We start from the raw sequence: 72,089 nt of genomic DNA on the forward strand, positions 1-72,089 counted from the left end.
AATTGGCCAATATTTGCTTATTAATTTGAACTTTGCACCTTTTAATATTGATGATTTATACTGTTTCAGTTAAGTAAAGATGAATTTAATTATTGCTTTTTAATGCTTGCAGGCTGGCTGGCTAGCTCATCATACTTGAGTGATTTAAATTGAAGTGTGGTTGTTCGTTATGAATTCAAATGGTATTGATGTAATACTAAATATTATTGATAAATAATACTATACACGAAATGGTCAAGGTATGATTGTTTGATTGAATGAATGATTGATTAATTGATTGATTGATTGATTGATTGATTGATTGATTGATTGATTGATTGATTGATTGGTTGATTGATTGATTGATTGATTGACTGACTGATTGATTAAGTGATTGATTAAGTGATTGATTAAGTGATTGATTAAGTGATTGATTAAGTGATTGATTAATGATTGATTGATTGATATTATTTATATTCAGAATCAGCTTAAATACTAAATATATTCTTCATTTATCACCGTTTTTGGGATGGTTTCATTGATACTGCAGCCACAGCATATCATATTTTAACTGTTTGTCCTTTCTTTCTTCATTTGAAGGTTTCATATTGCATGTTTGATGATTAATGTATGCTGCATTGGACTGGCTTTCTTGTTGATTTTAGAAATTATTATTATATTGATTTCATATTGATGCTGTTCTGTGCCCTGTTGATGGGATGTTGTTGATGCCCTGATGGCTTCATATGTCTTCCACATACTCAGAACATTTTGTTGATGGATCACAGCCTACTATATATAATTGCTTCTGTTGTTGATGTTGCAATTATTTTGTTTTGTATTTTGGGTTCTGGGTTCAGTGTTTAAATATAATAGCTTTGCATTGTTGATGATGGCATTCAATTTATTGATATTGCTGATTGTTGTTTATTATGATCATTTTTGGTATTTTTTACAACTGCTTCAGTACTTGTGTATGCGCTTACCTCTTAATTCAAATTTCTTTTTCATAAGTTATTATTTGTATGCACTGTTTGTATACACTTTGTGTACTGTGCATTGTTTGTATATACTGTTTGTGTAAATGTACACGTCTGTATGGGCTGTTACATTGCCTTCAGTGATAAGTGTTGTTCCATTCAAGCCAGACTTTGTTTGCTTTCCATTTGATTACATGCGCCGCTTCTAAGTATTCTCATTCGTTTATTCTGTTTTTTTTACATTCTATTCATCTTCTCATTGGTTTTGTGGTACAGTATCTGTTGACAATTGTAAATGTTGTTGGTTCAACACTTTTTGATGCCAGCTATATCTACAAAGTTTTTAATAAGTATATTTATCTAAAAAAATACATGTTGAAAAACATGATGTGATAATATTCAGAATATTTTGTTTACAGATTAAAATTAGAAAAAGTTTTGGTTTCTGTCTTGGATATTTATGTACAACCTTCTAATTTTCAAAATCTAAATGAAAAAATAACTTCTGTTGTTGAATTTTTATGTTAACAGATACTTCCTATTATGCATTTCATAGCGCTTCTGTGAAGCTATTGTGTCGGTAGAATTTGGGATGGTTCAAGAGAAGATGAGTTGCCTCCCATAAGCAGAACATTATGTTAAACAATCGTGAACCAACATGAGCCATAGTGTAAAATTGCCAATCCCATAAACTTCGGAGAATATGCAGTAATATTATTGCATTGTATCTCTCGTATCTCTATAGTGAGTTTACTGCATGTAATGATGAGGAGGATGCATCTATATCGTAAATAGTAAATAAGTAATAGTTCCAATGTGATAAAAAGAAGCAATAATGTATGATTAAAGTAATAAACAGAGCTGTTGCCATGCAAGACTGCTGTCACATGCTATCTTGTTTTTCTGCCCCAGCGTGTATTTGCGTCGTAATGTTTACTTTTTTTTAAGCTAAATCAATTAACATAGAGTAATTCGATTTTATTGTTTTTTATATATACAATTTTCTACTTGTTTAACTGCGCATATTATAACTGCACGACATATTTTTGCATTTTATCTGTAAATAACTTTAAATTATTTATTTTATATAAAAAACTTATTGAAATTGATGAAGAATCCTATTCATGCGTGCTTGCAACATTCGCATGTTTTGTTAATATTTGAAGAGTAGCACTGAGTTTAGTTGAAAGTTTATAATGATTTCAGGTGTTTTGCTTGAATGATCTTAAAATGTTTCTACTGTTTTTGGATACTTTTATTTCACTGGCGTAAAATTATTAACTGGTCATTTTTTATATGATTATATTTTGACCAGAACTTATTGTAATAACCGCGGGAATGGTCGAATTACGCTATATAATTAATTATTGTTTATCTTGTTATATTTGTTATCCTCGCTATTTGTAAACCATAGAATCTTTTCATACCATAGAGGATTGTAAAAACCTATTGTAGAAGGTATATAATGGGACAGGAGTAGCGAAGTCAATAGCGAGGTTTGAAGCGAAGTCGTCGTAAATGTGATTAATGTATAATAATTACTTGGACTAGTTACAACAATATTAAACCTTGACGTTAATAATTCCGATTGGTCAAAACTCTTAAATATTGGTTGTCTAACTTATGAGGTTCCTCCAAAACATAATACTTTTGATGTATAATTTTCTTTTTTTGTAGCGACATAAAATGTAAATTCATTCAACTTACTTGCACAAATGTAGATAAATAAATAAACCTAATAAATGTGTGTGTATTTACACAAAGATTTGCTTGGGGTAAACTCTCTTTCATTGAAAGATATGGAAGAAAAGTATTCTTATTTGAAGAATTTAATAATGATGATGATTGAGATAATAGCTGTGATGAGAAAGGATTCCTGCTTTTATAATTACTAGCAATTTTTTCTTCAATATTTTATCCTCTGTTTATTTAGTTGCGCACATTATTTTTTTATTTGCAACTTCCACATTTTATTTATATTCCACTTAATAAGAATAAAAATGAGTAATATTACTTTGTAATAAAATAGATCTATTGCTGACTATGCATTTTATTTATTATCTGCTGTTGTGTGATGTATGTTTGTTCGGTTAAATTTTATTATTAATTTCATCCAGATGATATGTTATCAATTTGTGTTCTCAAAAATGTTTATTTGCTTTATAAGGCTTCCAAAATTGGGAATTTTAATACACTTTTAACAAACATTTTCAATCATTTCTTATCAAAAGATAGATTTGCTGGCTTGGTTCTTGCCATTATAACCTAACCATCATTATACATTTCTTGATAAGGCATTTTCTTAGATTATCCTTCTGATTATTTTCTCATTTGAAAGTGAGATTGCAGTCTTGAAAGTTAATTAAAATATTTTCAATTTGAATAATGGGTTTTGTTCTAGTTTTCCCACATAACTAATATTTATTAGAATTTAATTATATTACTATCCATTGGTACTTTCTTGTTTACATAAAATGACCTGTCTGTTGCTTGGAATAATGATTTATGATTTTACATTTATATACTTAAAAGGGTTTGGAAAGCTTAAAGATAAATAAAATAATTGTTATTGTTGGCAAGTATAGTGATGGTGAAAGTTTGGAAATTTGATATCTTTACTATAGCTTGAAATGTTTTGTTTGTTTGGTTGTAGAATGTAGTAGACCAAATTGGTTAGTACAATTTTATTTATTCTTGCATTCACTATGTGTTGATGAAGATTCTTTAAACATTCATGTTTCCAAGTGGAGTTTCTTGTCTAGCAAATTAGTGAGCATTGTTTTTTGCGTGTCTTTCAATTAGAATGCTTTTATTTCATTGTTATCTCTGCATTTGATGCAGTTAGTTACTCTGCAGTTCTCTGTTTCTTGCTTTTTCTTTTAATTGAATTGTTTACTTACATACTTTTTACTTCAAATTCACCTGTGCAATACAAAATCAGTGTGGTCTTATTTAAGAACATTTTTTCCTCTTCGTTTTATTTTGCTTTGGCTTTTATTTATGTTAGCTATGATTTTTGTAATAGTGTTATTCTTTAATTTGTGCCTGGCTATCCCTTCATGTCATGTATCGCGTTATCTCATTTCCTGGTTCTTTATTGTCCCATGTTCCCCTCATAACGTGTTGAGACTTGAAAGAGACAAAAAAATGAGCAGCGAGATCATGGGTAACATCATAACAGAGCATCATGAAAAACTGATAAATCATGCATGCTGTTCTGATGGGAGGAAAGGATGGTTATAAAACATACCAACATAATGTTTTTTTTTCTTCGTTTGTTTTATGTTGAAAACACGAAGAATTTTGTTTTTACATCTTATGATGTTGCTTCTTTTTCAAATTTGTTTCTCATGTCTGAGACTAATGCTTCTTTTTATACTGATGTGCCTTTTTTAATTCTCATTTATATTCTGTTTATTATTAAGATGCAACTCCACTGAATATTTTACTTGAATTTTTTTCTTGAATATTTGTCAAAGGTATGTGCTGCCATTAGTTTACATGTATATCTTGAACATGTCTGTTGCAAGTTAGCTTAGTAAAGACTTTTAAATTTAATTATTAATACATAAATAAATGGAGGAATAGATGAATGGACGGATGGATATATGAATTTAATTTTAATCTCATTCTAGTTCTTTCTGGTTAATCTCATTCCACAAATGAAATTCCTCAAAATGGATGATAATCCTTGGGAGGCATTAATAGTTTTATAAAAAAATAATCCCAAACTTATTCTGCCTTTCTGTAGTGATAATAATAATAAGGGTGATGGCGAAATTTGATTTAATCTGTTAATTTAATATGTATATATATATATATATATATTTATTATACAGTATTGTATGAATTCTATAGAATTGTTGGCATTAATCAATTTAAAGCTATTTAAACTGATTCATGTCTAAACTTTAAATTGATTAATGCCAACAATTTGGTATAATTTAAACAATACTGTATAAAATATGGTCTCCTTCCAACAACAACACACGTTTAGACGACATTTTCCCCGAGATCGGGGGTTGCCGTTTGGCTACCTATGATGAAACCGAATGTCATCATAAATATTTTATTGGCTAATTTTAACGCAGGACGCCCTTCCTTACGCAACCACAGTTGTAAGCGGTGGGCCTAGCCTTTGATGATCCAACATCACTCACGAGGCAGTGAGGGTCAGTTTAATGTCATAACCAGGACATGGTCTCTTTCCAATATTATATATATATGATTAACGATGATCATAATAGTGATGTGATAATGTAATGATAACCATCATATTGTTGATGATAATGACCATCCTGTTGATGTTGGTGCCTGTGATTATGGATTATGATGGAGATGACAATGGTGATAAAGAAGAGTGTGATATTAGTGACTACGATAATGATGATCATGATATGGATGATGATGTGTAGGATGATGGTGATTTTGGATGTGCGAGTATTTAGATAAATCGTTGTACTGAACATATGGTTTGATGAGATTAAAGCCTGCCTTCATTATTGAGTCTCCTGTGTATGGAGTGTGATGGATGCTCTATTCAAAGAATTTCATCTGTGAAGATGTTCTTTGTTTGTTTGTTTGTTTGTTTGTTTGCTTGCTTGCTTATTTGTTTATTTATTTGCAATCATTTTGTATGCAACCGGCGTTATTCAGTTCTATTCATTCATACACAATGTTCTTCTTTGAATATACTTAAGCATTTACACATACACGCATGCCTTTATTCAATTACATACACATTCACTCATATACAAACAACACACGTTTAGACGACATTTTCCCCGAGATCGGGGGTTGCCGTTTAGCTACCTATGATGAAACCGAAATACCCCTCGACGCCATCCACATCTGTCACTCGCCTCAGTATCACGCAACCCCGCTTTCACCCTGTCCTTCTCCACCTACTCTCTCCATCCCAATCGCGGACGACCCCTTCCTACCACTCCTTCAACCTCGAACTCCAACGCTCGCCTAATCCCGACCCTTTCATCCCTTCTCAACACATGTCCATACCATCGCAATCTCGATCTCCTTATCAATGTCACAATGTCCTCATTCAGTCCCATCATTGACATCAGCTCTGTACTACTCCTCCTATCCTTCACTCTAACCCCACACATCATCCTCACCATAGCTCTTTCAGCCCTCTGCAGTACACTTTCCTCCTCTCTCCTCAACACCCAAGTTTCACCACCATATACCATCGCTGCTCTCACACATGCTTTATATACCCTCCCTTTCATCTTCACTGACCATTTCTTTCCACACAATACCCCACCCAGTTCCCTAAATTTTATCCATCCTATACGAACTCTAGCCGTAACTGCGCTCAAACATCCTCCATCCGCGTTCAGCTTATCCCCTAAGTAAACAAAGCTTTCCACTCTTTTAATACCACCACTCAACCCCGTCTTTGTGTCCGTCCTATAAATCACACCATGAACACATTTCTTACATTTGAACGTGCCTTCCACCTTTTTTAGTGCCCCCCTCACACCACTACATCACTTATGCACCCATTTCTGACATCCTATACACAATACCGAGTTAGCCTTCACTCTCCTGTCACATACCCCACAGGGGTCTATTTTACTTATCACTCGCTCCCCACCTTCCCCACTCACCATTACCTTTGTCTTACCAATATTAACTTTTAACCCTTTCTTTTCAATAACACTTTTCCATCTGTCAAATTTTAACTGCAATTCTTCCATGCTATCAGCCATCAAGACTAAATCATCTGCATACAAAATCTCAAATAACAAACCCTCCATTATGTTTCCACACACAACTTCCATCACAATTGCAAACAGAAACGGTGATAACACTGATCCTTGATGCACTCCTACCTTAACACTAAAAGCGTCCTACATCCCCCTTCCAACCCTCACCTTTGTCTTTGCCCCTTCATACAGCTGCATCACAGCTTTAACAAGTCTCTCATTCACTCCTTTCTTCCTCAACGCCCATTCAATGACCTTCCTCGGTACTCGATCAAAAGCCTTTTCTAGATCCACAAAGCACATGTACAATCTTCGTTTCTTCTTTCTATAATTCTCCTGCAACATTCTCACCATGAACAACGCATCCACCGTTCCCTTACCAGGCATAAACCCACACTGCATTTCATTAACTGTCACCATATTTCTCAACCTCCTCTCAAGCACCATCTCCACTACCTTCATTCCGTGCTCTAGCAATTTCACACCCCTATATGACCCACAATCTCTCACATCTCCTTTGCCCTTATACAACGGCACCAACACACTGTGTCGCCAATCCTCAGGTATACCTTCATCATCAAACATACTGTTAGCAATTCTCATCATAACTTCAATTCCTATCACCCCACTCGCTNTTATATGTTCTGCCGCCACTTCCGAAACCCCTGTCGCTTTAGCTAGTTTCATTTCTCTAACTCCTTTCTCTACTTCCTCCATCGTCACCTTCTCAATAGGTCCGTGTGTGACCGCGGATTCCACATCTCCATCCCACTCATTCTCTTCATTCATCAACCTTTCCATATGAGCTTTCCACACCTGAGCTTTTTCCTTCTCATCTATGCACAACTTGCCAGATCCATCCCAAACACATCCATTCCCTATAACATCTTTCCTATCCCTCATTGACTGCTTTGCTACTTTGAACATTTTTCTCGAACTCACATCAAATTCCATTTCCTTCATTAACCTATCTGATGCTTTCGTCATTGCAGTTGCCACTGCCTGTTTTGCAACCTTCTTAGCCTTCTTATACTCAAACTCCGCTTCTTCCGTCATGTCCCTTCTCCATACCCTAAACCTCTCCTTCTTGACCTCCAAAACCCTTCTTATATCTTCATCCCACCACCACGTCTCACCATGCCTACACTTTCCTTTCGTCCATTCCCATATTTTATCTTGCCGTAGCCAACACACAGTCCTGTAATCCTCCCAAACCATCTCCATCCTTACCACTCTCCCAATTTTCAGCCACCTTCACTTCAAATGCCTTCCTCACCTCTGCATCCTGCAACTTCCATGTCTTTCTCTTTGCCACAAACTTATCCTTCTTCCTCCTTCCCATTTCTTTTGATGTCACATCCATCACAACCATACTATGCTGCAGCATACCAGGTATCGCCTTCACATTTTTCACATACTTCCTATGTTTGGCCCTTACCAATATATAGTCTATCATCGACCTATGCTCCCCTGACCTATATGTAATCAATCGCGCTGGTTCCCTTGTAAACCAGGTATTCCCCACCACCATGCTATGTGCATCCGCCAACTCCAACACTCTACGCCCTTCCTCATTCCGTATACCATATCCCCATCCCCCATGTACACCTTCATATCCGTCTCCATCCGCCCCCACATGACCATTCAAATCACCCAACAACACCACAAACTCATCCAACCCTGCTTGCCCAATCTCGTCAGAAACATCATCATAAAACCTATCCTTCTCCTCTTCCTTCCTACTTTGTTGCGGAGCATATCCTGATATCACCCTCACTATTACTTTTCCAAACACCACCACCACAATTGCACCATTGCTTTTCCGCCTCACTTCCAACACCTTCTCCACCAACTCTTCTCTTACCATCACACCAACTCCTCCCGTACCATCATCCCCCTTCCACCACAACTTATATCTTCCACCTTTAGCTCCCACAAACCTTGTACCCTCACCCTTCCATCTGATCTCCTGTAATGCAGCCACGTCAACCATTCTCCTCTGCAGCTCCTCCACCACTTCCAAACTTTTTCCTGTCAACGTGCCTACATTCCAGGTACCAAACCTCCAACCCCTTGGTCTACAAGTAGTCCTTCCATCTATAGTGCCTTGCACCGCCACACTATAGAGTGGGGTGCCAGTAGCCAGACCATCCACAGGGCCTTGCACCACAACCCCATGGACTGGGTCTCCGGAGATTCTTCGCACCCTCTTCTGCCGGATACTGAGGGCCATTGTTATTTCCGTCATCATAAGTATTATTTTTTGGCTAGTTTTTACGCAGGACGTCCTTCCTTACGCAACCACAGTTATAAGCGGTGGGCCTAGCCTTTGTTGATCCAACATCACTCACAAGGCAGTGAGGGTCAGTTTAATGTCATAACCAGGACCTCACATTCACTCATATACTCTACCCATATTCAATCAAACACATACAATATACATTTACAGTTTATGTGAATTTATAAAATTGCTTAATCTAATTTTATTTTTTATTTAATTTTTAGAAATTTTTAATTTCTTAAAAACTAATTTTAAACTCTAATGATGGCTATATGTAAAAGTACATATCTGTATGTGTTGCGATGTTATTATTTTGTTATATATCCTTTATATTATTATTTGTGTTTTTGCTGTTTATTGCTGTACTTTTAGTGTTTTTAATGTCATGTCCATTTTACTAAACCTTCGTTGGTATATTGTGGTTTAAAGTAATAGCCTGCATTTAATTTAATTTAATTTAATCAGTATAGCTTTCTGTTAAATCATTACGTTCTAATTGTTTTGGTCTAACATTTTTTTTTACTAAGGATCCATATAGTTTGCAAAATATTTATAATTGTAATTGTTTTTTTTTATTTTTATGTAATTATGTTATTATTTTTATGAGATGTAAAAAGATTAATTACAATATTTGTTTGATCGTTTAATGGTTTTTCATGCTAAATGTAGTCTTTTTTCATTTAATTTAACATTAGTTTCATGTTGCAATTAAAAATAATAGTTGAATGACTATTGACTAGCAACAAATTTTGTTTGACTGTGTATTTGCGTGGCGTGCATATGTGTGCGTGCATGTGTGTGTGGCGTGTGTGTGTGTAGTTTGTGTGTTCGTGCGTGTGCGTAATATGCTTCTACTTGCTTGATTGTTTTGGAAGGAAGGCTCATAGGATACCATCATCACTTGAATGAAATGTTTCTTAGTGCATCAACTTTTTCTTTGCATATTCAATAATGAATCTTAGTGTTTTTATATCATATCAAATGACATGTGATGATTGTTTTCCAAGAAGTTGATAATGCTCCACAATTCATCAATTTCATCACATTACTTCACCAATGATCACATCTTCATGTTCTTGCTTGTCCTTATCATCAGGCTTAGTAATTAAATAAGTTTGGTTATCATTTTTATTTACATTTTCATTATAATCATTTCAGTTTATTAATTTTATGGTTAATTTTACAAAAAATTCATGTTTGGATGTCATCACCAGTTTGCTCCTAGACATCATCACATTTTTCCGCCAGTCATCATATCATCATCTCATCGTCGTCGTTACTATCATCATCTGTACTTTCGATGTTATTCACCTGAGCTTATCAAGAGTTATTTTAAATTTTGACATCTTTATAATTTTTTTTAATATTTCAAAGTTTTCTTGGTTATTTATAAGATTATGAAACTGGTTTGATGCTTTATCCATTCAGCCGTCTTTTATAAATTAATCTTTCTGTATTGTTTGTCATGTTAAGAGGTTTTCAAAAAGTTTGAGACCACACTTTTTACAAAATTTTGACAAAATTCTGTATTATGGTTTCTTAAAAAATATGCCCTAATGCCTAATTTTATTAATACTCTATATATTTTGCATAAATTTCTACTGAATATTTTCAATTTCTATATAATTCCATTTTTTTAAATAATTTTTTTTTTTTTAAAATTGTTTAACAATTACAAGTTTGGTGATGTATAAATTATACCTTCAGTGTGTTACTGCTGCAATGTATGATTGATCATCTGAAATTTAATTTGAAACTGTGGGGTTATATTACTATCCAGTCATTTATTTGTGTGCCAGTGTTTTTATATTTGCATGTGAATTTATGTACATTGGATGGTTATTTGTTCGTGTGATTGTGGCTATGTGGGTGTTTGTGATACTCATGTTTGGTGTGTACATGCATGTACGTGTTTGGCGTGTACACGTCTTTGTGTGCGTGTGTGTCTGTGTGTGTGTGTTTGAGTGTGTTTGTTGTCTGTCTGTTTTGCTTGTCTGCAAATAAGGACAGACAGACATTAGGACAAATGAATAACTTTTGTAGCAGGTTTGTACATGATCAATGAGTGTGATTCTCGCCTACTAATCATTCTGTGAAAAAATTCGTTTGTTTGCAATGTTTGCTCTTCAAGGTAATTTTTATTTCATGAACTGCGGTTGTTACCTTACTGACTGTTTGTTACATTTTATTGTCTTAAAAATTATAACGAATACTTTATGGCAAAGAGAATCTTTTAAACTTTTTTATCTTCTTTTCTACTCTTGAAAATATGTGATCACCTTAGTGTGTAGTTGTCTACAATGTTTTTACATTACATTTTATATATTCAAAAATGTTATAACTGGTAATGCTTTAGAATTTAAGAAATCATTGTAAGAAAGAAAAACTTGTTTGCAATATTTGTTGAATATTTAAAATTTTTTTAGATAAGTTGAATTCATATCCATAAACTATATTTGGGTATGTTACAGCAAGCAGTCTGCCTCCATAGATTGCATGTAAAGAATTAATGTTCATTTACTTCCTGAATTTTTCCATTCATTCCTCAGTGTGTTACTGTGGACCTTACTGATTTACTATATAGATGTCTAAGGTGTTACTCATCATACACCACAACATATTCATTATACATGATTCAGTTCATTAAAATTGTTGGCACGCACACACACGCACGCACACTCGCTCTTTCTTTCTCTCTTCCTCTCTTTATATATATATATATATAATTTGAAATGTTTTAATACATTTTCTATTTAAACAGACCTTTCTTTTAGCAAATTTTTTATTAAATAGAACATAAAGAAAAAATGAGCAGTGTTGTTATTGAGAATGATAACTTAGTAAACGAAGCGTGCACATGCATGCGTTGTTGTTGTAGTTGTTGATGTTGTACACAGGGTACATAAGTAAAGTATAAAGTGCCTGTAATTCTTCTTCAAAGAGATTATTTTTTCACATGGACCTGCCCTTGGAGAATTGCTATTGTGATTGCATCATCCATTCTCATTAATTGTTTCAGACCAAATTCACTTACTAATACTGTAACTTATTTTCCTTGACCTTGTTCTTTTCTGCCTTCCAGCTCTCTCTCTCTCCTCTCTTTCTTTCGCCATCCTCTTTATTTGTTGAATTTTTTTAGATATTTCCTGTATTCAGAAATTTAAGTCAATTAGTTTTTAATTTAAAGGGTTACTTTGTGGAATGGAAAGCAAGTTATTAATTTTTGAATTAAAATCTTTTACCTAGCGTTATGTGGTCATCTTCTAAAGCACGTTGAACATAGATCAAACATTAAGGGTAAAAGCTGACATAATGGAATATCAATTAGAAAGGTTATATAATTTATGTTGTACACAGTACATATAAAATATTGTGTTGACATCACATGGTACGTACATACATGCATACATATGTATATGTACATATGTATCGAGGTTCTCAGCCCGATGGACCCCAACACCCTTAAATTTCTTAAGGCAATATGTAAAATGATCAGCGTCAGATCAGGCGACAGCAGGGAACTGTTTTTCGCAACTAACCACATTTCGTGCTTGTTGCAGCGGTTCCTGCGTGTCTGTGTGCCTGAAAATATCCAACTGAATGCCGACATGTGCAATTAACGACAAATCAAAGTGTTAATCCATTTGTTACTTGATGTTTGACGGTTCAGTGTCACTCATCATGTTTTGGTTTTAACATATATATGCATGTAGGATATTTCATGCACGTTTTCATTGCACTACACCGTGTAGGCGCAAACATGAAATGCACGCACGCACTTGTGCAAACATTCACATGAACCCGATATAATTTTTTCCATCAACGAAAAGAAACATTGATATTTTTGCAGCACCGGAATACATTTGATAGGAGCTGATTGCAGGAAAATATTAACATCCCTTGGTTAACTTCCACTTTGTAGCATTAAAAATCTCTTCTATAATAGTATTCAATTCATCCTAGTTGGTTTCTGCAATATGTACTCATATTTGTGTGTGCATGTGCATCAGTCTGTGTTTGTTTGTGTGTGTGTGTGTGTGTGTGTGTGTGTGTGTGTGTGTGTGCGCGTATGTGTGTGTTGTATTGATTATTATGAAGGTGTCATGCAAACCAAATGTTTGGGTTTGTTTTCATATCTATATTTTATATGTGTATTAAAAACTGTTGGACAAGCAGGTTTTCATTGCCAGCTACTCTAGTAGTGGTGGTGCAACAAAACATAACAATGCGGTTTTTGTTCTCTAGTTGTCCGTATCTATTTTGCTTATGTTTCGATTTAAAAAGACACAAATGCACTGCTGCTACTGAGTCAGCATCGTCAGCAGTGCGTAATTATTGAACCCCATCTATCACACATAACCAATCCATCTTAGGCATTGTACAGTGCGGTAGGTATTATCGGTACTCGCTGGTACAGCGTATTTATTGTTAATCATCACATTGCGAGGTCTTATTTATGTAGACAATATATGTTGGTAGTAACGCGGACCTACTCAAAGACACAAAGAATACCAATATTAATCCCATTACTGCAATATTTTTCATTGATATCTGTAATTGTTTGGCAGTTTTATTATGGATGTTGTTACTGCCGTTGGATATGCAATGGTTGTTTTTAATAAATTGTACAGTGAATAAACTTTGATATAAACTTTTAGAGTAGAATTATGTTTTTACATTTGTATAAGTATGTGTTATTTGCTATGTTTGTAAGTAGTTATGAATGCTTTTGCGAATGTATGTGTGTGGTAGTATCTGTGTTTATGTATACATGTGGTATACATATACATATATGTGTGTATGTCGTGTGCGGTGTATTGTGTGTTTCTGTGTCTGCGTGTGTGTGTGTGTTTATGAGTGTTTTATTTCATATTTCTTTTCATGGGTGTGTATATTTTGTGGGAACAAAGATTGATGAAGAGCATGATAGATGATGTCAAATGGAAATTTTTTTTACTTCTCTTTATAGCTTTTTTTTGAGAAAGCAATTTTCTTTGATGTGTTCTTTTTTCCTCCTGTCAGTCAATCAGTTTTTTTCTTGACTTTAAATGATTTGAATAGTCTGTGTAATGGTTACGTGTATGTCTGAAAATAGGCATTTCTCTTTCAAAGTTATCGAAAATGTTTATCCAATTAATTTTTTTAAAAAATTGTTTGCCGATGGCTATATAACTATGTAAGCGTATGATATCAATTTTTCTCTTATTCATCCATCAATTACTTTTTTGGTCCACACAATGATTCATTCATCTGTCTCCACCTACCTGTGCCTTTATTCACTGGTGTCTCTATTCTTCTTTTTTTATCTTTTTTATCTTCCTTTCCGTCAATTGGAATATATGCCTTTATATTTATCCATATATCCATCCATATATCTATTTATATCCATCTATCTATTTATAACTATATGTTCCTATATCTCCCGCATCTGCCCGTCTTGTTATTTGTATAAACATCTATCCAATATATCTGTCAAATTATATTTTTCTAAATGATGAATTTGTAAAGGGTGCCAAGAGGGTGCTCAGATCAAACGAGATTCAAATTCCAGCCAGTGGAATGCTTGATACTGAACTGGATCTATCATTTTCACTGCAGGTAAAATTGTATCATTGATCATTGTATATCACACAAAACACACACTCACTCACACACACATATATATACATTTACAAAATGATATCAGCCCATTACCATATAACCATCCACTTTTATTAATATCGACTTGTTCAAATCATTGTGCATCATCATTATTAATTATTTATTGCCGTTTTCATTGTCTTTTTATAGATTGAATGAATGAGCGAGTGAGTGAATGAATGAATGAATGGTTATATTGTAATGGGATATAATATAACTATGACAACGTCATCCTGTAATGTGACGAATCAATGAAATAAACGCATGAATAAATAAATAAATGCATGAATGTTGACTAAAGGAATGAATGATGAATATATTGTGTAAGAGGTGCATCTGTAGGTCAGTCAACCACAAGTGATCAAATTACGTCACTCATCCTATGATTAAGCATCATCATTCATTATATTCCGTTATATTATGGTTGTTGGCACCTCTCTACTGCTACCTCAAGTTTAATAAGTTATTAACCTTAAAATAGGCAACTCTTTATTTCGGTGTCATGTTCAAGTTTGATGAGTTGATGACTTTTAAATGGGCAACACTTTATTTGCGTGTCATCCACCTGCCGATGTAATAATTTGTATAAGTTATGCAAATATTTACATAAATAACTGTAGGAGTGAGTGTTGGTTGGATTTTTCAATATAAAAACTGAAATTTTCTTTTAGTATCCACATTTTTTGAAGAGAGATTGCAACTATCTGCAAATTTTAATCCAAAGAAGGAAGAAGTACAAGAACAGAGCTATGCCAGGGTATAAGGTCTGTTTTGTCTTATATTATTTTATGTTTTTGTTTGTTTAGTTTTTTCTTCGTCATTGAATTTTGGTTTTTTGGTTCATTCATTCATTCATTTTATTTGATAGTTAAACCTTGCTTTAATCCATCCTTTATTAATTCATTTATTCTTTCATTCATTCATTTGATAATTAAGTTTTTTTGGTTTATTTGTTGTTTTTTAACTTTTTAAAATTTGTTTACCGCTGGAATGAAAATTATGACTGCCTTATTGATAAATATCAGTTGAAAATAATTTAATATACATTTAATAAAATGCGTGTTAAGTATTGAAATAATGCTGATGAGAAATAATTTCATCACGCACGTTCGCATCTTCACATGTGAGTTTTGTTGAATGTTATCAGATTGAAATTTTATAAGGATGATTTTGAGTACTGTGGCCTTTCATTTCTGTGTTTTATCTCTTAAGAATAATTTTTTGGACCAAGTTAATCTTACGACTGAATGCTAAAGAATATTTTATGCTCTCTTTGATGTTAATTTTGAGGATTATTGTATTCATTTTCGTTGATGTCAACTTTTTTATATGTAGATAGCAGTTTATATAGAATCAATAGTTGTAATCCTCAGTTTGAAAATTATTTTCATTGGTAAATGGCTGTATATATATTTCAGAGTTTCAAGTAGTCCCAAAAATATATTGCAACAAATGTTGATTGAGAATGCTTGATAATGTGTTGGCTTTGCTTTGCTCTCCAGCTAATTAATGTGTATCAAATGTTAATAATTCAACTTAATTACTGACAATCATCGTTCACTTTGGATTAGTGGAACAAATATTTCTGAATATTTTAAAGCTAAAAATGAAGTTGATCATCTCTGCCACAGACGTTGGCATCCGGCAAGGTGAACATGAGTCACATCCTGCAGCATTCGTGCGACCAGGAACTCAAACTCTTTCCAGAGGACAGCAAAGAGAGCGCCAACCCCGTTGCCATGGTGATGATGATGTCACTTTCTAGTCAACCCGTCGATCACGTGATTAATAGGAGGCAGATTGTCTCGACTGATGCTGGTTCGTTATGATGATGAAGATAAGATGAGGATGATAATAATAATGATGACAATGATGATGAGGATTATGACAATGAGGATGATGATGACGATGATGGTGAGGATGATAAGGAGATGGATGACTGAGTTTATCAGGTCAGATCGTGAGATGATCTGTGGTATGTTTTTTTGAAATTAATGATGATGAGGATGATGATGATGTAAGGATGAGGAAGATTGAGTTTGTCTGATTGTCAAATGGATAGTGGTGATGATAGGTTATTTTTGTTTTGACAATGACGTCGAAAAGGTTGATGATAATCACAAAAAAGATGAGAAGAGGGACTATGATGAGGAAGTTTTTATTGTTTCATCATGGTAATACTGTGAAAATAATTAGATTGGTATTTAAATTATTGATGAGGTCTATTTGTATTTTGTGATTGTGATGATGACAGCTCACAGTCATGCTGGTGATGATGTCTTGGGGAGAATGATGATGACGATGATTGTGATGATGATGACGAATGTATGATGACGATTACGGAATAATGGATAGCAGACGTTAATTTTTATATTGGTTGATGTTTATTAATTTTTTTTCAGCCTTATACTTTGCTCTCATTTCCTACCTTTTAATTCATTAAATAGTTTTATCTTACTCTTAATTAAAAACTCATGGTAATTTATCATCCGCCAGCCAGCATTCATTATCATTTTCATCAGGTTATTAATTAACGTTAGTGTCAACTTCATCATTTTCATCGTCACCGCCATCACTGTATCATCATTTGTTGTCAGTGTACTCATTGTAAGTGTAATAATTGTGATCATTGTCTCTGTAATCATTGTAAGTGTAATCATTGTAAGTGTAATCATTGTAATTATTGAAGATCGTTCGCCCGGTGAGATGTCAGATGACGACGATGTGATACATGATGAGTACTCCTCCAACGATGACACCAGCGATGTCGAGATGATGATGACCGCCGATGATGACAACAATCCGGTGATGAGAAAGACGAGGAAGGCCAGGGATAGATTTATGATCAGGGTGAGATTTCAATTTATAAATCACTTTTCACTTTCTTCATCCAGATGAATTATTAGCGTATGGAAATACATTCATCTATGTATTTCTGCACTTGTTTATTGCTATATTATGAAAATGAGGTTTTGTTTTACTTGAAAATATCTTAATCAAAAAGACAAATTGAATTATTTTTATTTTTTCAAGTGCTTTTTTGAATGCTTGCTGACATTTCAAACTTTTTTGGCATCGTTGTTATCATAGTTTGCAGTTTATAAATTTTGATTGAATTTTAGCAACAGAGAAATTTCAAAGAGAAGTTTGCAGCTTTGTTGAAGAGATTTAAAGTTTCTGAAGAGGTAGCTATTCAGTTTTTTTTTCTTCAAAATATTATTTCAATAATTTATTTCCTATTTGTTCTCTTATCTAAATTGGTTCATTTTCTCATTCAAGCAGTCTTCTTTGTCAGGAGAACTAATTATTATAAATCGTTTGATTGTTCTGAATATACTTTAACGTATTTTTTATGTATTTATTTTCCACTGATTTTAATCAATTTTGCACGTTAACAGATGATTTTTAAAATCGTTTTAAAATTTTAAAATTCGATTTTCAATTATCTAAATTTGTAAAACATTTCATTTTGCGAACTGATATGAGTATATAATTATTCACTCGTGCACTTACTGAGCCAACCAATTAAACTGATCGCCAGGTTTTGGAATCAGCTGTTCAGGACCTCGGCGGAGATAATGAGATAAGAAGAGATGACGACAACGTCGATGATTTGTTTGAAGATGTAGAGAACCTTTCCGAAAGCGATCCAGACATTGACGCGCTCAGTGTTAGGTCGACACCCAAACCAAAGCTAAGGTCCGTGGGTGGTTTTTGGCGAGCTCTTCTGTTTATAAATTTTAAAGTTTGTGGGTGTATCAGTGAATGGATTGAGTTAGTAGTGAATGAATAACTGAATGAATGCAGTTTTCGTGGTTCTGGGATATCTTTCCTAATAATGCTTTTGTTTTGAGGTAGTTTTATTATTGATATTAATTTGAGCACAACCTGACATCAGCTAATTAAATGTATTAATTAATTAGTTAAAACAAACAACAACACACGTTTAGACGACATTTTCCCCGAGATCGGGGGTTGCCGTTTGGCTACCTATGATGAAACCGAAATACCCCTCGACGCCATCCACATCTGTCACTCGCCTCAGTATCACGCAACCCCGCTTTCACCCTGTCCTTCTCCACCTGCTCTCTCCATCCCAATCGCGGACGACCCCTTCCTACCACTCCTTCAACCTCGAACTCCAACGCTCGCCTAATCCCGACCCTTTCACCCCTTCTCAACACATGTCCATACCATCGCAATCTCGATCTCCTTATCAATGTCACAATGTCCTCATTCAGTCCCATCATTGACATCAGCTCTGTACTACTCCTCCTATCCTTCACTTTAATCCCACACATCATCCTCACCATAGCTCTTTCAGCCCTCTGCAGTACACTTTCCTCCTCTCTCCTCAACACCCAAGTTTCACCACCATATACCATCGCTGCTCTCACACATGCTTTATATACCCTCCCTTTCATCTTCACTGACCATTTCTTTCCACACAATACCCCACCCAGTTCCCTAAATTTCATCCATCTTATACGAACTCTAGCCGTAACTGCGCTCAAACATCCGCGTTCAGCTTATCCCCTAAGTAAACAAAGCTTTCCACTCTTTCAATACCACCACTCAACCCCGTCCTTGCGTCCTTCCTATTAATAACACCATGAACACATTTCTTACATTTGAACGTGCCTTCCACCTTTTTCAGTGCCCCCCTCACACCACTACATCTCCTATGCACCCATTTCTGACATCCTATACACAATACCGAGTTAGCCTTCACTCTCCTGTCACATACCCCACAGGGTCTATTTTACTTATCACTCGCTCCTCACCTTTCCCACTCACCATTACCTTCGTCTTACCAATATTAACTTTTAACCCTTTCTTTTCAATAACACTTTTCCATCTGTCAAATTTTAACTGCAGTTCTTCCATGCTATCAGCCATCAAGACTAAATCATCTGCATACAAAATCTCAAATAACAACCCCTCCATTATGTTTCCACACACAACTTCCATCACAATTGCAAACAGAAACGGTGATAACACTGATCCTTGATGCACTCCTACCTTAACACTAAAAGCGTCCGACATCCCCCTTCCAACCCTCACCTTTGTCACCATATTTCTCAACCTCCTCTCAAGCACCCTCTCCACTACCTTCATTCCGTTCTCTAGCAATTTCACACCCCTATATGACCCACAATCTCTCACATCTCCTTTGCCCTTATACAACGGCACCAACACACTGTGTCGCCAATCCTCAGGTATACCTTCATCATCAAACATACTGTTAGCAATTCTCATCATAACTTCAATTCCTATCACCCCACTCGCTTTTATATGTTCTGCCGCCACTTCCGAAACCCCTGTCGCTTTAGCTAGTTTCATTTCTCTAACTCCTTTCTCTACTTCCTCCATCGTCACCTTCTCAATAGGTCCGTGTGTGACCGCGGATTCCACATCTCCATCCCACTCATTCTCTTCATTCATCAACCTTTCCATATGAGCTTTCCACACCTGAGCTTTTTCCTTCTCATCTATGCACAACTTGCCAGATCCATCCCAAACACATCCATTCCCTATAACATCTTTCCTATCCCTCATTGACTGCTTTGCTACTTTGAACATTTTTCTCGAACTCACATCAAATTCCATTTCCTTCATTAACCTATCTGATGCTTTCGTCATTGCAGTTGCCACTGCCTGTTTTGCAACCTTCTTAGCCTTCTTATACTCAAACTCCGCTTCTTCCGTCATGTCCCTTCTCCATACCCTAAACCTCTCCTTCTTGACCTCCAAAACCCTTCTTATATCTTCATCCCACCACCACGTCTCACCATGCCTACACTTTCCTTTCGTCCATCCACATATTTTATCTGCCGTAGCCAACACACAGTCCCTGTATCTCTCCCAAACATCTCCATCCTTACCACTCTCCCAATTTTCAGCCACCTTCACTTCAAATGCCTTCCTCACCTCTGCATCCTGCAACTTCCATGTCTTTCTCTTTGCCACAAACTTATCCTTCTTCCTCCTTCCCATTTCTTTTGATGTCACATCCATCACAACCATACTATGCTGCAGCATACCAGGTATCGCCTTCACATTTTTCACATACTTCCTATGTTTGGCCCTTACCAATATATAGTCTATCATCGACCTATGCTCCCCTGACCTATATGTAATCAATCGCGCTGATTTTAATTAATTAGTTAATTAACTAATAATTTCCGAGGTTTATATGTAGCAGATGAAGATGACGATGAAATAAATTTATAATATTTATAATCTTTCTGTAATATTGATATTACGTTTATGTATGTAATTGTGATGTTCATCTGCATTTATGTAACACTCACCATCCAGTTGGGTGTAACATATTTTGCAGCATAATTGTGACATACGTGTATACCTACATAATTTATGCTACGTGTTTCCAACATGCAGACCATTCTTCTCTGGTCGTGGCGGGAGCAACACCTGCCTGGATGATAGAAGGAACAATGTATGCAGTCGAGAGCCATATTCATATTTATTCGTTTTTTAATTTCTTTACTAATTTTTTTTGCTTTGTTGTTTTTAATTTTTTCAGGTGCACGAATTAAACTTGTTAACTTTCGAATGCATAATATTTATAACATAGCATTAGCAAGAGACTGACGCATTGTTACTGCGCTGTTACTGGCTTACAATTTTGTTTAAAAAAATATTTTGTTCAATTATTTGATTTTTTTCTTTGCAACAAACACTTTCTGTTGCTAGCAGATGAATGTTATTCATTGATACAGATTGACAAATTTTTAAAATGTTAACTGTCCATTGTCCATTGCAGCATGATTGGTCGGTTGATGAGATGGGTCTGAAGAAATCTGATGACACAAACCAGGTTAACATAGCTGGCATGGTAACGCCGCTGCTAAATTTTTGATTCGTGTCAATGAATCATGCGTGCTTTCGTCGTTACGTTGTTTTTATATTTTCTGGATTGAAGGGTTTTTGTCGTAACATTTGTTTATAAGTTATTTTTTTCTCATTTTTAATTTGTGTGTTATTTTTATTCTAATTTAGCTGTTACTTAACAAATTTTAATGTCCTTCAGCTACATCTGTCAAATAATTTTGTTTTAACATTTTTTTTGTGCGTGTCCATAATATTTTAATTTACAGTTTAGTTGAATTTTTTTATTTCTTCTTACGTTTTCATTGCTAAATATGTTTTAGGAGAATGGGAAAATAGATCGTAACGGTTTGAACATAATGAACAACAACACCAACAACATCATCAGCAACAGCAGCACTGCAAACCAATCCAACATTCCAAATGATGCATTTACTCCAGTGCGCAGAAAAACAAGCAAACAATTTTCGGCAATTTTTTCACCACCGGCGTTCTTTAAAACTCCCAAAAATAGAAACAGGAGTAGTTCGTTTGCTGATAAGATGTATTTAATGAGTAATAACAACAAATGCGTCAACAACATTTACAACAATGTTGAGTATAGTTACAATAATAATTATAACAATACTGCCAGTAGTTTCAATAAAGATAATAACAATAACAAACAATCTCGTAGATGCAGCACTAGCGCATGTGAAGTGCTTGTGAGTATGGCTTTTACTTCATTGCTTCTATTATTTCAGTTCATATTTCGTTTCTCTGTACTTATGTTGCCACTAACATGCAGTAGTTTTTTTTTGTTTGTTTGTTTTTAAATTAACATCAGTTTCCACATTTTTTGTTATAAATTTTTTAATAGAAAATTTTATAACATTTAACGTTGTACATATTTTTAACCAGTCACGTTTGAAATGTGTTTGTGAATTTTTTAGGATGTATATTAGGTAATCGTGCTTGCTTGTTTATTGTGGTGCAGTGTGTAACTAGCCCATACAATTGATGGTATTCTCTTGCCTATGCAAATGTATTTCAATACGCAACAGAGTTATCCTTAATTGAGAAATGTTGACTGGAAAGGGTTTCCTCTCTTTTCAACATTTTTCAAATTCACTTTTCGTTTGCTTTCTAATGACGGAGGCATCGATCTTGAGACATGGTCCAACTAATTATTTTGTGGGAATCAGTTTCCATCTGATCTGTTTTGCTGAAAAATAGTTAAAAATTTTTGAGATACGACGTCATGTGTCAATCAACGATAATTTGTTAAGAATAAAATTAGGTTGTTCACGAAAATCAATAATCCAAAAATGTCATTCACCTCAAACAGCCCCGTCGCATTTTCATGGAGCAGATGTCGTCCATCTTGTCATGTGACCATAACTCGCCCGAAGTCATCGTCATGGTCAACAGTCTTGAATGGCACGGACAGGCTGGTTCACTTCATCGTTCACTCCATCTTTTGTTATTGTTCATCTTCAACTTTTGTTGTTCGTTTTCATCCTTTGTCATTTTATTGCAGTAATGAGTTGAGGTTTGTAATGTTTTAATGTTATCTGCTGGATCTCTGTTTATAAATGCTTGAATTAGATCCTGCTATTTATTGATTAGTGATGTTTTAATCAAATGTCATTTCATTAATGTATCTGACAGTTGCTGGCACAAGCTCTGCAGAGCACGAAACATCGTACAATTTGCACTTGTTCACCATCCGAAGTGCGAACCATTGTCTCTACCATTGCTTCCAAAATTCAAAAATGGTAATTCATCTGCTATACATTTCTTTATTCATACCGTATATTTGAAATAAAATAGTTTATATTTAAAAAAATTTTCGGTTTGCATTTTACCATCCAATTTGTTTATACAATCTTGCTGAACTATCGACAGCACAAACAAAAGTCTGACCCAGGAGCTACCAATAAAGGTTGCCATTGTTGGGGGAGATAAGTACATCAGCTCTGTTCTTCGTCCATATGTTGAACTCTTCTCCAACAAATCATCTGACTGGATCAATTACATAAGGTTCCTTGTGGTTCCTCTCGGTTCGTTTTCTTCTTTTTTATTACTTTGTTCAATGCTTTAATTTTAAAGTTTCTAATTGTTAAAGCAAAAATATCTATTATTAGTTGGGATTGTCTAATATCACGAATAGTCATCTTAATTTGTAAATATGTTGTTTGGAATGTTTTATAATTTTATCATCAGATGTTGTAAATATTCAAGAGTTTTGATGATAATATTTTATCTTCATTAGAGCATTCATTGATAACTGATGACATCATGTCCAGGTCCCAGCATAATAGGCAAGAACTTGTCCAGCATCGACAACAGGTATGCAGGGCTCTTCAACGATTCGGCCTGGAAGGACAATGTCTTTGAAAGATTTGATTTCTCAAACCGATTTAACCAATCGATGGGTGGGTTGTTGTTGTTGTTGTCGGGTTATCTTCCGGGCAGTGCCACAGCGTGTGAAGGTTGTGTCGCAGCAGTGTGTGAAAAGTTTGACATCAGACTTTGAAGTTGACTGCTTGTTTTAATTAATTCCATGATTTGATAAATTTACTGTTTGAGCAAGATATCCAACTTCAGTAACTATGATGTTATGCCTGTGATGTTAATTCAGTAACTAGTGATGTTAATTTGTGTAGATTATAATTGTAAGTTAATGCAATTTCAGATATAGGTGAAGTTGCCACCAGGATTGTAAAGTACTTGAACAATGCCAGACACATGATTCAACTGCCTCTCTCTGAAGCCATCCTAACTAATAAAGATAAGGGGTATATGTTCATTTCAGCATCTGCTTCTATTATCTTTCTGTTTTTTGGTTTTGCAATAGCCTTTGTAAAGTTTTATCAAACAAATTGTGTTTACAAACTGTATAAAACTTTTAAATCTTTTTGATATTTACAAATCATGCTTGGAAATCTTCAAAAATTTCTTTCTTTAATAGTTTTGCTGTTCTATTATTTTGTGTTTGTATAATTTCTTAAATATCAACTTTTATTGTGAATATTTAATTTTATTTTATATTTTTATATTACTTACAAATTGTTTATATCGTGTTCAGCTAAATAACTTGTAGTACAATAAAATACATTTAACAGCATTGATGACAGCTCGCATTTGATTGTTCCATTTCTTGGTGAGGTCAGACTCGGAGTCATGGATGTCGGCAACACTTCTAATATTTTTTCTTCTCTCATTGGTTTGTTTGTTTGTATTCTCTTCTTTCACTCATTGGTTTGTTTGTTTGTTTTTTGTAACTTAATCTTTATTTGGAAATTTTTTTTCTTCACAGTTCAGTTATTCCAACCATTTATTCAGATTACGATGAGACTTCGAACGCAAATGCCAGTCTGTCCAACAGTCCACCTCAATCAAGTCACATGATCAGCCACATGACCAACATGGACAAAGTAAAGGAGAACATCTCGTCAGTTTTATTTTTGCTCATTCTAGTATATTTTCTGGCTAGATGATTTCTGGTGTTTTAAAAATATTTTTAGATTTGTTTTTACTGTTTTTCAAGTTTTTTTGGATTGCATACGTTTCATATTTAATTAATATAATGTTGTTGATTAATATTTGTCGCCAGTCACACGCCGCCTGAAAGCAACAACTTCCTGAGCACTCCAACAACCACAACAACTGCGTCATCTACAACAACAGCAGCACAGAACATCGACGCTTTCAACTTGCAGGTTGACTACTGGCTCATGTCTGGCACATCCAGCCAATCATCGAATGCAACATCTAACTTGCCAACAAATCTCTTCAACAGTGATCTGAAATCAGATCTGCTTACCAACATTACAAGCTCTGCAAGTGGAAAGTTCTTGAGTAAAAAAGATTTGAAATGTTCATTGAAGATGATGTTTCGGTCAGTTAAAATTTTTCGTAATTCCGGTTTGCAGCTGTCCGGTGATGGTAGTTTGCTGGCAGGGGGCTCAAATGCAGGGCTGTCCATGGTCGTCGTCACGAGGGAGAAAAAGCAAAAAAGTGATTTTCAACATTTTCAATTTTCCTATCGTTTAAATGAACTCTCCATCCAACATTGGAATCAAAATTAAACTTCAAACATTCTCAGTCATGCGCATAGGCAAAAGATCGAAAGAATCTGAGTTGAACAAGAGTCAGCAGATAGATGGCATCAGCAGACTTATCTGCACATCCAGATCTCAAAATCATCCTCTCAATGGTAATCCATCTCACTTGCCATTTTTTTTTAAATTTCTTATATTTTACAACATCAAATAGATTAAAAATTTATAATATTAGATAATTTAAAAGTTAAATCCGTCTGTTAGCCGTTAATAAAAATTGAAACTGATGCTAATTTGCAGTGACCATTGACGGAGTGGATTGGTCTGGAATAAAGTTCTTCCAGGTGTCCAGCCAATGGCAAACCCACATCAAATACTTCCCTGTCCTCATCTTTGGAGACCTCTCCTCAACCACGAACACTGCTCTATAATCCAGTCCAGCCCTGTAAACCTCTGTACATAGTCTTTCTAGTGTTAACAGTACCATTCCTGAACATGCAAGAGAAGCACAAAATTTTTTAAGCATATTAAGTAACACAAGTCATAATTTAGTTAAGAAAACGATATTTCACATCAGTAATGAGAGTTAAAGGGATATTATAAGTTTTTGTTTAATTTCATTTTTTAATTTTTGTAACTTTTTTTGAACCATCTCATTTTTATTAAATTTTTTTTTTCTTTCGTACCAAGCAATTTTTATAAATTTACTACAAAGAATTTTAACTTAATCAGTCTACATTATGTAAAAGTATCTAATTACCGTCTAGTTGAATGTTGTCCATGCTACAAATTTTATAATTACCTCATTAATTATTTCTAATTACTTCATCCGATGACTTTTTAAAATTATTATTATTATTATTACACGAACTAATTTTTAATTTTACGCGCAAATTATTATTCGAGTGAAGATTTACATCCATTCAAAACAATGACAAATGGAACAAATTTTTATTTCTAGTCTGGTGATGCTGATCATATAGTTTTAGTCATAGTTTATTTTTCTGTTACTGATCAATTAGTTGTCTCTCTCTCTCTCTCTCTCTCTCTCTCTCTCTCTCTCTCTCTCTTCTGTCTGTCTTTGCTCATCTGTCTGTCTGTCTCTCTCTCTTCTGTCTGTCTCAAATAACTAAGAGCATTGATTGCATTGGTTTGATTTTTCATTCTAGCATAGTTAGAAGAAAAATTTGTATTTGTTAGCGAAGGTTCTATTTGTTGTTTTTATTAAATGTTAAACTGATTAAAACTAGAACATGATCTTTTTTGTCATATTTCGTCATCATATCATAATATTTTATTACGTTTATATCATATTTTATTGTAAATCAAAATTGAAGTATATCATGTAAGCTTGTTAACAATTACAATTAATTAAAGTTACAATTAAAAAACGATTAACATCTTTTTTTTTTAACTTAAATTGGCTTACATGTATGTACAGTACAAGGATGTATTCTACGTGTCAGTATTGTTGCTACATTTTAGTTTATTTTCTAGACAGGTTTCAAAATTATCTTTGGTTTTTTTTAGATAATTTTTTCGTGATTTCATAAATGCACTTTGGCAAAATAAATCCATTTTTCAAATTAATAAGATCATTATTTAATGGTTATATATATGTTAATTTGTTTTCACTTCAAAGTATTGATGTTACGCTGTCATATTTTATTGATGTAACGTTTTTTTTATTCAATAAATTCATGATCAGTGATCCAATTGAGATCATATAAGTTAAGTCAGAAAAATTTAAATATTTTATAATTTTGTAAAACTTTGTAATGAAATTGACCACACACACACACACACACACACACACACATATATATATATATGTGTGTGTGTGTGTGTGTGTGTGTGTGTGTGTGTGTGTGTATATATAATATTTGGCTTCAATATTTTTCACTGCTTTCAAATAATTTTAATTTGCGTCCATTATGAATCGGCGTCTACCAGCCAATCGTTTTAATGGAAGAGATATTTCTTTTTATTTTGGGTGAAAGCTTTTTGTGGTATTATTTTGTAAGTTTTCATTTCACGTATCTTTTCAATTTTTTGTCCCTTATTAAACTAATCATATAAAATGTTTCGTGTCAAAAAATTTGTAGCCGGTGGCTCAGTGTAACCTTTATTCCGAATTTTTATTTCATCCAAAACTTTTTGTGTCATTCGGCTTTATGAAAATTGAAGAAGCACGCGACTGGTTTGGAACTGTTTGTAAGCTGAATTATTTCTTTGAAAAAAAATGCCGTGTTAAACTTTAGAAAGTTAAAGTAACGGAATGAAATATTACTTCTTAGAATAATAACTTATAAGTTCGAAATGTATGTTCGCCATAGATACAGAAAGTCTGATTTAATATCTTGCTGAAGTTTATCGCAATTTTAATTTTATGCTAATATATTTAATTCATTGGAAAATAAACATAACTATTCACGACCGTAGGCTGGATCTTACCCTGCTAGTGTAAGATATCTTTATCATGCGAAAAATCTTAAATTTTGTCATATGATTACATATAAGTATTGATTTGATAAGATAGGATATAGGATCTTATAGAGTTTTCACGCCTATGGATGGTAGATATCTCTTTTGCATTCTAACAACTCTCCAGTTTTTTTAAATGGCCAACGTAATGTGACAAAAAACTTTGAAGGTATAGGCTAGACATATCTATGGTAACTAAGGAAAATGAAATTACATTCCTGTTTTATTTTCCATTCGTTTTATTACTTTCTAGTTTGACGTCAGTATAAAAGTAATTTTTTGATCTTTTTTTATTTAAATCTAAATTTTTCTATTGATAATCGGATTTTTATTTATTTTGTATGCTTTTCATTTTAAAACTATTAAACGACCATATCAAGCAGATTTTTTGATGAAATTAATACATTTTAATATGCGAATTCATTTCGCTTAAACGTACTAATGCAGGTTTCATTAGAAAAATTGTTGAGTACTTCACTTTTCAAAAAGGTCTTACAATCACATGACAACTGTAGTTCTAAAGATTAAACATAATTGTAATGTTTGTCATGCTAAAATATTTTCAGACGGGATCTGCATAAAAGTTTAGCTAGAGCAGTATTTTTGTACAAAATTAAGTTTTTTTCAAATGCATTTTTTTTCATGTGTACGTATTTATGTGCTCTTGTGAATTAGCTTGCTTCATTACAGTTTTAATAGGCATGGCTGCTTATATTACATCCATGTTAATACGTATCGAAAACAATTGTCATAGCGCGTTTATTATTTTTCTGATATTTTCGTCATTCAACTTATCACGTCTTGTTTGCAGTTGGGACAATAATCTTGGTCAGCATTGATGTTGGTTGATAGCTGATAATTAAATCATAGCACATACACACTATTTAGTTTTTAATTTGTCAAACTATTTGAGATGAAAAGCATTTGGATGACTTGTTATGCGTGCAAAGAAAGTCCTAGCTTATCTAAAATTATAAAACTCAAGAGCCCAATTCATTGGCCTTTCGGCACTCCATTACCTACGTAATGCCTTGGGCTCCAACCTAATAATAATAATATAAAACTTAAACCCTTAATCTATTAATGAGTGTGTGTTACAACGTAGCCTTAACTTAACTATTCATTACATTACGGCCCTAGCTTACCTAAAATTACATAACTCAAGAGCCCAATTCATTGGCCTTTTCGGCACCCACCCCACCACCTACGTAATGCCTTTGGCTCCAACATAATAATAATAATATAAAACTAAATAATTAACCTACCTATCGATACACTTACAGCGTTTTAATTTACATTACAAGATTGTTCCCGAATTACATTGTTGCCCTTAACTACCTGTGAAATTAAATTACTCTCAACCTTAGTAATAATAAATTAGAATGTGTAATGAAAATAAAATTACGCTCAAATATTAACATATGTGTTTATGTATGTACTTGCGTGTGTCTGTGTGTAATATACTGATGCGTGTAATGTGGGTGCAAGAAAAAAATAGAAGCGATAAACTTACGCTGCCTACCTATTCAACTAACATTAGTGTTGGATGCTTTCTATCTAGCCTACCTACAATTAAAATTATGCCTATCTAATCTACCTATATAGCTACTTAATGTAATTGTGTGTGTGTTTGTGCGTGTGGGCATTCTTACTTAATGTTAAATTACAGAGAAAAACAGAGAAAAAAGAATAAAACGTATCCCAGCCAGGCGTGTGTTCTTTGCCATTGAATGAATGAACGTAGCCTGACATCTTTTTACCAGTCAGGCCACAATCATCATCGATATGGCGATGAAATCGAATTGAAATTTTTTTTAATTATTGATAAAAGTATCTAGCATATAGTAAAAAAAATTTAATTTTTCTGAGAGAGAACTCAAAATAATTTGAGACTACACCATAACACAATTGTAAAATTTGAATGTGAAAATATAATATTTCGCACGCAGTTCAAATTTGTCGGGGAGAATTTAATAGTTTGAAATCACACCTTGCTTAACATCCAATGCCAAGCCAAGCTGAGCCAAATGCGTAGATTTGTATTATAAGCGCTTTTATATTAAAATATATTATAACTACATATATCTATCTATTTCTTCATTTAGTTTTGCCTGCGTATGATATTTGGTCAAATTTATTTTATAGGAATTGAATATAACCTTTAGGTATACCGGCTAATTCACTAACAAACAGTTAAATAACTACTGTTAACATGACGTCATTTGCCCATCCTATTTTATAAGTTGAGAATTGAGAATTTTTAAAATTTTTGAAAGATGTGTCTTTATTCATTTTATTTTCAATTACTGTTTGATACTGTACTATCAATTAACAAATAAATCAATTAATCAACCGCTGGGTCAAATCAACTGACTGACCAAACAATCAATCAATCATTTAACTAACCAATCAAACAATCAACTAATTAACCAATAAACCTTGAATTAAGTAATTTGAAATTAATTTTGTCAATTTTAATGAAAATATTGCAATTTCGTAGGTAAGCTAATCTATGGCCTTGTTAAGCGGTAGGTTAGCCACCGTGTTTTCGAAACAAAGAGCAATATTTTCAAAGAGCAATATTCTCATTTAAATTGACAAAAATAATTTCAAATTACATAGTTCGATTTAAGTACAATGTTTTAAACAAATTGAGTCAAATTTATATTTAGTATTAGTTGTTGAAATTTCGTAAGTAAGCACAACATGGCTTCAGTAAGCCACTGTTTTCTAAACAAAAAGCTATATTTTTATTTAAATTGACAACGATAATTTTAAATTAAATAACTCGATTTAATTGCATTGTTTTAAAAATATTTTTTAGTCAAGTAAATCTTTTGTATTAGTTGTTTGTTAAAACCCATGCAATTTCGTAAGTAAGCCAACTAAACTTTATTAATTCAAATCTGCTGAAGCAATAAGTAGAAGCTGCTCGCTTGGCTTTATCAACGTGGACCCCAGAGAGTCTCAGCTGTAGCCATTAAATACACATACATCCAAAGTTCAGAGGATTTAACAAAGCGCACAAACATCGTATATGAATACATGCCAAACGACGCATCACAAACGAAGCGTGATAGGTCATCATAATCAAACCCGGTTACTGCGAAACAGCACCAGGCGACCTTAACCATTAGACCATCATGCCGCAAACATATGTGCAAACAAACGTCAAAACAAAATTTTTTATTCCAAAAATTTTTAAAAATTTTATTTTGCAGGCGGCTTTTTAAATAGAGCAATTGAATCCGAGGCAAACCGCACAAACAAAATCTGCAGAGTTTTGAGACTCTAGTGGGTACTAACAAAAGATTTGACTTTTTATGACGGGATCATAAACATTTTTCTGAACGTTGCAGCCATATGCATAAAATACTATACTCTCGTATACATATAACATATATATAGTAGCTGACAAGGCGTTACTTCATAAGACCTTGGAAATAATAAGTGTTTTGTTGAAAGCATATAAGCGCACACAGAAATGCATACATACATGAACGCAGCATGTAATTCTTGCAATGCAAAATAAAAACAACTGACAGTAAGCGCGCTTGCATTAATTTATTCACGATTACAACAACAATCTTGAAAATTTAAATATGTTCAACAATCTAATAAAATTAGCACAGCTGGTAAGTTGTTGGTGGTTTTCGAAATGTTGTGCTTAAAAGTTGTTATTAATATTTAAATAAACTGCTTCATTACATATATCAATCAATCAATCAAAAAAATTATATAATTAATGACATTTCAAGTAATTTAACAAATCAAGTTATCAAGGAAAAGTTCAACATTTAAGAAATTTTGCGTGATGTGCAACATGTTCTCCAATGAACGTTGAGATGAAGAAGTAGCTGTGATCGTAGCCCTGCAAATCATAACAATTGAAACTTAGCATTAAACACTTGTTACAAATGTTAATCTACACGATACCATATGCATGCTTCAAGTATTTGTTCACCTCGTGCTTTCTTAAAATGATAGGTATTTTTGATTCAGCACAAGATACAACAAAGTTGTCGGGCAACAGTTGATTCTTCCCCAGAAACTCATCACTCAAACCCTGTCAATAAGAAATCATATTTGATTTTATTTGAAACTTACGTAGACAATCGATCGTCATTATAGTAAACCGCTTTCTCTCCATTTATTTATCAGCCAGAAGAATGTTTTGAACAAAGAAATTTTAAAAAAGTAGATGTACAGACCTGATCAATTAGTATGTTGTTAATAGGGCCCTTGTAGTGTTTGGCAAGTGAGCAGGCGTCATATGCCTGGAGATCATTTAATAAATAAGTTCACTGTTGGGCGCCGTTGGTCATGTGAAACGTTCTTCATAACAAATTATCTAGTTCATAATATTTACTGAAAATTTGTCTGTCAAAAGTTGCATCATCTTATGAAACTTTCACTAAATCAATCCAAAATAGAAAGACTAGCGTTAAGCAATGACGAACAATTATTTCACAATAATGAATGAATCAAGTGAAGACAAAATATATATTTAATGGCATAAAAACCTCCCAAGTAGTTTCATCACTGCCCAAATATCCTTTGAAAGCTTTCTGACCCCAGGGACATTTGGAAGGATTGCAGATGGGAGCAAATACTGAAACACTTTTGTACTTGCCAGGATTTTTCAAGTAACATATCAATGCCCCATGCCCTCCCATGCTTCACAAACAAAGTTAATGGTACACAGACAGTTATATAAATTTTATTAGAAATAATTTTAAGACTCTTTCATTTGAAGTCTTTATTTTTGACAGCTTATAACAAACAATGTTTAGTAGATGTGGAATCTTTAATAATATACCTGTGTCCCATGATTGATTGCCTGCTGAGGTCAATCCTGAAAGTGCTTCCAATCAAAGCAGGAAGCTGTCAAATTTTTATTACTGATCAACAATGCTTCAATTTATATTACGATCCAAATAAACTATTCTCCTTATCGTTGTTTTATCCAGCTTAATTAATCAGAATGTAATAAGCAGAGACAGAGAGAGAGAGATAGGAGAAAAAGAGAGAGAGAAAGAGAGAGAGAGAGAGAGAGAGAGAGAGAGAGAGAGAGAGAGAGGACTTGACAAAAAATTTTTTTGAATAAACTGAAGCCAGATGAGATGTTGGACCTCTTTTGTGACATAAGAGTACATTCTGTAATGTTCCTTCCATTTTGGTTCTGTTGCATCCACATAAAATCCTGCACCCACTCCAAAATCCCAGCATTCAGAATCACCTTCAATTTTGCAATTTCCTGAAAAAGAAATATATAATTGAAAGATGATGATAAAAATTGCAGGAAGAATAAAATGCTACAGATTTAGTGAATAAAAATTTTAGATGGCATATTAAATAAATTCAATTAATAAATATAACAGAGAAAAGATTAAACATGTCTTAATTAATGAACAAATAACAGAACAGCATAATTAAAATAAAACCTTTTCACTCACTTTACTCATTACCCAGGCTAAGACCAAAAATAACTTACAAATAAGGTGTTCAAATAATTACAGATGAATAGCAGAATATATAAAAATAATATTATAATAATAATAATAAAAACAACAACAAAGTGAACCCACTTGGGCTTGTGTCAGGTCCAACGATGATGACACCATGCTCAGAGGCATATCTCTGAGCACCTGATTTTTGAATAAAATTCTGCTCAGTGCATGTCAGTCCTTCAAAACAGAGAAAAATTATTTACATTACTCATAAATTTGGTTGATTGATTGATAGATATAACTTTTTTTTATTTCTTTAAAGTTTAACTTAACAAATAAACTTTTGAAAATTATTGTAGAAACATGAACTCATTTCATATTTGCACGAACCAGAAAGCCAATAAATCACAGGAAGCCTTTCATCGGCTTGTTCATCATAACTTGGGGGGAAGTAAATAGAAAAGTGGGCTTTACATTTGAGCTCTTTGCTGGAAAAAACATGAATTTCTTACTTTTATTATTAAGAATTTATGTTACAGTGGTATAACTATCAATTTAAAGAAAGCTAAAATAACATATTTGTATTTATTATAATTGTATGAATTAAGTATTTGTATTAGAAATAGATCAGCATTATTAAGATAATAGACTACGTCCTACCTCGGGAAACCGGGTCACTGGACGCAAAACGAAGATTGATTGATTGGTTGATTAAGATAATAGACTAATAAAGCATAAAACGCACACACAGATAAATAGTATGTATAGAAAAAAGTTTTTTAACTAGATACAAATTTGTTAAAAAAATTATTGTACGCATCTTGTTTGCATGAATAAAAATAAAAAATTGCATGACATTTTATTCCGTTGGCTTGTTTAGCTGTTATATTTAGTTTTAGTAGTCCTGGTTTTCGTTTTGGTTTTTATTCGAAATCAAGCAATAAAAAGAAATAGTGACAAAACAAAATTAATAAGAAATTTTTGAATGAATAATAAGGCAATGGTTATTGTGATGAGAGGCACCTGTCATGGGAGTAGACACATTGGTAGCCACCAAATATTCTGCTCCTCGAGACTTCAGTAACGTCGCTGCCCATCATCATTAGTTCACTTTAAAAAAAAAACTCGTAAACCAGATTAGTGTAATGTTTGAACTTCACTTTTTATCAAATAAAATGTTTAGTAAGTTTAATTTTTTATACTACACCAATACATGGATATAATATATTATATATATATATATCCATGCACGAGTATCACCGTGGTGCATTAAAAAAGTACAAGTCGATGTATCGTTTCAAAAATAATACACACAAACACACAGTAAAATCTTTTCACTTGCAACCCATTATATATTTATTTATAAACGTGTGTATGGGGGACCACATTTCACATTTAATCAGTATTCCATAAATTCTACCGAATTTTTGAAAATAAATTTTTTGAAAATTATTTATTTTAAATAAAATAATAAATTTGAATTTATTGTGCGACGTTACCCGTTGGTTCAAATATAGACAGGCACGTCCTATATCAACACGAAAGCGTTCAACAAGAATTTCGATCATTTATTCACAGACGACTGTAGGACATGTTCTAAAACGCCACATACACAAGGCAGGCGATCATAAAAAAAAATTCTTATACCATACAACGTTATATCACAACGTCCATAAAAAAGATTTTTCGTGTTTACAAGTTAAATGATTAAAAAATTGTTATAATTATTAGCGAGCGCTGATAAATGGAGCTAGCAAGTCAACAAAATTATTGAAAAAATTATTAAAAAACTATTGAAATTTAACGAATAATTTCTTTTTTTATATAGTTAGTTTAAATAGTTATCATCGACAACACCGTCGATCACATCAGTATCATTCATGGATATATATCCATGGTATCATTCTTTTTCTTGAACAATTTTCGTCAGATTTTTAACCAGCCTGTTAATTACATTCATTGTTTAACAACATTAACTTTTTAATCAGTCACGTCATGCTATCATCATCTTCTTCATCTTCATCATCATCGTCATCTGACGATATCATTTCAAACTCCTTGTACAACGCGGCAGCTCTGCCCTTCAATTTGGTGGACGGTTTTTTGGTGGTGTTGGTTTTGCCGTTTCGTCTGCACCTGACTTGATGCAACACTTTTTCTCTCATATTGTGAAATAGTTCACCACAAATAATGCAACAATGCCTACTGCAATGAAGCTTAAAAGGGTTTTCCTTGGTAAATCTGCAAATATTTGCAACATCGTAGTTAACCAACTATAAAAACAGATTAAGTTAAATAGATTGTAAATAGATAACAAGATAGATAGATAAAATGAATAATAGATTAAATAGATTAAACTAATAGATTAACTGACATAAGCTTCTATATATATCAATTAAAAACTTTTAGAAAACAATTGATAAAAAAAATAAAAGAAGATGTAAGAGCAATAAGACCAACTTCATGTCACACATTCGGCATTCGTATTTGAATTCTTTCGTAACACACCTCAACCTATGTGTCTGCAGTTCAAAGTTTTGTATGAACCCTTTCTTGCAGTTCTGGATTTCATTTAAATTAAAATAATTTTTAAAGTTTTATGAAAAAAATAAATAAAAAAAAGAATATAACATTAATCATCCAAAACAATACAACTTAATCTAAAAATTATTAGATCTTTCAACAAACTAAATAACAATTACAGTTTCAACATTTCAGATTCGAGTCCACTTTAAAAAAAACAATCATCCAGTCAACCATTGTTAAAGGTGATTGAGAATTCCATCAAACAGCTATTCAATCAAGCAGACAGCCAATTAGTCGATAAATAATTTAACGTACCTCGCAAAAGAACTCCTTGCAACCCATGTGCCTCTTCTCATGAGTGATCCAGTTTGCTCGCTGGGCAAACTTTTTGTTGCAGAACGAACACTGGTAGGGTCTCTTGCCTGTGTGCACCTTATAATAATAAAAATGATAATAAAAATAATAATAATAACAATGTTTCGTAAATTCATGTAATTAAATGCATTAGTAAAAATATAACATCACAATGTGCTAAAAGTAGTTTTAGTTTATTTATAATATATTTTTGTAATATCATTTATCCTAAGATAATTGTGCATAATTTACTGAACTCTGTGATTACATCGACATACAATGAATATTCAAACAAGCAGATGTACATCATTGAACATTCACATGTACATCCATCTTCCCCGTTCTCACCTTCAAGTGGTCAGCCAGGGAACTGCAGACCCTGAACCCCTTGTCACAAAATTTACACTTGTACGGTTTTTCTCCTGTGTGCAATCTCATGTGGCACTTCAGGTAGACCTGTCGTGTACGTGTGTGTCGGCATGCAAATGTTTAGTATGTAGTGTGCAATCTGAAAAAAAGACTAATCATAAATTAATTTAAGTATTGTATTATTGGTATTATTATTGAACTAAAACTGTTAATTATCAGTTTTAAAATGATAATAAACAATAAGAATATGTATAATAATAATAATGTTTTAGCATCTATAACCGACATTACATAAGAAAAAAAACGAACTTTTTTCTTAAACATCTTATCGCATGTGCTACATTTATGAGGGTAATCTTTAGCATGCAGCATCAGGTGTTCGTGGAGTTCAGAGTCATCGTCAAATCTCTTCGTACAGTAGGAACATGATTTTGGCTGCAAAGTAATTTTGTTCACTTCTTTATATATAATAATAATACCAATAATGAACAGTTTCAAAACAAAAAGGTTAGAATAAGGTGAAAAGTATAAAGAATTGAAACAAACATTTGTTAATTTGTGCCACTTTGCATGAATCCTGAGATAATAAGCCGTTGTGTAGGTTTTGTGACAAATTTCACATTCAAACATTTCATCTTTATTTTTGACTGCCTTGCGCTTTAAACACCCATACTTTTTCTTGAGAGGTCTTAATAAACATTAAATGTTAAAACTAAAATGCAAATGTATTGCTGATTTATGATAAACTTAGGCAACATTTAAATTATTAGTACAATGTTTTAAAACTTTCATTTGAACATTTAATTGATTTTTCACCAACATCTTACTTTATAGTTGCATTCACTTTACAGTTCTCAGACGAATTAAAGGCCTTTTTCTCATTCAAATCCTTTTTGGAAGCCATCAACACTAAACGTTTCCATCTATTTTCTGGCAATCCATTGACCATTCTGCATTCGACATCCTTCACATCAATGAATCTTTTTAGAGAGAGTGGTGTGGTGCACGCTCGTTTGATGAGGGACTCGTCATCAAGATGATCAAGACGAGTTACAACGTCGTTGAGGTCGTTTCTTCTGACACTGCCATGAGTTGGATCTGCGGCTTCGTCTGAAGTCAATGAGGATGCTGGAGTAGTGGTTGCTGTTGTTGGATTAGTTGCTGTTGTTGTTGCAGGCGGAAGCTGGTCAGCGGATGTCTTCACCTCCTTTTCCCGATTAATTTGCGATTGGGATATTTTTTGGATTAATGACTCTAAAACTGAACCTATAAAAATTTACAGTAATACATAGTAGTAGCGTAAATATATTTTTGAAAAAAATTTTAATTCTTGTTAAACAACTGAACCTTTATGAGGTGCTACATTATGACATTTATCATTCTGATCAGCACCTGGAAGATCCTGTTTCATTTCCACATTGCTGCCATTTTTGTTGATGTCCTCAGCATCACTATCCCAAACATTAGTACTGATAACAAAATCATTACACTTACCAGGTGTATCTGAGTTTGTGGGGATAATGTTTTCAATCCCGGTTAAACGAGTGTCACCATCCTTGCACTGTGATTCCTCAATTATATTTCCCTCATCGACATTTTCTTTAATTTTTTGATTCTCGCCATCATCATTTTCATTACTAATGATGCCATTCACATTTTCATTGTTCCTTTGATTGCTAAGACTTGTGTGGAGATCTGTGAGACATACTTCATCACCGAGTTGGCGTCCAACATAGTGACTGACTTCGACATTTCCATCAAACAATTCCATTCTTCCATTTGAAAAATAAAATTAAAATCCATTTGAAAAATTAAATTAAAAATTCATAATGAATAGAGTCATTTCTGAATTTTGATTTATTTAAAAAAAATATTCAAAGAACGAATGAATGAATGAATCAATCAATCAATTAATCAATTAACTAATTAATCTTGACTAACTTATCTTCCTGAAGAGAAGTTTCATCAATGGTAAAACACTTTTTAGCTTTCAAGTGTACATTGAAACTCATAGAACTGTCAAACCTATCAGAACAAACTTTGCACCTGTAGAACCTGAGATGCAGATGACTCTCAATGTGATTGGTCATATCTTGCTCCAATAATGACCTGAACTGACATAGTGGACATTTCAATAGCTCTCTATTAATTGATTCACTCTTACGCAAATAATAACTTATAAACTGTCGTTTTTTAGGTGGAGATGAAGGATTTGATTCTAATATTTCGTTTGGTGAATTCTTTGATCTTGAAGTTTTGTTCATTGACTTATTTGACAAATTATTTTTTAAAATTTTTCTGGGTGAAGATGTTATTGACGAACATGGAGTTTCAGCAATTATTTCGTCATCACTGCTCTCTGCCCCCAAATCAATTTTATTGGACTTGGTACGTAGCCTGTGAACGCCAATCTTGCAAACTGCACCATTTTTTTCCAGTCTTTCACCACACTTTTCAGCAGTGTTTGATAGCACCCCAACATCACTACTGTCTTCATCTTCTTCTTCATTTTCTTCTTCTTCTTCTTTATCTTCATCTTCAAGTCCAGTAGTAGAATTATTTCCAAGTCCATTTCCATCTTCAAGTCCACTTTCTGTAGAATTATTTTTAACACTTTTGTTTCTTGGCAACCTTTCAATATAACTTGAGACTAGATCTTTGTCATATTCATGGACAACCCACAATGACCTAAATTAAAAGTTTGAATGAAAAAAGTAATTACTACTAACTACAATGCTAATAAGATGCTAAACGAAGATTGATTGATTACAATACTAATAAGATATGTTATAATAAATTTTAAAGGTTAACAAATTATAACATTCATTTTTGTTACATTCATTCATTTATAAAATAAAGTAATTAAAGGTTAAAATTTTCATGTATGAGGCCAGCTAAATTCGTGCCAATAACTTCTTAAATTCATTCATTCAGTTGTCGTTCATTCAATTGTTCATTTAGTCTTTCATTCATCCATCCATCCATCCATTCATACATTCAAACCAACAATAAAAACGGACCTATTTTCATCATACAAAGCATTAGAGCAGTTGTTGATCTTTTCGTGCTCCAGCTTATCAGCTATGACAGCAAACTTCATGTTGCATTGCTGGCAGCTGTAACGCTGGACCCTCCTGTGACCGAGGCAATGACTGACAACGTGATTCTTTGAGTTAAAAGTTTTGTTGCAGACCTGACATCTGATGATCGTAATTTTATCTTGAATAATAATAATTGCTACAGGTTTGTCAGTGCTGCAAAATGGTGTTTAATCAAGTAATCATCCTAATCATGTGGTGTTTACAAAAAATATTTATCAGTGTTTACACAAAAATACAACTGACCAAACATGGCATAATAAATAAAATAAAACAAAATAATTTTTCAGTAATAAAAGTTTATTAAAAAATTTAAAAAAAATAACTACAAAAATAGAAACCTGAAAGAATTGATCTTTAAATGGCTCAGAACATGTTGAGTGCATTTGTACTCTGACTCTTGTTGGCTCCCACATAACTTGCATCTAAACTTCATTGAATGTGCCTTCATGTGCTGCAAGTAATTCCTACTTGTGTTGTATGGTTTCTTGCATACCTTGCGTGTATTGTTGCAGCTGTTGTTGTTGTTGTCGTTGCTGCTGTTGTTGTTGTCATTGTTGCTGTTGTTGTTGTTGCTGGAAACGTTCGTAGAGAATATGTTATGTAGAGTTGAATTGCCTTTAGAATATTTAGCATGCACCAAGAGGTGCTGGTAGAAATTCCACAAATGATCAAATGTTTTATTGCAATTCGGACAGATGTTATTGGATGGATTGATGGAAGATTCACTGTGTGTTGCAATGTGATGGAAGCATTTCCACGCAGACTTGAAGTTCTTACCACAATGAGGACAGATAGTGCATGACTCAAAGTTCGGCATAAGTGTATCATTTGAACTTTTACTGGCATAAAGCAAGGTTTCTTCACTCATCTTTTTTTTTATACTTTCAATAAATTTAACTTGTTTTTCATGTACTTTTATGTGTTGTAAATAGTTCCAAGTTGAACTGAAAGTTCTGAGACATAGTGTGCACCTTCTATTGTTGGATGAAATGTTTTTTGAAATATTAGGGGAGTTATTGATGGAAGAGTTACTGGGGTTGTTGGTAGCGCCATCATCATCCTGAACATCATTACCATTTTTGTGAGATTTCAAGTGATCCATGTATTCTTTGCGAGTCTTGAACAAATTGTAGCAAGTTTCACATGCAAACATGTTTTCTGGTTCATTAATACTTTCATGTGCAGTGTGTGTTTGCAGGTGCTGCGAGTATTGGCAAGATGAGTCGAAAACTTCACCACGTGTCAGGCACAACTTGTTGCTTGCTTCTTTTTTATTATCATTCTCCTTCTTATTGTTAATTGAAAACTTGCTCCCTTCAATTTTTTTCTTAATAGGAGGATGAGTTTTAATTTTTCTTTTAAGATGGTTCTTTCCAAGGAAATCTTTAGAGTTTTTGTTTCCATTTTTGTTATAATTTAAATTTGACATTGAACTTGATGACAATTCATTTTCACAATCAATTTCCAATTCATCAACATACTGCTCACACACACCAACTTCTACATTACTATCATCATTGTTCCTTTCATATTTTTTATCACCCTTCTTGCTGCAAGTTTCTTGGTGAGCCAGAAGGATTATCTCCATAAGAAATCGACCTTTGCAAATATTACAGACAAATTTTGTTTGAGGCCCATGGTAGGTGACATTATGAGCACAATACTCATCAAATGATGAAAATTCAGTTCTGCATAGCTGACACTTTGGATTATTCATCCTTTCATCGTGTTTCTTCATATGAGCCAGATAGGTTTTTTGTTTTAAAAATACTGCTTTGCATATCTCACATGTGTACAACTTTGTTGATTTTGTACGTTTATGAATATTATTTCCATTGCTTGGAGTTTTTCCTACAAAATCATTTGGAGAAGAAATATCAACAACTGAAGTTTCGACGGTTGGATTCTTATGACCCAGGTTAGTAGTTAAATATCTTTGAGTGATGAAATTGAAGTCAGCATAAATTTCTTTTGAAGACATCATTGGCATTCAGGAATTAACAATCTGTAATAATGTAATCTGTAATGTAAATTTAATATATATAATATAATATCCATATAGACTTATAGAGGCAATATTTGATGACTTGGGGTGATATTTTCAACAAAATTGTTATTGACGGCCGGCGGGGTGGAATTTATAACAAAAGTTTATCATCGATAAATGTTTTAATTTTCACCGGGAGACCCAACATTTTTACAGGGGGAGGCAATTTGATGAAAACATCAATGTAATCGTAATAAAATAAAATGTAATCGCAATCCAAATCCAGACATGATTGAAGAGTGATAACGAACCGACCGCAACAACCGAATCGGATATCAAAATCAAATAAATAAATAAAAGATTTTTACTAACCTAACTCTAATTGTTAAAATCAATTAGTCAAAAACAAAAAATTCCTCAGCGATGCAACCCACAGATAAAGAGGATCTCTGCATCGAGATCGAAAATTAAATAGGAATTGAACATAAGACTCAGCATGTAATAACAAACAGCGAGCGAACGGGGATGGGCTGATAAGGTACGTTCATTTATAATATCCCGCAAACCCAAAGATTAGATTTCTAAATCTATAAGTAAACTTGTCATTGTAAAAATAAAATTACTATATTTTTTGGACTAAACAATTAAACAACAAATATTCATAAATAAAAACGTTTTAATTCATCAGCTTCCAAAAAATAAACCATGTATTTTAAATAATATAGTTTAATACAAGGGAGGCCTATTTACCAGCATACAACACCTTCTTATGGGTTGAAGCAGGGATATGCAAAGAACCTCAATTTTTTCAACTTTTAATTATTTTCAGTAATGTCTCCCCTTGCTCCAAACCACATAACTAGAATAATAGGACTAATCGATCAATTCGATCTATCGGTCGGGCTATTTGTCGTGCTTGGATTGTTGGCTTACGAAATTGTATGGATTTTAACGAGCAAGCTAAATGAAATATTTACTTGATTTAATATGCTAAAAACATTGTAGTAATTCTATTTAATTTTAATAATGATTAATAGAATTATGTATTATTAAATTATTTTTGTTAATTTGAATATAAAAATTGCTTTTGGTCCGGTGAAATCCGGTGGCTTACTGAAGCCGAAGGTTGGCTTAGTAGGATTGAACTATAGTCACCCTGTTTTTACACTATTAGATCATGTCAAAAATTGGTTTGCTTATGAAATAAACGGCCTAAATAAATCAAAATTGTTATTTGAACAACTATCTTCATTATATTCAATGAATATTTTACATTCTGCTGGTGCTCATAAGAAACTGGCTGCTGAAATCATACGTTGGCTTACAGGTGGCTTACAGGGTTTCATAGAACTCTTACGATAGCACTTTTTTGTACATATAATGCTTTAAATAAATCAATATATTCATATCACAATTATTTTTGTCAGTATAAATATAGAAATTGCTTTTGTCAGGTGAAAAACAGTGGCTTACTGAAGCCGTAGGTTGGCTTAATCGGATTTTTTCTCATGTATACAATAATATGAGATAAATCAATCAAACAACCAGTCAGTCTGTCAGTCAATCAATCAACCAACCGATCAATCAACCGATCAATCAATCAACTAAATTGAATGAACCAAATAAACAAAATAAAAACAAAAATAAAAAAAAATTGCAAGGCCTGTTCAAACTCGAACAAACAGTTAACCATACAGATCTACAAACAATTTCGAGATTTTAGTAAAGAAAGAAAAACACAGTAGCTTTTAATTGAATTCATTCAAAAATGAAAAGTGACGGTTAATTAAAATTTTAAAATGTCAATTTTTTTTTAAATTCGTATTTTAAATAAATAAATATAACAAAATATCGACCGATAAAAATAATTATTATCCATTATTATTATTATCATACACACTCCTTAGAAGTTCTCGAAGGATAATAAACCACGTAACATGAACATTTAGTAAGAACAGTTCACAACATATCATAATTACTAAATCAACATACTAAACGGAAATAATTTATACATGCATATATACAAAGTAAATCAAGAAATATACAAAAATTATATAACCAATTTAAAAAAAAAACTAGAAACCAGTCAACATTTAATGAATAAATAAATAGACATTATTAAAAAGATTGTTCATAAAGGTACAATTTAAGGCGACGACGAGAATGAAATGTAGTTTTTGTTGGTGTGGTGTTGTGAAGCGAAAACAAACACATCACACAAAACTAGCAAGAAGTCGCAAGAATAATAATCAGTCACCTACCTATAATAAAATTACTCAGGGCCCTAGCTTACTTATAAACATTGACTCAACTCACTTACCTACAAATTTGTATTTCTCGTTTTAGATGTTTCAAGTATTTTATTTAACATATTTTAGCGTTTTTATTTTACTTGAAGCTTTTTAACTAATGTTAAGCCCTAGCCTACCTACAATTGTTTAACTCATCTCAGTCCCTAACTTACCTATGAATTAAATTAAAGTCCGGTCCACGGTAAAGAAAATATAAAGTTGAAGAGAAACATAGCAACAACGACACCGAATGAATGGATGTTGTGTAAGTATTGATGTGTGTGTATGTAAATGTGCGGGCGCGCACTCTCCAGAAACTTCACTCACTACCGACGAACCTCCATTGCACCGACCATCATCTGACACGCATTGACCGGATACTGAAAAATAAATTGAAAAAAAAATTAATTCACTAAAATAAAAAACAAGCAATTGGAAAAAATAGGCAACTTATCTTTTTGAGATAACACTCAATCTTTGTTCAAATTCGAGTACTTTCAAAGGTACAATGAGACAAAAACAAATTTACCTTTAACATTATCTTCGATTTGTCATCGGAACGATCATCATGAGACCACCATCTGAAACGTGCTGACGCCCACCACAGCCCACCTCTCATCATTCTGTAGACAAGTTTTTATTAATTAGCAAAGTAGTAAATCAAGAAACAAAGGAACGAACGAATAAATGATTAACTGAATGATTGAACGATTGGTTGAATGAATAAATTAACTAATTAATTAATCAACCAATGATTTAATGAATGAATAGAATGAATCAATGAATAAATTAACTGAGGAATAATTTGAAAGATAGTTTAAAATGAATGAATGAATGAGGAAAATAAAAAAAAGAAACTAAATCATACTTCAAAAACCGTCGTTGTTGTTATCTTCGAATTGTCATCGGAACGATCATCATGAGACCTCCATCTGAAACGTGCTGATGCCCACCACAGCCCACCTCTCATCATTCTGTAGACATTTTTTTAATAGCGTATTAGTAAATCAAGGAACAAAGGAACGATCGAATAAATGATTAACTGAATGATTGAATAATTGGTTGAATGAATTAATTAATAAATCAATGATTCAATTAATGAATAGAATGAATTAACGAATCAATTAATAGAAGAATAATTTAAAAGGTTGAGTGATAAAATGAACGAATGAGAAAAATAAAAAACGAAACTAAACCTTACTTCAAAAATCGTCGTTACTGTACTTTCCATTGCACCGACCACCACCATCTGGCCGGCACACAAAATACCATCCGAACTTCAGAGTATCAGTCGAACAGCCAACAAGCTGATTCTTCCTACACCACCATCATCATATGTAAATCATCATGAGACCACCATCTAAAACGTGCTGACTCCCACCACTGCCCACCTTTCATCATTCTGTAAACAAAATTTTTTTATTTGCGTAGTAGTAAATGAATGTTAGAATCTTAGAAGCAAAAAAAATTAAATTATAAAATGAAAATAATGTCAAATAAATAAAATTTTAAAATAATAAAGTAAGTAAAATGTAAAAAAAAACTTACCGTCGTCCATTCGACAAAGGCAGAATGTTGAATGCGGTCCGGTTCTTACGTTGTCCTCCAAAACTGGTGCCAGTCCTCCTCGAGATTGTTGTTGAAACACAGCCCGTTTTGATGGAGAAAGATAGAGAAAGAGTAGATTCTCATCAGAAAGCTTAGCGGTGCCTGCATCTCAAATTGCTTAATAAAAATAATCCTATCTACCTACTCAATTACCTTAACTAATCTATATTAAATTGTTAATGGTACGATAGTCGAAAGTTCCCCTTCATTCTTCCTCCTTGCACAGAGGTTCACCGACAGCCAGGGCACCGGATAGAAAACCATTGCCGTGCGGATAGTAGACTATTGCCGTGCGGATAGTAAACCATTTGCCGTCCGGAAGCCGTGCGGGTAGTAGACTATGGTCGTGCCGCATGGTAAATCATTACCGTGCAGATAGTAAACCATTGCCGTCCGGATAGTAAACCATTGCCGGTACACCACTGGCCACCAAGGCTTACCTCTGACAACAGACTTCGAAATTCAGAGTCTATCGGCTATCGTACCCTCAACTTACCTATTCATTACAATTAAGCCCTAGCTTACCTAAAATTACAAAAAAACTCAAGAGCCCAATTCATTTGCCAATCGGCACCCACCCCACCACCTACGTAATGCCTTGGGCTCCAACCTAATAATAATAATATAAAACTTAAACCCTTAATCTATTAATGAGTGTGTGTTACAACGTAGCCTTAGCTTACCTATTCATTACATTACGGCCCTAGCTTACCTAAAATTACATAACTCAAGAGCCCAATTCATTGGCCTTTCGGCACCCACCCCACCACCTACGTAATGCCTTGGGCTCCAACCTAATAATAATAATGTAAAACTTAATAACTAACTTACCTCTCGATACACTTACAGCGTTTATTTAATTTAAATTACAAGATTGTTCCTAGAATTAAATTATTGCTTTTAACTACCTATGAAATTAAATTACTCTCAACCTTAGTAATAATAAATTAGATGTGTAATGAAAATAAAATAACGCTCAAATACTAATATGTGTTTATGTATGTATTTGTGTGTGTGTATAATACGCTGATGCGTGTAATGTGGGTTCGAGAAAAAATAGAAGAGATAAACTTACGCTGCCTACCTATGCAACTACATTAGTGTTGGATGCTTCCCATCTATCCTACCTAAAATTAAAATTATGCCTATCTAACCTACCTATATAGCTACTTAATGTAATTGTGTGTATGTGCGTGTGAGCATTCTTACTTAATGTTAAATAACAAAGAAACAGAGAGAAAAGAATAAAACGTATCCCAGCCAGGCGAATCTAAAAAGACCACTGAATGAACGAACGTAGCCTGACATCTTCCATGATGAATTCCTTTGGAAGCTTCAACCTGAATAAAATGGATGAAATGGAAAAATCTTATTCATTTGACTAATTTAAATGAAAATAGAAAAACGAGCCGCGGTGAAACCCGTCGGAAAAGCCGCAAAAAACCGTAAAACGTACCCCAGCAGGGCGTGCATTTTTTGCCACCGAATGAACGAACGTAGCGTGACATCACAACCATTCTGATCGTCCACGATGAACTCCTCTGGAAGCTTCAACCTGGATAAATGAACCTGAAAAACCTAAATGAATGGACAAATCTTATTTATTCAATTTAAATGAAAATAACCGCAAAGAAACCGACCGGTCGGCAAAGAAAAGAGATAAGAAGAGCAAAGAAAGGTATCTATATAGGATTTATGCTCTATATAACTCTATATAACTCTATATAACTCTATATAACTCTATATAACTCTATATAACTCTATATAACTCTATATAACTCTATATAACTCTATATAACTCTATATAACTCTATATAACTCTATATAACTCTATATAACTCTATATAACTCTATATAACTCTATATAACTCTATATAACTCTATATAACTCTATATAACTCTATATAACTCTATATAACTCTATATAACTCTATATAACTCTATATAACTCTATATAACTCTATATAACTCTATATAACTCTATATAACTCTATATAACTCTATATAACTCTATATAACTCTATATAACTCTATATAACTCTATATAACTCTATATAACTCTATATAACTCTATATAACTCTATATAACTCTATATAACTCTATATAACTCTATATAACTCTATATAACTCTATATAACTCTATATAACTCTATATAACTCTATATAACTCTATATAACTCTACATAACTCTACATAACTCTACATAACTCTACATAACTCTATATAACTCTATATAACTCTATAAAACCATGCATACTACCACATTCAATCAATACAAATCCCACTAAAACAAGGAACCACGCGTACCTGCTGAATGTATGATGTGAAACAAAACAAAACAAAAACACAAAAGAAAAATCATACCACCAAGTAGAGTAAAAGAATAGGAGTCCCTAACCTACCTATGTAACTAAATTACCTTATGCCCCAGCCTACCTATATAATAAATTAATTTTTACCTCACCTACCTATGCTTCATTAACTTAAATTTCCAAAAATTGACCTAGCCATTTTGGGGCCATGTTGTCGGAACAACATTAAATTACCCCCCCAATAAACAGAACATAAAATACTACCACACAAACAAACATGATGTATGTATGTATGTATGAGCAACCGTTAAAGAACCCACCTAAAATTAAAAAATTACCACCTACAAACATTCAAACCACCTACAAACATGCAAACTCTATATAACTCTATATAACACTATATTACTCTATATAACTCTATATAATAAAATAAATAAAAAAATTTTAAAAATAAAATAAATGAGATCAGACAGACTGCTTCAAGCGAGGCAGAATGCTGATCTGATTTTCATGTTGTCTCAGCTCCTCTATTTATACTCGTTTCAACCATACATTCTCATCATTTCAATCATTCGCATCAGTAAAAAACTTGTTTAATGTATATACTGCACTATTATACAGTCTTAACCACAATGCTAACCGTACTAAATTGAAGTCATCGAACGAACGCCTTCGAAACTTTCTGGTTGGCTGGTTGAATCTGCTATATTGCTTTTCATATAAACATATAATCTAATATAATATAATTTAATTATTTGTATATATGGATTCCAGTCACTTTATATATATATAATAAAAATTCATTATAAAAGCAACAGTAATCAGTGCTATATATGTAAGCACGCAGTTCAAATTTTTCGGGGAGAATTCAAAATAATTTGAGACCACACCTTGCTTAACATCCGATTCCAAGCCGAGCCAAGCCAAGCTGAGCCAATATGCATAGATTTATAAGCGCTTTTATATTAAAATTTTGCTCGCTTTTTAAAACGAATATCCCAATATAACAAATTCTCCATCCTATTTTAACTTTCTTTGATGCTTTTTAATCAGTTAGGTCACAAAAATCATTATCGATATCGCAATGAAATCAATTTGAAATTTTTTTTTTCAATTATTGATAAAATTTTTAAATTGTTGATAAAAATAACTAGTATTTATAGTGTAGTAAAACGTTTAAAATTTTTTGAGAAAATTCAAAATAATTTGAGACTACACCATAACACAATTGTACAATTTGAATGTGTAAATACAACATTATAAATGTATTATAACTACGTGTATATATCTATTTCTTTATTTAGTTCTGCCTGTGTATGATATTTTGTCAAATTTATTTGATAGGAATTGAATAAAACCTTTATACCGGCTGATTATCTACCATGCAGTAAAATAACTACTGTTGACACCATTTCCTCCAACGATTTCGCAACGAATTGCCCATACCATATAATTAGAATAAACTCTTTCAATCAATGTTTAAATTTTTATATTGTCATTTATTCTTTCGTTTTTGTTTCTGTACTAATTTTCGTGTCAGATAAAATAATTTAGTTTTTAAGTAAATTTTCATTTTCGTAGCTATACACAAACATGCCTACCTGTTGCATTAAAAATTGCATTAATAATAAATAGAAATGAGAAAATTTCCGATGCATCTTTTCACAGGTTTATTTTCAAATTAACTTCACACTAAAATAAATGTAACTATATCCCTATACTCATTGAATAGAACTATTTTGTTTTACAATTACATATATTTTATTTTATAGACTATTATAATTTATAATGCTATCATGGATTACCATTTTATTATTAATAAAAGCAATACTTAAGAAATGCACAAGTTTCTGTAACAGTTTATAAAATTTCAGATTTCCTCAAAATGTAAAAATGCAAAACGATTGGATTAAGTGCATCAGACAGGAAATAAATGATTTCAAATGGCTTCCATCAAAAAATGCAAGAATATGCAGTGACCATTTCTGTAATAAAGATTATAAGGGTTATGATGGAGAAAGGAAGGTAATGATGAAGAAAGCATTCCCATGTTTTCAAGTTAGTTATATTTATGTCATCAGTTACACAAGGAAGCAATTCACATCATCATCGTACATTGCAACATTCTTATCTATACAAAAAATATAAAATGCATTCAACAATATTCCATGTATTTTATTAAAACTTAGAAAGGGCATAATGACATTGTGAATAATAAACCCTGCTTAGGACTGGGATCATCATCATCATACCAATCACCATTACAAGTAGAGTCAATTTTATATTAATGCTTAACAAGTTAACTAAATTGGCATAATCAAGTTTTTATATGAAAAACACATCAAGTATTTAATGTAACAAATAAATTAACAGAAAAATTTCTGGAAAAGTTTAAAAAAATTAGAACATATGACTGATCAAAAATCATTCGCGTTGACACTGCATTTGTATGGGCATAAGGCATATGATTATCTTTGGACAAGTGGCTTACATCTTCCTCACACTAGGACATTAAGAAAGTAATCTTGTCATACCTGTTCAATAATTTTAATAAGATTGTTTTAAATAACTATTCTCAATGTCATTTTATTAACACTACATTAAAAGGTGGCTACAAAACATTGATGGTATGCCTGGGGTGATTTCTACAAACCTTATTGACTAATGGTGATGGGGATCCTCTGGAACTGTAGGATCATGACATTCAATCCAGTCATGGATTGAGAAATCAATCCTTGATATATTTGATAACAAACATTTATTATAATATAAGAATGAAAAAAAGATGTAGGTGTAAGGCAAAATCTTACTGGAACTATTATTTTTAGCAATTTATGATTTATTTTTTTATTTATGACTTTATCCATTTTCAATGATGCCGATATTTTTAATTATTATTATCCAAATTATACTCATGCCTATATAAATTAATTTGATTGTGGCTATTTCTATGCTTAATTATTTTATTTACTTGCCATAGGTATGCACAGCATTTAATAAATTAATGATAATAATTAATAGCACAACATTCTAAGTGCAACAACAACACACGTTTAGAAGACATTTTCCCCGAGATCGGGGGTTGCCGTTTGGCTACCTATGATGAAACCGAAATACCCCTCGACGCCATCCACATCTGTCACTCGCCTCAGTATCACGCAACCCCGCTTTCACCCTGTCCTTCTCCACCTGCTCTCTCCATCCCAGTCGCGGACGACCCCTTCCTACCACTCCTTCAACCTCGAACTCCAACATTCTAAGTGCATAAAATATAATAAATTAAAAGTACAATTTTTACAAACCTCATTGGTTATGGTGATTCTTTAAAACTGAATGATCATGATCTAACAAATCATGGATTGATGAATCACTGTAATTACACATTATCTTTAATAAATTTAATAACAACATGTACTACAATTTAAGAATGAGGAATATTTTGTAAAACATTAAATGAAAAAAAATTTAGTTTGAATCACTCATAATTAATAAATTTTAATTAAATTGCAAGTTAGCTTGGGGAGTTTGAAGCTTGAATTGAACAAATTACAAAATTGTTTATTTTATAAAATTGATTGATAAGTTGTTTAATATATTTATTTAATTTAGTATATTTTTTATTCCAAGACCTAAGCATTGTAAATAAAAATTTTAAAACCAATCAAGCAATAGAATTTAGGATCTTAGGAACAAGTGCTGTTAGTCGTTAGTGTAGTAGTTGGTAGTTTCTAGTAGTCTAATCTGTTAATGTTCGTTAGTGTTATCTGTTATTTATTTCAATTAGTAATTAAAATCAGTAGAGTTTAGTTTTAGTTTAATTATTAGAGTTTAGTAATTTAATTACTAATTAGTCGTCGTTTAGTGTTGTTACAGTTAATTAATGAGTTAAGTTAAGTGTTGTTGGTGGTTCACAAAAAATTTTTTTTATTTAAAATACAAAAAGATACTTAACCGTCATACAGCAATATCTATCCTAAAACAGCATCTAGTATCACCTTTTAAAACATTTTGAAATTTTAAATAAAAACAATATTTCGAAATTAGTAAATACACGATCGTAACTTTTGACTTGGGCGATAAAAAATTACCCTCCAATTTCCCTCCGGAAGTAAGCTCCTTGTTCGACCGTCAAAAATGAGCGAAGGCCGTTATATTTATTCTAATTATATGGTTTAATATGCATATATATATATTTTTTATTTATATATTTATATAAAAAATGTAAACCAAAAACAATTAGTTACCAGTAAAATAACGTTAAATTCGTTAAAACATGTGTTTTGAGCAAATGCACCCACTTAAGAATATTGAACTTAAAAGGTGAAGCGAATTAAAGTGATCGTTGATGACTTGAAGCTGGTGGGAATAGGTTTGTTTTACAGTGAAACTTGATTGACATTTTGTTATCTGTAACAAAATGTTTTTAATTAATCATATGTTATTTAATGTCACATATGAAATTGAAAGTTATTTCAAATTAATCAAGAAAATGGGTTCATTATGGCTGCAAAATCTTGTTGGCTTTCAACTGAGTGAAGATGAAATGAAAGATATTCCATATCCAAAAGTTGAGTTAAACACCCATGTCACGTTCAAGTGCGTTCAAGTGTTTGGAATATTTGGAACAGCCTTGGGGCCTCTTGTTGCCCTGTTAAATCCCAAGAAAAGAAATGTCCAGGCCCTAATAAGCTCAAGTACCAAGTAAATAATATAATTGTTAACTAAAGTCAGAAGTGGAATAATAGTTAATTAATATTTAAGTAAATAGATCTGTATCACCTAATGCTAATTCTAATAACCAATAACCTTATAATATTGAAACTTGCAATAAAGGGACTTGTGTATTATTAATGAAATGGCTTGTGTTTAGTTAGATAAGGCTATCTATATTATAATATATATATATATATGGCATACAAATTTTTAAAAATTTTTATTATAATGTGGCTTTTATATTCATTAGTTTTGTTCATGTAGAAAAGATTGGTAGAATAAAAAACATTAACTTCGAAGTTCAACTTAAATGCAGATTGGATCAATTAGAAAATTAAAAATTATTAATATTATGTAAAGAACAGCTTGTCTGGGATTATATTACTAATACATCTGCTGAAAATATGTTGTATTTCTAAATGACTGAAATACTTTTATTTAATTATAAACTAATTAATTTAAAACAAGGTTTGGCAAATACGGGGTAATACTAGGCTGTTTTTTAGGGCCTGCCATGACATTTGCCAGATTAAATTCTATAAATGCATCTGACGAATCTATATATGATAGATGCTACAGGTTGAGATACAATAGAAATCAGGTAAAAGTTGATAGAGGCTTCGTTTTCGGGGCAACATCAGGTGTGGTTTTATTTCCTTTAATTTTCAAGAAGTGTCCAATTTTCGGAGGTCTAACTGGAATGACCCTTGGAGTTATATCTGCTGTTGTTTACAACGCCAACATTGCCAAATGAATTTTATATACAACAGTTCTGCTTTTGACGTTTTTTTTTTGTCAAAATTAGTTTGCTTCTTTCAAAGATATTCTGTGCTATCAAAATTTAACATTGAAACAAGGCAAATTAATCATGGTTAAATTTGTAAAAGTTTTATGTAACATTTTGCGTTTATAACATTTATTTGTAAAAATATTTTGACAGCTGTAATTGTTTGTAGATGTTTAGTTAACATTGGTGACCTAATGTTAGCGATTTTTTATATTTCTGTGAATTTCCAATATTTAATTTTTTAAAAAGGAAATATCAAAAACTATAAAATGTTACTTATCACTACAATATGATAAATACTAGTAAATAAAATTTAAAAAACTACAAGAAATCTCCTCTGAAATACAAATGTTGTAAATATAAAAATTCAAAACTGTTAATAAGGTGAATTGCATCTACTGGCTTCAATTATCCAATGAAATGCATTTTCCAACCCAAGCATTCCTTCTATTATGCAGTGGTGAACCTTAATTTTAAAAATTTATCTCGTAAATCAAGCTCCAACATAGCGTAAAATAACTTCTATGAAATGACAAAATATAATTTATTTTGTAAAAATCTTGTTCAAATAACTGCATTGGAAAGTTACTAACTTGCCACGGTCGCGTGAGTTTTGAGAGTTGCAATAACCTGATGACATCAATACTAGATCTGCAACATATCAATCAACAAATCAAATTTTGTAAAACATCATTTTGAACATTCAAAAACGGATATTTTTTGTTTAAAAAAAACTTTTTTTTGATCGTTTAAGCTTGAAAAACAAAAATATACAAGCAGAAAGGTTAAGTAAAAAAACTAAACTATGTAAATTGTAATAAAGCTTGATTCGATGTAAAACTATTCAAAAATGATTTTGAATTACCTGTGCTGAATATTTCCAGCTTTGGAGCACAAAAGAACAAGGAGAGGCATCTGTGACGGGATGAGGATTTCGTTTGAGAGAGCTAATAATTCCGGCAGACCACATAATACTGCAATTTTTGCGTAATATTTTTGTATGTTAATGAATTCCTTTTATTGTTAACTTCATCGACTTACGATCTTCATCTGTGCAGTGGGCATCAACGACGTAAATCAACCCATCAAGTGTTTTGCACAAATCTTTAATAGCTTTTTGCAGTTTCGTTTGTTCTTGATTGGCGAACAATCTGTTTTGCAATGCCCTCTCCGTGGCTGATCTGGTTTCTCGCTCATTTTGGTTTGTTGTGTAAAGTGTTATGAGGTCGAACTCCAGAGAGTATGGGTTCAAATTTAATCTTATGCCTCCACCTACTCCTGTTGTTCAAAGAAGTTTTAACATATTTAAAAAAATTTTAGCCAGTTTTCACGCATAAGATATTAATTTTGTATAAATTTATTACGTGAACCGACCTTCAAATCTTCCGGGAAATAAAGAAATAAATTCAAATAGGTTTGTTCTATCTTGAAGTAAGTTTCGGACTAATTTGGTACCTTTTGACTCAAGTCCAGGACCAAACATGGCTAGCTTTGGTACCTTTATCAAATTCGCAAAGGTTAATTATAGGATGACTTAAATTTTTTTTATAAACATTGACACGGTAATAACAACTTTTTTGTTTATCATATAGGCCAATGATCTTAGTGCTTTTGTAATCTGATGCATTAGTGGCAACTTTTGTCTTTTCAAAGATGGACAGCAAGACATATATCTGTTGAAAATGAAGAATGAACGAGTAAGCTGACTCTTGATTAAAAAATTAATATCAGCGAATTGAGAATGTTACTTATTTTAACTCAATCTCATTTAGTCCTCGTCAGGGTTGTCTACAGCGGAGAACAGCGCTGCTACATTCATTAAGCAGTAGTGATTTTGGTAAAGTTTAAATGTGGTATCTGCTTCTTTCAGTACGAAACATAAAGTTTTTTGTTTAGAGAGGCGTGATGGTTTAATGGTTAAGGTCGGCTGGTGTCGTTTCACAGTAACCGGGTTTGAATGTGACAAAAAGATTCCCGCCTATCACATGTTTCGTGTGTGATGCGTCGTTTAGCACGTATTCATTTACGATGTTTGTGCGCTCTGTTGAATCCTCAGAACTTTGGAAGAGTGTAATTGACCTTTCTTTTTAACCTTTAGAGTATTTAAATCATTTACACAAAAATGTTTTTTGTGAAATTGCGAACATTTTAGAAAATCGATTCGATTTATGACGCACTAACGATGAAACGATTTGATTTATAACGCATTAACAATGGAGCAGAAGATTTCGACCAAAATGGAATAAGAGAGAAATTATTCTACAACACTTAATAGTTCAAAAAAGTAGCGGTACCGGTGGCAACATTGGCGCCATTTTTTTATTCGAGAAGCGATAGCTATAGCTGCGCTACTTTTCACTTGCAGTCGCGGCTCTTCTTTTCATGAGTAGCGTTAACAACCCTGGTTGCTCCACGTATCTTAGTCTATTGAAGGTAATACCACGTTCAGTTTGGAATAAACGAAAATATCAATATCAAATTGTTTGTATATTTGTAAAGGCTTCAAAATCAGTTAAATTTTTGTGGTAGAATATCTTCTAGATTTTATAAAAATTAGGTTTTGTTTTATCACATCATTGCCAACTTGATCACACTTTCATCTCTTAATTGCATTGTAGACAAATATAAATATGAATATTTAAAACTATCATGGAGATATTGATCAGGTTTTCGAGATAACTATTTGTTATGAAATGAATATGAAATATATTTAAGGAGATAAATGTACTAACACTTCTTTGTAGCTCATATTCAACATGGTATCAGGATTAAATGAGTTGCCAAGCACATTCCACTTCTTCACATCTCTACTCAACTTTTTCCTCCAAAGAACTTCGTCTGAACCCAATCTCTCCCACGTTCTACAAACTTCACACACTTTAAGAAGGTTCCAAGAATCCAACATTGAGAAAATGTACAACTGAATTGGTTCCTGCAAAGAAATGACATTAAGTTTGATGTTATCAAAACAATACGAAATAAAGTTGGTCCTCATTTCACTATCAGTTAAAATTTTTTTTTTTTTTTTTTATTATTCTTTAAAAATCAGGATCTGACAGACGCAGAAACTGTAACAACATGCAAGGCAGTGAAACAAAATTAAACAAATAAGTGAGAAAATAAATACAAAAAGTGAGGAAGAGAAATGATAAAACATGAAAATAAAATATGTTAGAATAAAATAAATAATAATAAGACAAATAAAAGAAAAGTAATTAATGATGGAATATAAATGAAGTAACGGCAAATTGATAGACTAGATGATGACTTAGTGGGTTAGTGAGGTGATCGATAGATAAAGGCTAGGCCTGTGTGTGAAAAAGTTTAATGATTATTAATATATTTGGTGACTTATTAATAGACTAAATGATGACTTAGTGAGTTAGTGAGGTGATCAATAAGTAAAAACTAGTTCAGTAATGATGAAGTTTTCTTAAGTTCTTAATTTAACATTGTGTGATCTGCTAAACTAAACTGTTAAAGTTAAATTAAATGAATCTTTTGTCAGTTTTTTGTTGGAACAAAAACTTTAATAAAAAATATATAAGTTGATCAAGAGATTTATTGGAATAAATTTAAAAATTAATTTATGGAAGCTTTTACTCACAGGTAAAGAATCAAATGAGCATTGGGATGTTTTGTTGTGCCATATGTCAATTCTTTTTGAGAGGTATTCATGATTGGATGGTTCAACTAAGAATGCTGAGTTAATAAAAATAACTTACTTTTAACTTATTAATAATGTAACAAAAATTAAATGTTTTTGAAATTATTATATGCAATTTAATTGTCATATTGATATAAATTAATATATTTAATGCAGTAATTTATGAAATCTACAGAATTTCTAGCGTTGGACAGATTTCATAAATTACTGTATTAATTATGGACTTTTACTAGCATTCAATAAATATATTTATATACCTAATTATATCATTCAAATAAAAACATATCAATTTGATTAAATAAGGAAAAGATAATGTAACAATTAACAAAAGTTGACTTACAAGAATTCTGAATTATAAATACGTTATCAGAATTAGGTGATTCAATGTTATTATATAACATGTTGGCTTCAAATCAAATCAATTGAACTATTATTAAAATTAAATTAAGAACTTCTATGATTATTTTATTATTGTTATTTATTTGCAGTTGAATTAGAAATCGTTTTATTTTATAAGTTATTATTATTATTAATATAAATTATAAATATATTATCAATATCTTGGACTTGAACAGTTAGTTCTTGAGTTTTGCGGTGCAATACAAAAAAAAATTAAATTACCGTTACACTTATGTTGTGTGTGCAGTACAACATTAGAATATTAGATTTACATTTAACATTTGATTTGAAGTTCATTTATAAAATAATAATAAACAAGTAACATCGGCTCATGTAAATGAATGAATACTAATGGATAAATCGGAATCTATCAATGTATCAAATATATATATATATATATATATATATATATATATATATATATATATATATATATATATATACTATGTTACTTTACTTACATCGTGCAATGTTTACAAACGTCAACCTGTCTTAATCAATCTCGTACACGTAACTTCGCCCAATACGAACAACACTGTTCGACTAAACATCCCATGTTAAGTAAGCCTAATCCTCTGCTTTTCAGCTCTATTGCTGCTGTATTTCATTTATACGAACCACTCATCTTTTTCATTTAAATTTTTATTAATAATTTTTATTTAAATGCCACAGGTTATGTTGATATATTTCGTAATGTTTTTGCGTTCATAACTATATTTCGCAAAAAAATCCAATAGCGGACAACAAACATTTTATTGGATATGAAATGATGGTCAGAAATATCAAATAAAAAAATGTAATAGAATAAAAATTGAATGTACCAGTTTACGAAATTAATAAAATTACTGTTGTATGCCTCGTACATACTAATCAATCCAACCTAAAAATCTGAATATATAGATGCGTTAACTTGAAAAATAACACAAAAATGAATAATATCTCGGTTAAAAGATTTAAGAAAAACTGAAAAGCTGATTAAAAAAACTTAAGCGTTGTAGCAAACTGAGATAGATATTTTAAAACAATAACTATAAAGAAAACATAATTTCTTCATTCCATCAACAAATATAAATAATAAATACATGGAAGCGTCAAATCGCAAAAAAGGGAATGCAAAATTTATCCATTAACACTTTCTAAATTGAACTAACAATTATATCGTTTGCAAAATATATTGATGAGAAAATAGATAGGATGAATCAGTTGAATCAAAATGGATTATTATATATCAGTATCCATTTCAATCTTTTGTTTAAATCGCCAGCGTTCTTACTAAATATAAGTATCGGAATTAATCGATTTGTATAAAGTGAAGAATATGTCATTTATTTAACAATGTTATCAGATTTAAAATTAAACAATACAGAAGCATAGATAACACAGGGATTAAACGACTGAAAATATTGAAATTTTGAAAAAAAAACGCACTATATATGTAATGGAAAATGTTTGCCAGCATATCAAAATCCACAAAACGTGACGAAAATCAATAACTTCATCAAACATTCATATAGAATGACTCAATTGATATTACATTGATATCGTAACATGAAATTCAAACATAAAAAAATATGATAATTTCCAAAGTAAATGAAAAAAATGATGTATCCCCTATTGATCCCTCTAAACAGCTAACTAAACAAAAACATTGTGGTCGTCTAACATGAACGCAAACGTTCACAAATATACTTACAATTATATGTATATTAATATATATATATAGAAATATATATACTTCTATAACCATAATTTGATTTTATTAGTAATAAAAAAGTTGATGCTAAAAACAAAACAAAAAAGTAGAAAAAAGTCAGTTTTAGTTCAAACAAGTATTCATTCTTAATATCCAGTTTTAGTTCATACAAGTATTCATTCTTAATTAACAAAACGGACACAACGTTCAATCGAGCCAGACTACACATACTGACTCTTAAACAAATACTGCGGCCTAATGGAAAAAACATCAAGTCCAATCTATATAAATAATAAACACCGGGATACACACACCTACCTCTTCTTCAGCAAATAATAACATTTTCGCCCAATTCAACCATCACCGAGTGTCGACGCACCTCTCTTACTAATGAGTTATGTATAATTTTAAATTTCTTACCACTAACATTCGAGTTCGACGTGCATCCAGTCTAAACATAATTATGAGATACGAGTTTGTTAACCACGATGAAAAATAGTAATAAAATTAAATTTTGTTGAGTAGCAGGTTATCTTCAGCGTACCAGACCAATCACCAGAAGATGAGTGGGTCATCTCAGACTAGCTGTAGCAGACTAGAAATTGATGGGGATTTTTGTTGAGAAAATGAGAATGTTACTCGAGATGTTTTGAGCAAACATAAAACATCAATGCTTAGACGAACGATTGAACCAGTGAAACCAAGAAGTTTTTCCGCAAGCGTCAACAAATGAAAACCAAAAGTTAACAAACGCCCAGACTTCATAATACAAAAATGAACATAGATGCAAATATTGAGAGGAACCAGATGTGAGGATCACACGCAGTTAAAAGTTTTGATGCGCACACACGGACATACGTAAAGATCTTTCTTCTGTGAATGTGGTGACAATTTGGATTCAAAAATTAAACTCAACCATCGCAAACTATAACATATATCAAGATCCTTTTGTAAATGTTGAATGAATAAATTTGAAAAAATTTATTTAACTTGAATATCGCAGCTATAGCTTTCCGTCAACACTTTGGAAGCCTTGCTGATGAAAAAACATAACACAACTGTCTAAGCACAAACCTCGATTAGGTCGGTCACTAACTACATTATACTCAGTCATCTTTCAATCATCAAATGTGTCATTTCAAATAACAAATCTTAAACAGAACTCGAATCATGTAACATACGAACCGATAAAAAAATTAGTTATAAGTTTATATACACACTGGAATTTAATTCAATTTCGTCCTTTAACAAAATAATTAAATAAAGAAACAAATAAATAAATAAAATGTCAATAGACAACACCTTCAAGAAACATACATCACACCATAATACATAATTGGGAAATCAAAATAGGAATAAACAAAATTGATGAACTTAATAATAAAATATTAATTACATTACCAAAATAAAAAGTGAGAACCTTCTAAATAAAAGGAAAAATTAAAAAAGGTAGAACATAATAAAATGGGGATTCATTTGTAATGGTAAGATTGGTAATGGGCATACCATATTTCACCAGAGTGCTTCAATGATCTGAAAATTATTTCGACATTTTATTAATAATTTGTCAGTTTCATAAAAGTTAATCCACAACCATATAAAATAATAATGATAATAGTATACAATATATAACTACATATTTAATAATATTTAATATAATTCTAATAATTAAAAACCGAAAAATGATATAAAATCTGTTAAGGGAAATTTTTCACCACCTAACCAACCAACCATCTTTGAAGCACGAACTAACTTGACGATATCGGAGAAAGCTCCAGCGAGTGTCTTGCACTTGTATTCGATTCCATGCTTCTTGCACAGTGATTGAACGTACGGAGCTATCTTGTACAAGTTATGTCGAGGCATGGTCGGGAAACAACTGCCATCAAAGTTTCGTATCGATTTGATCAGTCATTGAATACATAATAATAAATTTATCTTAATAAAGATTTATTTGCATTTTATCCATCGAAATTGATCAAACTCTCAAATTTATTGTGGGATCATAACAATACAAGAGAAGGAACGAGGAAGAGCAATAAAATGCACAAACTGATGTTCGATCTGGAAGTTCAGGTGCCCAGTGAACCAATCATTGAAATGTGATTTCTCCACATCACATGTGGCGTTCAACTGCAACAAACAAGTTAGAACTTTTCGTTAATGAATAAGCAATTGTTGTTATTAGATTCACCATGAAAAACAATCAACTTATTTCTGATGTGTCAGCCATTAAATGATAGCAACAGATACAATATTACAGCATGAATATTACTCATGTTGGATTATCAGAGTTGAACAACTCGGACTGCTAATGAGTGAGTGAATAAATAAATGAATGAATGAAAGAACAAATGAATGAGTGAACCTGGAGAGCCAGCCAGGGCCTCTCCTTATCATCTTCAATGTCCATAGGGATGTGATTCGACTGACTGACCCATACGAACCAGTGGCTTTCAAGACATCTGCAAGAAAAACAATACTTTGAATGATTTAACCGGATTTAACACATTTATTAGAGGAGGATTGAGCTATAATATGATGTAATATTAAGCAATAATTAGAAGGACTGTTGTGTATTACTACATTAATATATTTATACAGTTAATAATAGCAATGAATCGTTTAAGAAACAAAGTTTTCGGTTCTAGGTAGGATTAAAAATAGATTAGTTATAATAATAATGATTAATGATATCTCAAGAGCAACATTTTATATATGTAATAAAGAAACAAATTTTGTTCAGTATAATATGTAAAAAATGTAGACGCTTTTAACGTTAAAGAGATGTTAGCATGGCTATAAACAGTAACAGACCCAGAATGTATTATTATGTAATTAGAACATGGGTCCACATTCGATGGAGGTACTTAATAAAAAGTAATTGAAGTGTTTTATCATGGCCACTCAATAGAAACTCTTCCTGGTCAAATAGTCAGACAGTGGCTTATTTTGATAACAAATATTTCAAATTATCAAATACTTTTTAATCACATTTTACAATTTTATAAAACGAAAAACATCTATTACTTAAAAATTATAATTAAATTAAATACAAAAAATGATTGAACTCAGAATATAGTCCACCATTTTTTAGCAATGAAAATGCAGATATCCATTATTACCTGACCACAAAATAGTACAAGCAGGTGCCCAGAACTCCATAGAATGGGGTGTAGAGGATGAGAACTTTCAAATAAAACGTACACATTATGAAGACGTCCTGTTTGTAAATTCATCATCATACTCATCAAACAACATCATCATTCTCATCAAACAACATCATCATTCTCATCAAACAACATCATCATTCTCATCAAACACCATCCTCATTTATCATCAGTAACATTGTTGAGTCAGCAAGTTATATCTACTGAACTGAGATAGATAAGAGATAATATGCGAATATCATTTTATTTCTCAATGTGAACAGAACATGGAGACAACACAAATTTATTCAATCTAGTTATATAACAGTCATTATTTAACAAAGTCCCAGGATATGAACCCAGGCATTCAAACCAGCTAGTTCACAAAATAGGTTTATTTCAGCACAGGCATACTCAGCAATATTAACAAGGATTGAATGAAACTGTTTAAAAAATAAATTAGCCAATAAATGCTCAAGTGAAGTGTGTTTGAACTTACATAGAGACACTTCCCTTATATTTGCGTATGACTAATTGCACTCATATATTCAACTTGCTAAAATAAAAACGTTCGAAGAAGTTGCATACATTCAAAACTCTCACGACATGTACTATGTATGAGATTATGTTTGTTTATTTATAGAAACATCAAATGTGGACCAACCAGCCAGTTTTTTCTGGAAATGGGATGTTTGAAGACCATCATCTGAAAGAAGACAGGGAACAACAGAGGAGGACCAACTGCATAATGTAAATTCAATCTATCATTTCAAAAAATAATATGCAAACAAATATCTACCAAAACTTTTCATGCAACTTCTGACAAGATTCAGTGAAAAAAGCAATCTTTTGAAATTACATTTTTAAGCCAAGATCATAAATTTTAAGAAAGCAGCCTATATAAAAAATTAAAAAATATGGAAGGAAAGTGAGTAAAAATAACTGAAAACTTTAAAACAAAAATATGATTTATATAGGATTGAGAGCTTCAACAAACAACAATTTATAATCAACAACAACACATGGAAATCTAACAACAAACAATTAAGTTCTTAAATCAATGAAAATGTTGAAAATAGCTTTTAAATAAACAATTAAAAAATAAACGTTCACTCACAACATTTCAAAACCTAAATTTAAAGTTTACTCATTCCATATAAAATTGATAACAACCACAATATCCACAGCAATAACAATATATTAAAAAAATAATGATAAAAGTGTGGCTCACTGAGAAAGAAATATCTATGCTGCCAATTGTATGGCATGATGTTATTTTTGTTCTCTGCAACCTGCAGCATATGGCATTTAAATGATTTCAATGTACTTTAATAACCAATCATATTAAAAATGTAATTCTCAGAAAATGTAGCATCAAAAAAATTTTGTAATAAAATCTTTTCATAAAAGATATATATATATATATATATATATATATATATATATATATATATATATAACGGTCACAATGCAACCATTCACATAAACAACAAAATAAAAAACTTAATAATTTATGATATATCATATATTATAAGAGAAACATAAGACTGAAGGTAATTGATTTGTATGGCAGGCTTTTAATAAGAGAGATTGCATCATGTGTACGTGCGTGTGTGCGTGTGTGGTCTTCATGTAGATTGTGATACAAAAAAAAGTAAAAAACTAGCTAAAATGAATACAATAGAATACATACAACTACATATCAATATATATGTAATGATGCAACCTGTCACAAGGTAGCTCTGTGAGAATTTCCAAAAAATAAGCTTACAATCTTTTTATACTTATTTAGCACCAATCAGATGATTTGAGAAAAATTTTTCAAATATTTTTGTACCACAAATAATATAAATAAACTATTTATAAACGTGGTCTATTTCATAAAAAAAACGGTACAGTACATACTAAAAATATAATAAAAATACTTGCATTATTATTATGACCATTAAATAGCACTATTATAACTAATTTTTTGTAGCTGAAGAAAAGTTCAAATCGACGCATGCACACGAATATAAAAATATAATAACAATAATGATATTCAATATTGATTTGATAAATTCTGAAAAAATATGCACAGCAGAGAGTATGAAGTTTGCTGGTAAAACATGTTTAGTTGAGCCAAGCACACCTGTATTACATTACAGCATGCAAGACTAATATAAAAACGCCTAAGCAAAAGTAGAGAACTAAATGAAGGACATTTTGCAGTCTGCTACTACTACTTCTGGTACCTACAAAAAACAGGCCATAATATATTATTCATAATACATTTCATCTCTCTAGAATGATGATTATTACTGCATGATGGCAACAATTATTCTTTTGAACATCCAGGTATTATATAGGTAGATAGACAGTTGGAGACAAAAGATAAGAAACGATGCCATAAGAAAACAACTTGGAAGACAAAAAACTGTGTATGAAAGTGTCAAGGAAAGAAAGCTGGGTATCTTTGGGCACATCTACAGAATGACAGACGACAGACTGATCAAAAAAGTACTGATGAGAAAGAGGGTCTGGAAGAAAAAAGTTGGAAGATTACAGAGGATCATTGAATGAATGAATGAATAGACATAATAGATGGTCCTAGTGTCTTTCCAACTCATGAAATTTCATTTGTGTACACATGAAATTTTTCAAAACAACGTTTAATTGTGACTAAAATGTAATAATTCATTTGAATAATTTCAGCTTCGCAAATTATTTTTAAAAGTTTTGTACACTTTTATCACCTAGTTGATCTGTAACGATTGTAAATAGGAAGAGAGTGATCAGAGTCATTACATAACAACTACTGAAAAACGAATTGTAATCAATATAATAATAATCACATCAATTTGTGGACAGCCCATGAACAAAAACTGAAACTAACTCTTTTGGGAATTTCTTTTCCAAGCACAAACACTTTTTCTAAACGAACATCTGGATCTTTATTAATCTGAATGAATTTTAGTGTAAATCTGAATGAATTTTGATGCTTATTTGAATAAAGTTGGATGTCAATCTGGATGGATATTGATTTGAATAAACCATGAGATGCAATTGCTGTGGCTTGTTCAAAACATCAGTGAATCATTAACATATTTTTTGAAAAATTAAAAAAAAGTAATATATGCAAATGTAAAATAAACATTCAAGTGATCACTAATGATGTCATTTTGAAAATGTTTAACACAAACATTATGTAATTGATCGGGGGGGGGGGGGGGGAGACATTAATTGCTAGTTGACTATAACAAATCATCCTTCAAATCATCATCCAAAGCTAAATCATACATGTTGTTAGAAGTTGCAAATACTTACAATATTGGGTTTAGAATGATGTTGGTTGTGCAAATGTTGCCACCATGATACTGATGCACCCTGTAGCGATGTTATTATGTTACATTGAAAAAAATATGATCGATGTAAAAAATATGCTTTATCAAAATTTGACCAACTTTTAAAAAGTTCATGACAAATGAGTGAAGGATCTTATTCCACTTGACACTTTTGAACACTGACAAATGACCAAAATCATGTTGACTCCAGCCAGCCTCTGCCTATAAACATAAAAAATGAAATGCCAGCAAACTTCATCAAACATCCGAATATGAAATAAACCAATTAACAAAGATGATTGGCTAATAGAAACGAACCTGCACAATAGTGTAGAAAAGAACAGAGAACATGGTGGGTATCCAGCCAGTTCCAAAGTAATATAGTGTCATGTAAGCCAGGATCTCAAAAAAAATCAAATGTCCCACAATAAGAGAGAAAAAAACTTTGCTTGGCTTGAATAAATCCTAAGATTTAAAAATATTTCAAACATCAGAAACCACAAATAAAACTAAAATTAATATAATTGTAATACCATATCTTCAGCTATCTTTCTCAGTTGTAGAAAATCTTTTTTAATTTCCTCCTCATCCAAATCGGCAGAAGCTTTTGGTACCACATTGCCAATGCATATGGGAGCCATATATTTTGAAACCTTCAACTTGTCCTTATGGAATTCTCTAAAAGCTTCCTACATTCATAAACAGATAAAACATGAAAAACAATAACCTAAGATCCAAATTCTATTATGTGTGATTGTAACTTATTTGTACCCAATGTGGTCTTGCAACATCAAATCAAATTTGATGTTGCAAATCTTACTAAACTATTGCATATGTTTCATGAAGGAAAATATATATCAATGAGTTTCACACTGAAGTATTAATTAATTAATGATCATCAGATACAGACTCAAAAGCTCAACTATATCAAAAATAAGAATTAACCCGCGAAATTCATAATTACAAACAATGTTTGAATGTTTGAATTTTCATAGTCCAGATAAACACACAAGGCTATTGAATAGAGAACATTTTAACGGCCGGAAATGATATAGCATTCAGAAATGACTGAGAAGACTAACAGATGCATCCTGTCCTGCATAATGTCCCATGATGGCAGAACCACCTGGATGTTTTTTGGCCCACTCCGAGACATTATAAACTTTGTCCTCAATAACAATCCATCTATCCGTCCTGGTGTTGTGCTTCTTTATTTCATCCCAAGGTATCTGTCTGTCAATTTCTTCTCCAGATCTCCCTCCACGACCCATACTGAAAGAACAAATATGATTTGATGAAAAAGTAAGAAAAAAATAGCTACATAATTACAGAGCCATGTTAATGAAACCATCAATTTAATTGTTATTTATTGTTTTATTTACTATAACATGAGAAGAATGAAAAATTAATGATCAAAAATTCATGATCAAAAATATGAATTTTAGATCAGATATTAACATGAATTATTATCAATCAATGAAAAATTTTTGTTTTGCCTATCCTATGCTTTGCAGTTTTGAGTTTATAAATTGTTTACTATTGTTATATACTAACAATTACAGTCATACATATACATACATACTAAAGAAGAGTAACACACACTTGTCATACCTTTTAAAGAGGCATTTATTTGCTAAATTCAACTTTTAATTTTTAAATGAAGTTTTTTAAGGATCATTTACTTACTTTACTTACATAATATAAAATTTATATCTATGACTTGATCTCATTCATCCTTCATTGCACTACTACTAGCTACATACACATAGCAACCTACATATTACTAATCCTTACTTGGGTTGGAATTGCCAGTTTACAAAATATATCAAAATCTTTGATCATTATTTATTAGGACTGAGATGTTAGATGTTGCATTACACATGATATTAGTATATACATAATAAAAAATCATAATGTAGTATATATATTATACATAATGTAGTATATTATATATATTTTCTTATTGTTGTTATGTAATTATGTAAATATAAATATATATTATAAGACATTATTTATTATGATTATTTATTACAATTTATAATTTAATGTATAATGATATTGTATAAATAAAATTAAAAAAAAATTAAATTATCATCTTATATCCCTCACCAATCATCAAAGCAAAAATTTGAGTGAAATATTAAGTAATTTAATAACAATAAAAAAAAAGAATAATCAATGCTTGAATGGGCTTTTTGAGTTGACTAAATAATAAATAAAAATAATTGTTTTATTTTTATCAAAAATAATTGTTTAAAATATCAAATTGACATTGATTTAAAATTTAAATTAATTAACCTGCAACAAAGCAAAAGAAAGTGAAATGAAATGAAGTGAGCAGACCTGGAACAAACAAACGAATGTAGGAATTCACAAACGAACAATTGAACAAATAAATGTTCAAACGAACGAACGAATGAACAAAATTAACGAAGGAACGGACGAACAACCAGATCTCTTCCAGAAGCAAACCAGCTAAGATCTGCCGACTTATGTTTTATATAAATTCGTACGTACGCGATCTGGGGCGTGCAGCCGTCGGCATTGTCATTATTAAGTATCAAGCGCTTATTTTCTTAATTGTTCACGTTAAATATAGACAACAGTAATTCTAAGTGTAAGTTATGATGTCTGCATTAGCGCATAAACTTTAACTGGAAAACTTTTGGGCGATTATGTTTTTAGATGTAACAGGTTATCCTCTATATTCTAATTATTCTGTATATACGACGGTTACAATAACTGTCACAGATGTTCAGCGCGGCCACCAGTTATCAGTATTTACAGATTCATACACTATTCGAAATTCTTGCATAAACCATCAGAGCCTAGAATGGCGAAAATACTATTAACCAATTCAGTAGAAACTCCATTAGAAAAGTCACACTTTAAGGTCAATAAGGGAACGTTCCGTTATACACCTTGTTAGTTGACCAGAGACGTAGTTTCACAAGCTTGACGACCATTTGCTTTAGATTCACTTAGTAAAAATCATTTGACCAATGTTAACGTCTCTTAGCTTCCAATAAACGAGTTTCACATTACTCATTACCTTCGCTTTTATTTTAGCAGCTGTGCTTTCGTGTAAAAGCCGAATACAATTTGGCGATATTAATTAATGAGAACAAATAACATTTAACAAGTAACTGGATTTTGAACTGAAACATATTAATAAAAATTAATTGTCAATTCAAATCCATGACATCAGCAAATTGTCTTTTTGCCGAAAAACCACTGAATTATTTCTTAGATTTTTCTTTCTTTGCACTTTTTTCCGGAAGAGCAGCAATACGCTTGCGGGGTCTGGCCTTGGATCCCATTGTTTTTTTATCTAATGTGGCAATCTGCGACAAAATAAAATAATGAAAATGTTAAGCCTCATTAAACATAATTTGTATGACAAAGCAAAAACAATCTCAAGCATAATTATTAAAAAAAGGTATGTCATTCATGTACAGAAATTATGTACGTCCAAAAACTCTAAAAGCATGTGCATTAGTTAAAAATAAAGAACCATTACCACTTTTGAAGTTATATTAATAAGAAACTCAAATTTATGACATTCCAAGTTATGTTTAATTCATGCACAATAAAAATCACATCCATAAACTGTGTAATAAACTAGAATGGATTAGTAAACGAAAAAACAAGCTACCAACACAAGCCATTCATTCAGCCAGAGGTTTAAAAATCAAACGGTTAAAATTTACAATTAATGTTAAAAAGTAAAACAGCCTTATACGTAACAGGGTAACAGTTAGATAAAAACTAAAGTAACATCACCACATCAACATACTTTGCTTTAGCAATGGGCAACAATAAAACAATATTGAAAATCTAATAAAATTCCGTATTTCCACTAAGTTTTATAGAATAATAAATACAAAAAGATGAATAAAAGCTACACATAATAGCGAGCTCTATCCTTGCTATATTTTAACACCTCATCATCTTCATCAACCAGTTTGTAGTATTTTTCTGTGAAGCCCATTTTGCTAGACAACTGGAATATTCAGTCGTTTGATGTTAATTAATCAATTAAAATAACAGCAAGAGATATCAGTTGAACGCTATTTTGAATAATTTACGCAGTTTGAAAATATCATGTAAGGATTCATTGTCTGACGACCCTAACACAATTAATAAAAAATAAGTCAATCATCTTTTCATCGTTGACTTTGACCCATTTTCCGAAACGACACATAAATTTGCTTTTAAAAATATATGCCTCAAAAGATAGTCTAGATAACTGAGACATCTGCACATAATAACACCATAGATTCTTGTGACGGCCGACCAAGAGATTTAATTAATTAATAATTCTAGGTTAAAATAAATTGATAACGAACGGCAGTAATAATAGCTACAAATATGTTGATTGTGTTATTTGAAACAAAAATTCTCAAACATTCCCGAACAAGGCACGAAACAAACCCGCTCTATGATGCTCTCCTTTTCAGGACTTATCTATAATTTAATCATTATTAGGTTTATATCTTGCTATTTATTTATTTAGATATACACAACAACAAAATACATATTCTGCTCATACCCTGAATCAACAAGCAACACTCACCAAATGACACATGTATAAAAATGTATATATGAAATTATAAAGGGAACAGAATTAAAACAAAATAGCTTTTTTAACAGATATGGAATCGCTATTGAGATTCTCTGCAAAATTGTAACGATCCTTCAACTTTTAGTTTAATATTAAGTAGTAGGTTTGAAAGAAAAAAAATCACTAGTCATATAAATGTAAATAAAAACATTTTCATCTAAAATTGCACAATTATAGTTCTTAAAATTACTATAAATTTTTGAAACTTTTATTTACATTTGAGCAGTGAACATGTTAACACATACTGACAATTCCCATCTAATTAAACATTATTTATTCAACAAATATTTGTTATGTGGGACAGAGGAGCAGGTGATTGAGATTAAAATGTATTGGATTCCGTTTGTAAAAACTTTTAATAAAAATTAAAAACTCATCACTAGCACGTGTTGCTTATAAAGGCAGCATCAAAGAGCAAGTTTAAAATTTGCACAAAATCATAAACAAAAATAGAATTAAAAAAATAAAAAAGCTTCAAGTCGGTGAGATCTCACAGAGCAACAACACCTTTGTTACTTTGAAACATAATCATTCCTAACATGCTATCACCATAAACAAAGTTTTCTAATTTTAATCATTATTGTCATTAAACAGAAAAAATGAAACGGTGAATTATCATGGAACACAATGGAACATTCTTCAAAAATTAAATTCCTGTTTTTAGTAACCTCCAATAAGGCAATCAGTTAAAAAATGGATTTATATGTACACTATTCAAAATAGGTAAGTACGGCATGCCAGTCATAACACCACATTAGATGAATTAAATTTTAGTTAAGTGCTAGGAATTAGTTAAGATTCGTTTATTTATAAATTCAAGGCATTCATCTGCTCCTTATTATTAAACATCACTAAGTATCATGTATCCAGTGATTACAATATTAAAAACATAACTAAATACAGGACAATCCATCATATAAAACAATTCAATAAATTCAGCAAAATTGTTACATGTGAGGCATTTCATGAGATTGGTAACTACAACGAAATACTAACTACCAATCACTATCACTACTAAAAACTCACCCCTCTTTTGGCATCAAGAAGAGCTTGTTTCTTCAGCTTTTGAGCTTGTTCAACAGCCTTGGCCACCTTTGTCTGAACAATAGCAAATGGGTTTAACTTCTGCATGACCTCCTTGTTTTTTAATGGATTTCTCTTCAAAACTTTCTTTGTTCTGCTTTTTCTAAAGTCGTTTAAATTTAAAAAACAATTTTAAAATAATATAAAATTGGATAATGCCCAAAATTACACCTAAAATTAAGAAAAATTTGTAACGGTACTAACATTGGTAGACGAAGAGCTTTTTGAATTTCATCACTCTTCAGAATACGTTGTAAATCGGTGTTGGTCATTTTTGGAGCTGGTAAGCTGTTGCAGAAAGGATCATAAAAACGAAATGTGATCAAATCTTTTGTTCACTTTGTGTTATTATTAACAGGCTTTAGCTACTTGTGCAAAATACATAATTTATAGCTTTCACATACTTCAACAACTCATATTAAATATAAAAATATATAATTGTATATATATGCCTCGATTGAAGCTTGATTGACATCAGAAGTGGTTAGGGTTCTCTGACATGAGCTATCAGAAACACGGACCAAAGCATCATCACTTGCATTCTATAATTTATTTTAAAACTTAACTTTAAAAATGAAATCAACTTACTTGTATCCAGTTTTGTGTTCGGAAGCCTTTTTCCATGTTCCATAGATGGGATCTAATTGTTTGAAAGCTGATTCTG

The 72,089-nt window shown here is 31.9% G+C and overlaps 9 protein-coding genes across 9 annotated transcripts in view; 3 read left to right on the forward strand and 6 right to left on the reverse strand.

Moving 5' to 3' along the window:
• Nucleotides 1-4,016: 4,016 nt before the first annotated feature.
• On the reverse strand, nucleotides 4,017-8,918 carry HELRODRAFT_170812 (hypothetical protein; the record flags this gene model as incomplete). Its single annotated transcript, XM_009016640.1, has 2 exons — nucleotides 4,017-4,176; nucleotides 8,005-8,918. 2 exons carry the CDS (start codon nucleotides 8,916-8,918, stop codon nucleotides 4,017-4,019), a joined length of 1,074 nt encoding a protein of 357 aa, XP_009014888.1.
• Nucleotides 8,919-12,412: 3,494 nt separating this feature from the next.
• On the forward strand, nucleotides 12,413-26,514 carry HELRODRAFT_191199 (hypothetical protein; the record flags this gene model as incomplete). The annotated part of the gene is made up of 20 exons (XM_009016641.1): nucleotides 12,413-12,538; nucleotides 14,475-14,564; nucleotides 15,296-15,370; nucleotides 16,238-16,424; nucleotides 17,296-17,456; nucleotides 17,729-17,791; nucleotides 18,148-18,305; nucleotides 21,009-21,066; nucleotides 21,394-21,447; nucleotides 21,782-22,162; nucleotides 22,786-22,860; nucleotides 23,109-23,215; nucleotides 23,346-23,500; nucleotides 23,747-23,875; nucleotides 24,136-24,238; nucleotides 24,566-24,666; nucleotides 24,786-24,894; nucleotides 25,057-25,460; nucleotides 25,549-25,659; nucleotides 25,805-26,514. 20 exons carry the CDS (start codon nucleotides 12,413-12,415, stop codon nucleotides 25,933-25,935), a joined length of 2,778 nt encoding a protein of 925 aa, XP_009014889.1. The 3' UTR covers nucleotides 25,936-26,514.
• A 5,264-nt stretch (nucleotides 26,515-31,778) lies between these two features.
• Nucleotides 31,779-34,535, reverse strand: HELRODRAFT_156780 (hypothetical protein; the record flags this gene model as incomplete). The annotated part of the gene is made up of 9 exons (XM_009016642.1): nucleotides 31,779-31,859; nucleotides 31,953-32,054; nucleotides 32,200-32,265; nucleotides 32,512-32,665; nucleotides 32,808-32,872; nucleotides 33,121-33,245; nucleotides 33,577-33,675; nucleotides 33,829-33,926; nucleotides 34,462-34,535. The coding sequence occupies 9 exons, from the start codon at nucleotides 34,533-34,535 to the stop codon at nucleotides 31,779-31,781; spliced, it is 864 nt and encodes a 287-aa protein (XP_009014890.1).
• A 450-nt stretch (nucleotides 34,536-34,985) lies between these two features.
• HELRODRAFT_110871 (hypothetical protein) lies at nucleotides 34,986-37,895 on the reverse strand. The gene is made up of 7 exons (XM_009016643.1): nucleotides 37,515-37,895; nucleotides 37,234-37,375; nucleotides 36,997-37,122; nucleotides 36,667-36,774; nucleotides 36,280-36,396; nucleotides 35,899-35,999; nucleotides 34,986-35,679 (listed from the first exon to the last, which is right to left on the reverse strand). The coding sequence occupies exons 1-7, from the start codon at nucleotides 37,634-37,636 to the stop codon at nucleotides 35,427-35,429; spliced, it is 969 nt and encodes a 322-aa protein (XP_009014891.1). The 5' UTR covers nucleotides 37,637-37,895; the 3' UTR covers nucleotides 34,986-35,426.
• Nucleotides 37,896-49,880: 11,985 nt separating this feature from the next.
• On the forward strand, nucleotides 49,881-50,510 carry HELRODRAFT_170817 (hypothetical protein; the record flags this gene model as incomplete). The annotated part of the gene is made up of 2 exons (XM_009016644.1): nucleotides 49,881-50,045; nucleotides 50,361-50,510. The coding sequence occupies 2 exons, from the start codon at nucleotides 49,881-49,883 to the stop codon at nucleotides 50,508-50,510; spliced, it is 315 nt and encodes a 104-aa protein (XP_009014892.1).
• A 1,966-nt stretch (nucleotides 50,511-52,476) lies between these two features.
• HELRODRAFT_170818 (hypothetical protein) lies at nucleotides 52,477-53,454 on the forward strand (the record flags this gene model as incomplete). The annotated part of the gene is made up of 2 exons (XM_009016645.1): nucleotides 52,477-52,688; nucleotides 53,169-53,454. 2 exons carry the CDS (start codon nucleotides 52,477-52,479, stop codon nucleotides 53,452-53,454), a joined length of 498 nt encoding a protein of 165 aa, XP_009014893.1.
• Nucleotides 53,455-53,664: 210 nt separating this feature from the next.
• HELRODRAFT_170819 (hypothetical protein) lies at nucleotides 53,665-60,360 on the reverse strand (the record flags this gene model as incomplete). Its single annotated transcript, XM_009016646.1, has 9 exons — nucleotides 53,665-53,703; nucleotides 54,081-54,138; nucleotides 54,353-54,461; nucleotides 54,529-54,765; nucleotides 54,862-54,985; nucleotides 55,061-55,160; nucleotides 56,220-56,419; nucleotides 57,095-57,189; nucleotides 60,321-60,360. 9 exons carry the CDS (start codon nucleotides 60,358-60,360, stop codon nucleotides 53,665-53,667), a joined length of 1,002 nt encoding a protein of 333 aa, XP_009014894.1.
• A 358-nt stretch (nucleotides 60,361-60,718) lies between these two features.
• Nucleotides 60,719-66,989, reverse strand: HELRODRAFT_76893 (hypothetical protein; the record flags this gene model as incomplete). Its single annotated transcript, XM_009016647.1, has 13 exons — nucleotides 60,719-60,779; nucleotides 61,000-61,125; nucleotides 61,300-61,379; nucleotides 61,615-61,711; nucleotides 62,372-62,469; nucleotides 63,060-63,136; nucleotides 63,627-63,687; nucleotides 65,271-65,336; nucleotides 65,702-65,761; nucleotides 65,839-65,940; nucleotides 66,037-66,183; nucleotides 66,252-66,407; nucleotides 66,801-66,989. 13 exons carry the CDS (start codon nucleotides 66,987-66,989, stop codon nucleotides 60,719-60,721), a joined length of 1,320 nt encoding a protein of 439 aa, XP_009014895.1.
• Nucleotides 66,990-68,770: 1,781 nt separating this feature from the next.
• Nucleotides 68,771-72,089, reverse strand: part of HELRODRAFT_185478 (hypothetical protein) — a 5,568-nt gene continuing 2,249 nt past the window's right edge. Inside the window, exons 5-8 of the mRNA XM_009016648.1 lie at nucleotides 72,014-72,089; nucleotides 71,630-71,713; nucleotides 71,369-71,528; nucleotides 68,771-69,062 (exon numbers count right to left, since the gene is read on the reverse strand). The exon at nucleotides 72,014-72,089 is cut by the window's right edge and continues 211 nt beyond it. Coding sequence (XP_009014896.1) covers nucleotides 68,958-69,062; nucleotides 71,369-71,528; nucleotides 71,630-71,713; nucleotides 72,014-72,089 — 425 coding nt within the window. The 3' untranslated portion in view covers nucleotides 68,771-68,957. The remainder of the gene's footprint in view (nucleotides 69,063-71,368; nucleotides 71,529-71,629; nucleotides 71,714-72,013) is intronic.

Source organism: Helobdella robusta (assembly GCF_000326865.2).
Source record: "Helobdella robusta unplaced genomic scaffold HELROscaffold_19, whole genome shotgun sequence".
Taxonomy (NCBI): Eukaryota; Metazoa; Annelida; class Clitellata; order Rhynchobdellida; family Glossiphoniidae; genus Helobdella; species Helobdella robusta.

Excerpts from the sequence above, each read along its gene's own strand:
- HELRODRAFT_110871 (XM_009016643.1), bottom strand. The coding sequence starts at position 37,636 with ATGGTCAATGGATTGCCAGAAAATAGATGGAAACGTTTAGTGTTGATG. Across the intron at positions 37,123-37,233 it reads AGTGGCACAAATTAACAAAT|CCAAAATCATGTTCCTACTG; the intron begins GTTTGTTTCAAT and ends ATTACTTTGCAG. Across the intron at positions 35,680-35,898 it reads TGCCGAATGTGTGACATGAA|ATTTACCAAGGAAAACCCTT; the intron begins GTTGGTCTTATT and ends AAATATTTGCAG.